Genomic DNA, 72,089 nt, shown 5'->3' with positions numbered 1-72,089 from the left:
GCTCCATGATACATTGAGTGGGTAGTTGGTACTTCCTTGAGTTGGACTTTGGATGACTTTTGATACCTCTGAGAACTGTAAGTAAAGAAGTTCCCTGAAATTTGGTTGTGTGGATGTGATTGGGACATGATTTGCAAGTCGAAATGTTGGTGTGTGAAACTAGTTTTCTTTATAAGGGTTGATTGTTGACATGCATAAACAGAAATATGTGATTCATGTTGGAAAATATATATTTGATATTGTAATAATAGCATATATTGTGATTCATGTTGGAAAATTTTATGAGATTAATTTATGAGAAAGGAATATATATATATTCCTACTTGAAATATGTGTTATGGGAAGAAAGTATTTTAGTATCCATCAGAAGTAGTCCGGACTGGTGGGTTTGTTATTTAAAGACCATATTTAGTGAGAAATATGGCCTGTGTACACAGTCTAAAGACCTAGTCGGGTATTGGCAACGAAGTGTTGGGTAAGACCAATACGGGATTAGGCAATGTTAAAGAGATGTCTCGAATATGCTTATGTGTTATGAATCGATATATGAGGGGATACTCGATGATGGATACAATATTGAAATTTGATTTGAACCTTGATTTTAGTATGGTGTTTATACAATCATCAGTATGTTTCAAATATGTTTAATTTTGATGGTTTTTATGGAATTTTGAGTAAATTGCTATTCTGATGGAAAAGTTTTTATAAATCGAAGTTTGGTTGGAAATTTGGTGAATTTTGATCTAATTGGTATTTTAATAGAAAAATGTTTAGTATCCATCGGGAGTAGTCCGGGACGGGTGGCTTTGATATTTGAAGACCATGTTCAGTGAGGGACATGGCCTGTGTACACAGTTGAAAGACCTAATCCGGTATTGGCAGCGAAGTGTTGGGCAAGACCAATACGGGATTAGGCAAGGTTAAAGAGACATCTCGAATATTGATATGATTGGAAAAATGATAAAGGGGATGTACTTTCTGATGGATACATACGTTAAACTAAACATATCATGTTTTTTTTTTGCTTTCGGTGAAACCATATTTTGAAAGATGATGAATGATTTACGGGTATGATGGGATTTGAGTATATGATTAAAATCAAAGAAAATTGCATATCAATTTGAATTATTTTTCGAAATAACATTTCGAAAACATCATTTAATTCGATTAGACCCGAGATAACAGTGTCAGACTAATCTTTTAATCGAAATAATAAGTAACAAATAGGTATAAAAATGTAATAAATGAGGTTTAATTACACGAATTACAAGAATTGGAGGTTAAATTAGAATTTTGGAAATTCCTTTTAATTAAAGAAAAATATACCCTTTCAAATTTTATAATCCGATATTATTAATGATACATTTAATTTGTTTTCTTATACTACCATATACTAATGATAATTTCATATTACAAGTTACTACCATTATTATTTCATTTTTTTTAACAGATTACCATTTTTATTTAATCAAATAATATATTTTATAAAAGAATATAAATTTCATGTCTAGTAAAACCTAATAATAATTTTCTAACTCTAATTTAAATAATGGGAGGAAGATATAGAAGGTCCTAGAATTAATTAAGTGAGGGAAATGTGTACATAAGGAAGGGAAGTTGCTAGAATTTAAGAAGGGGGGCATCGCAGAAGGGAGAAGGGAGAGAAAGAGAGAGAGAGAAAGCTTCTCTTTTCACCATTGTCTACTCTTCACAACCAATGTTATCAGACTCGGACCGGACCGGCCGGTTCGACCGGTTGAATCGAGAACCAGTTAGGCAACCGGTCCGAGCCTCTCCGGTTTGTTGAATGTTCAACAAACCGGAGTGACCCGAGGTTGAACCGGAATCCGGCGGTTCGACCGGAAACCGGTGTGACCCCGGGTCTGTAAGATTTTTTTTTAAAAAAATAATTTCAAATTTTAAATAAAAGACAAAACTCATGGTATTCTTTAATAAAGGGCAAAAGAATAATTCCATTGGAGCTCACCAAAGTGGTCCCCCTGCTTTCCCAATCCTCTCATTTGCTTTTATACTCACATATAGGTTTGCTCAAGTCTATTCTTTTCGATGTGGGATATACTCTTTCCACTATTTTTCTCTTTTTCTCTTTGTGCAGTTTTTTTCTCTCTGATTTAATACTTCCCAAGTTATAATTTATAAATTTCACCTCCGCTATTATATTATTTATAGGTTGAGTGCTTATTAAATAATAGCAAATTAAAAGATTGTATTCAAATTGTTTTGAGAGCCATAAAATAATAAATTAATCATTGATAACTTGCCGCTTTGCCTATACGTGCGATTATTGTCACTTTATTTTCATGTATGATCCTTGCCTTTTGCCGACTTCATACTTGTAATTCTTCATAGTAATTTTTGCTTTCGCTAGGGTGGCCAAACCCTTTTTGCAATTTTTGAGTACTCGTTTATTCGCTTAATTTTATGCCTTACTCTATTATTTTTCTTTCGAAAATAATATAATCATAAGGTTTTGCGAGTGATGCGTAATCATGCATCCGCCTTTCTTTAATAGGCAACACATTTATGTATTTTTTGAGTTTAACCCTAAGGGTTTTGCGAGTGATGCGTAATCATGCATCCGCCTTTCTTTAATAGGCAACACATTTATGTGTTTTTTGAGTTTAACCCTAATGGTTTTGCGAGTGATGTGTAACCATGCATCCGCCTTTCTTTAATAGGCAACACATTTATGTGTTTTTAAGAACAATCTGCATTCGGGCGTAACATATTGAATAAATGTAATAATCGAATACCTTTATTGATAAAGAGAAAAGGTTTATTACATAGGTACACCAACTGTGTGGGATCAAAGCCTCATTAAAACCTTTTATCAGAAAACCCAATGGGAAAAACTCATAAAAGGAAAAAGAGTACTCGTCATTTCCTCGAACTACTCGGCCTTTTTATATAGGCGTAGATTCTCTAGATTCCAGGTGCGTGGGAGCTTCTTTCCGCTCATTTCTTCTATTTCAAAAGTGGCTGGTCCCAGCTTCTTGGATACTTTGTATGGTCCGATCCAGTTGATGCCCAGCTTGCATTTGCCATCTCTGGATTGTATTTTATCCGCTTTTTTCAAGACCAAGTCGTTCTCGTTGATTATTACTTTTTGCACTCTTCTGTCATGATATTTCTTGATTCTATTGCGGTATACTGCCATTCGCATGTAAGCTTTTTCTCTTCGTTCCTCCACAGAATCCAAAGCATCTCTAATGTTGATAGGATTTTGTGTGTCGCAATAATAAATTATCCGATCTGTGGACGACTTGATTTCAACAGGTAGGACTGCTCCGGCTCCATAAACTAGCGAGAAAGGTGTTTCGCCTGTTGCTGCCTTTATAGAGGTTCTGTATGCCCACAACATATGGGGTATCTCATCCGCCCAACCTGTTTTTTTATCTCCTAGCCGCTTCTTGATGCCTTGAATCATGGCCCAGTTGGTAACCTCCGTCATACCATTTGATTGGGGATGGTTTACGGAAGAAAAATGATTTTTGATCCCCATGCTTTCGCAGTATGCTTTGAACTTGGCACAGTTAAACTGGGTGCCATTGTCGGTTATAAGCTTTTGCGGGATTCCAAATCGCATGATAATGTTCTCTCGTAAGAACTCGATCATTCGCTCAGGTGTTTGTGCGGTTACTGCCTCCGCTTCTACCCATTTACTGAAGTGGTCAACTGCGACTATCAAGTACTTCCTTTTCTTTGTCGTTTCTGGGAATGGACCCACTATATCGATTCCCCATGTTGCGAATGGCCACGCCGTCATTATAGCGATTTGTTCGGCTCCGGGAACATGCTTTTCATTCGCATGTATTTGACAATTGTGACATTCCGCAACCATCTTCTGGGAATCTTCCACCACCTTGGGCCAGTAGTATCCCATCAGTTTGACCTTTCTTGCCAACGCCGCCGAAGCTTCGTGCGCGCCACAAATTCCTTCATGTAATTCTCGCAGCACGTAGTCTCCTTCGTTGCGACTAATGCATTTCAACCATGGACATGTGTCTGATTTCCGATACAAAGTTCCATCCCGAATTGAGTATCGAGCTGACTGCCCAATTAGCTTTCTGGCTAAGCTCTTATCAACCGGTAAATCTCCCTGCTCCAGATATTGGCGAATGGGCATCCACCAATCTTCATCGTCTTCCAGTTCTTCGATGACCATAATCTGATCGACCTCGAATGCTGGTGCCGATTTTATTTCCAAATTGCATGCCTTTTGACTCCATGGTTCTCTACTTGCCGCTGCTTTTGCCAATTCATCAGCCTTTGCATTTTGGCCTCGCGGAACATGCATCATCTCCCAAACGACTCCCTTGTGCGTTAACTCTTGTGTCAATCTGCCGACTACCTGATGGTATTTTACTAGCTCCTCCTGTTTCACCAGATAATTTTTTGTGATCTGGTTTATCATGAGTTTGGAATCGTTGTAGATTACCACTCTTTCTGGGGTGAGTTCATTGAGCAACTTCAATCCGCATATCATTGCTTCATACTCTGCGGCATTATTGGTAGTTTTGAAAGTTAATTTTGCTGCATAGCACAGGCGAATAACCTCCGGGCCCTTGATGACGACTCCCAGCCCAGCTCCATCTGTAGATAATGCCCCATCTGTGTACATGCTCCACTCTTCTTTTTGTGCCTTCGGACATTCATCGTCATCCCAAGTGAATTCGTTCACGAAATCGGCGAGTACTTGGCTCTTTAGCGCTGGTCTCCCTTCATAGCGAATATCGAATTCTCCCAGGCGAATTGACCATTCCATCAACCGGCCGGATGAGTCAGGTTTCTGTAATACCTTTCGCATTGGGATGCCAGTTCTCACAATGATGGTATGCGCCTGAAAGTATGGTTTCAATCTAGCCGCCGTGGTTATCACTGCGAGGGCCATTTTGTCCAACTTCGAATACCGGAGTTCTGCATCCTTCAGGACTTTGCTCACGTAGTACACTGGATATTGTTGCCCTTCTTCTTCTCGCACCATCACAGTGCATATCGCCATATTGGTGACGGATACGTAGAGAAATAAATCTTCTCCATCCTCCGGCCTACTCATTAAGGGCGGATAACACAGTAATCGCTTTATCCCCTCGAATGCTTCTTGACAATCCGGCGTCCATTCAAAGGACTTGGATTTTTTGATGGCATTGTAGAAAGGTAGACATCTCCTAGATGAGCATGATATGAATCGCCCTAATGCCACCAACCGCCCATTTAGTCTCTGTACTTCTCTTATGCTCCTCGGCGTTTTCATCTCCATTACTGCTTTAACCTTCTCGGGATTCGCCTCAACTCCCTTGCCGCTAACAATGAAACCCAGGAACTTTCCCGCTCTTGCTCCGAATGTGCATTTCTCTAGGTTCAATTTGAGGCCATATTTGATTAGCACTTCCAGGATTTCTTTGATATCCTGCGGGTGGTCTTGCATTTTCTTGCTTTTGATGATCATGTCATCAACGTAGATCGAGAAGTTTTCGCCGGATTTGTCTGAAAATATCTTGTTCATCATCCTCTGGTATGTTGCTCCCGCGTTTTTCAATCCAAAGGGCATCACCTTGAAGCAATAAGTCGACTGGTGAGTTATGAACGATGTTTTGATTTCATCCGCCTTCTCCATGGGTATCTGATGGTAACTGGATTTCACGTCGGTGAATGATAAAGCTTCATATCCTGCAGTTCCATCTACCAATATATCAATGTTAGGAAGCGGATACATATCCTTTGGACATGCCTTGTTCAGATCTTTGAAGTCGACGCACATTCTGTACGTTCCATTTGGCTTTTTGACTAGCACCACATTGGCTAACCACTCCGGATAGGTGACTTCTCGAATTGCATCTGACTTTAGCAAATCCGCCACTGCTTTTTCAATCGCCTTTTGCCGCTCAGGAGCATGTCCTCTCTTTTTCTGTCGCACTGGGGTTGCACCTTTGTCTACATTCAAACGATGGGTTGCTACGTCTGGACTTATTCCTTTCAGTATTTCATTTGGGGTGGCAAATGCCGACTCACATTGGACCAGCACCTCGGCAATGGCTTTCTTCGTTTCTTCGGGGAGGCCCGTCGCTATTCGCACATTTTTGTCGCTTGAGATGGCGAATAGTTCCGTTTCTCCCAATGCTTCCGCTGGCAACTTCTCCTCTACCCTATCTTCCTCGTCTGGCTTTGGTTCAAGTGACAATGTATAGGCCTGTTGAGATACAAGTTGATCACCTTCAACTATGACTCGCCCTTGGTGTGTTGGTAAATGTAATGTTAAATGCTTCATTGAGATGAGCGACTCCGTTTCTGACAGGAATGGACGTCCCAGAATTATGTTGTAGGCCAATGGGAGATCAACAATTGCGAATTCTAAATCACCTCGCCATTTTAGCTTTTTATCGCCCATTTCTGCCTCCAACACCACCTGTCCACTTGTTTGAGAGGATTGACCCCCAAAACCTGTTACATACATGAATGTATGTTCCACTCGCTCGTCATTAATTCCCAACTTGTTGAATGCAGTCCGAGTAATAACATTACAAGAACTGCCAGTATTAATAAGGACCCGCTTGACGTCCCATCCTTCTACAGCCATTGTAATCACCAAAGCATCCGCATGCGGCTCCGTGATTCGCGCGAATGAGTAATTGAGGGCATTCCCCCTATGAGTGTTGCTTTTTCGCTGTTCACGGCGAGCTCTTTTTGTTGGAGGCTCATAGATCTCGCCGGCTATCACGTTTATCACTCCTTTTTTCTGCTTCTTTTCGGGCCTTGCCTCTTCTTCATGTGGTAACGTTGCTTTCTCGTCACTAGTCTCCTTTCGTACAAATTGATTCAGCTTGCCCCTTTCGATCAGCCTTTCAATCTCCTTCTTCAATTCATAGCAATCGTTCGTGTCGTGGCCGTTCAATCTGTGGAACCTGCAATATTTGTTAGACCTTTTACCTCGGGGAACCGCACATCCTTCTTCAGGGGGCTCTTTTCGATCCAAAGTAACACCTCCTGGCGAGTCGTGTTTAATGGTGTCTGATATCCGCCACTTTGAAAGGGGCGATCGCCTCTTCGAACAAAATTACTTTTGGACTGGGTCTGGCGCCGATTGTCCGAAGTGGATCTAGCGGCATCTCTTTCTCGCCGGGTTTGAGCCCTATGTTCCCTGTTGACATCATCCACTTCCATGAATTCCTTTGCTATTTTCATGAGTTCGGCCACTGTGCACGGCTTGTTGCGGATGATTTCCTCCCGCATACTCCAATCTGTGGTTCCATCTGCCATGATGTTGCGGATGCTCACGATATCCGGGTTTTGCAATCGCACCAGAATATCGTTGAATGCGACAACAAATTCCCTTAGGGAATTATAGTTCCTCTGTTTGATCTCCTTCAGCTGCCTATCCGTCACATCCGCTGCTTTACAGCCCACAAATTTCGCACAGAAATCCCGACTATATTGATGCCAATTGTGAATAGATTCTGCGGGTAAAGATCGAAACCAATCAGATGCGGCTCCGCCCAAAGTTGTCGAGAATAACCTGCAAATGATGCTTTCACTCGCTCCTGCAACATCCATTAGTTCTCTGTAGTTCCTGACATGAGCCTCAGGATCAAAATTTGGATCCCCATAGTATTTAGGTATCGCGGGCGCTTTGATTCTGTGATCTGGAATGAATTCCCGCAACGAAGGGGCAAAAGGTGAATCGCTCTGGACCTCTGCTCTCGGCCTAGGCGAGTACCCCATTCGCTCCATCATGCTTCGTAATTGATCTTCTAAGTCAATATCGGGTATTCGTCGGACTTCTTCCATCCGCTGCTGGTGAATTCTGGGTGGCATCCACCCGCCCATCGGTGTTGAGACGTGTGCCTGTTGGGGGACTAACCGCTGTCCCGTTATAGGATCAAAGTTCCATGTGTGCTCTCGCCCAGGAGTCATCAACTCCGAATGTCTGTGAGGAAAAGGTTCCACTTGCTGTAGCGGAAGAGTGCCTTGCACTCCTGGCAATGATTGGGATGGCTGCCAGGTCGGATGCATCGTCGTAATGAGATCTGGGTGCGAGTAGTTGCTCGGGTGGCTGTGTGGATTTGTGCGACTACTCTGGCCCACTTGATTTGGCGCCTGAGATGGCTGCGGGAGGGCCGATATGACAGGGATAGTCGGTGATTGTGTTGAGATAACCACAGGTTCTTGAGGAGCAGCCGCCACGGCGGTATTGTGTTCGGCGAGGGCAGTTAGTAAATTAATCATTCGATCTCCAGCCGCCTGGCTCATGTTCGAAGCCAAGACTTGTCCTGCCATCTGCACGAAATCACTATTGGACATTTCCATCTCAGTTGGCACTTGGACTTCCAATAAGGGACTCAATTGTCCCGAAGGACCCGATGAGCTAGGCACCACAGGCTGTGTACTTGCAGGTTGCGAATTCGCAATCCGTGGTCCCCTGGAGTTCATACTGGTTGATCTAGTGGTAACGTCGGTCGTTCGTGATGGTTCTGACATGTTCTTCGCGTACCTATAACCAAATGTTGGTAAAAAAGGTCCACGCTCACCGCACCAATGATAACTTGCCGGATCCGATTTGATATTCTCTGCCAGAGTTACCTGCAAAACAGAACCGGAGACAGGATCTCCGGGAAAACTCTCCGACGATCAAGTCAGTTTTTGTAAGAAGGTTGGTAATTTGACAATAGTATTGCGAGGAAAATTATGAGCGTACCTTTTTCCCTCGTTCTTAAGGCCTTTTATAGGTGTTTTTTAGGTAACCACCGAGGGCGGTTACTCCTTAGTGGGCCACGTTCTGAGGGCGGTTCCCCCTTTTTAGGCCATGTCCCTTTTGTGGCTTTCATGGCAACGAACGTGGTTCTGAGTGGGAGTCTTGATGCTCCGTTTAGGAATTCGGGGCGGTTACTCGCTTCACCCGTTTCCGCTTATTCGGGTCCCATTCGGGGCGGTTACTCGCTGCGCCCGCTTCCTTTATTCGGGTCCCATCCGATCTTAGACCATAGGTCTAAGTATGGGCTGGGCCTGCGAAATGAATATGACCCGGTTTAGCCTCGCGGGTCATCAATCATCTTTTTTTTCACTAATAAATTAATTATTTTTTTGACATCTTAAGAAACAACATAAGTATTATTACCTTGGATTTATTTCATTTTCTTACCGCTTTAGAAAATTATCTATCAAAAGGTAGTTGGTCTACACGTTGATATATTTCAAGTTATTCTAAATTTCATTTATCCGTTATATATTTAAGTCTCAATTTGATGAAAACTAACAAACTAAAAGTTATTTATAATTTGTTTTGGATATATATAATTTATAAAAATAATTTTAAATTAACTATATATGTTTAATATATATATAAATATCATTTATTTATTTATTACGTCATCCGGTTCGACCAATCCGAGCCATCCGATCCGACCAAGTGACCCGTAACCCAGCTATCAATCCGGTTTAATGTCCGGTCCGGTTCTGATAACATTGTTCACAACCCCTTTCATCTTTTTCTTCCTCACTATACAGTCACCGGCGATTCAAACTGTCATTCTTTTCACCATTATCGAACGGATTTTCTGAAATTCTGCTTGGTTCCGTCAAATTGGGACACTTCCTGGTAGGTTTTTCGACTTTCAATTCTGGGAAACGGAATAACTGATTTTGATCTCTGCTTCTAGGAGTGTTTAGCGAAGGTCTGAATTCTTTCGTGTGTATGTGGTTACTGTTGGTTTTCCACAGACTCTTAATGGTTGGATTTTATACATGCAATAAGATTTTCAAATGTAAAATCTTTTCGTTATGGGTTCTTGTTCATGATTTCTCTTGTTCTGAAATTTTTACTTCAAGTTGCCTATATATGTTGTGATTGTCTGAGTTCTTCGAACTGAGAGCACTGGTTTTTGGGGTTGTCCACCCGGGGTTCGTATTAAAATAGGAATGAGGAAGATGGCCTCCTATGCTGATTTTCTCGACTTTTTGCAGATTAGGGACATTTTCTTGATTCCGTAATAAAAAGAGTTGTTTCGTTATTGAGTTGGTTTTGAGTGATTTGTTCAGTAATCAGAGTCGGGTTAGACTTTGATTAAGTCGTTTGGAATGATTCGTTTGATAGGAAATGCCAGTGATAGAATTGTTAATGGTTCAGATTTTGGGGAAAAGGTAGCTAAGCTATTCACTATTTTATGATCATAACTAATATCAAATCAACGGTTATTTCTACTGAGTTGAACGAAACCACATGTGTACACGCGTAGCATCATATCTTAATGGTATGATCTTGTTTAATAGTGTGTGCATTATAAAAATACGAATAAGGATGATGTTTACATAAAATTAATTTAAAGATGACTGACTGAATATGGGTTAGTGTGTGCGTTTAATTTATGTTAGCGATGATGCGATTGTTCTACAATAATTGTTAAGTAAAAGTGCTCGAACAAGTAATTATTGATTGTGGTCTAGTCTATAAATAAACTAATAACTATTTTTTTTAGTTTGTTAATTATATTAATTTAAAGTATTTAATTTGTGCTTATAAAATCCAACTATATCTAGATAATTTAAAATAGGTAGAACTACGTGGCTTTGATTCCCGGTTGAAAGGTTAAAAAAAACGTTCGGGATACGTAGGAAGCTTGATAAAATGATCAAGTCCAAGCCAAATAGTTAAATAAATTTTTTATCTAAGTTAAAATTTATGAGTCAAATTCATAGATCGTTGTGTTATCTTTCCTTCACACCCGATGCCGTTTAGGGTCGGGTGTGACATTTTGGTATCAGAGCCCTAGGTTAATTTCTTCGGACCTAATATAAAGATATATAGTGATGGGAAAATATCTATTTATTATGTTGTATTCGTTAATAACGACAATATTTAGCTAATATTTTTCAAAAAGAATTAGAATTAGCATATGAGATAGTTGATTATATATGATTATACAGTTTTCTGGATTTGTTGCCTACCTTCAATTATAAGATTATGCTCACAATTTATGGTACTTGTAATAATTAGTTTTCAATTAGAGTCAAATTCATAGATCGTTGTGTTATCTTTCCTTCACACCCGATGTCGTTTAGGGTCGGGTGTGACATTATTAACGTTAGGGGTAAAATTGCTCCTGACTTCCAATGTTAGGGGTAAAATTGCTCTTGACTTCCAAAGTTAGGGGTAAAATTGCACCATTTTAGACGTCAGGGATAAAATTGCTCCTGGCCCAAAACGTTAGGGGTATTTTTGCATCTTAACTCTTCTTTTTTTATAAATTGTTAGTTATTATTTTTTTAAATGTAAAAATTATTAGTGATATTATAGAACAAAAGACAAGATTTGGAAGGATTTTTTTTTAAGAAAAGAATTGGAAGAGTTAATAGTAAGAAAAAAATTGGAAAAATCAACTTGTTTAAGAGTGAATTGAATGTGGTTAATGACATTTTTATAAGGGAAAATTACCCAGAAAATTCATATTTTAAAAACTATTTACAACTATGACAAGTTATAATTTTGGATTATATCAAACTAGTAAAATTAGTACTTTTAATATATTTTAAGGATTAGAGTTTATAAATTAGAAGTCTAGAATATATTTTCTAAGGTTTATAATTTCTGAATTTGAGTCTATAATTTTTAAATTATGGTATAAAATCATAATATATAGAGAGAATAATGACATATTAAGAATTAAATTTAGTGATATGACTTAGTTGTAATTTTGTACTTAATTATGATATTCATATATTTGACTATTTTTATAAAGGCAAATGACATTAGAGTTTTTTTTTTGAAGTGGTTTGGTATTAATACCACAATGAAATACTTTTTTCATCTTCTAACATTTAAGCATAACTCATAGTTTTTTTTTCTATTTAATACGTTTATATCGAGTCATGATTACCCATCGTTTGACTATATATAATGACAAAAAGTATGGCTAGATTTATAGTTATTATGTAGTCTCTGTATCAAGTTATGATTGCCTCCCGTTTGATCATATATAATGATCCTATATTAGGTGGGGAATTTATAGGAAGGTCCTGGTCCTCCAACTCACTAAAAGAACCTTCCATATACTAATTGACACATGTCCTTCACTTATAACAGCTCATCAAATAAAAACTCTCTTTCACGGCAAAACACGTTCTCCATCTCCCTCCTCCATTTTTTGTTACTCCGATTGCCTCACTCAGATTGCCGTTGCTGATGAAGTCTTGTTGCCGATCTCCACCGTTCTCTTTCAACCTGTTTATCAGTGTAGTGAGACCTGTCACTGATTGATTTTCCCTTCGTCAAATTCTATTCTCCGCTTGCTTCTTAACCATTCCACCTCTCTCTCTCTCTCACACTTTTTTTTTGTCAAAGTGTCTAAAATGTTTACTAAGTTACTAATATAGTTAGAAATAATAACCACAAAAATGTGCAAAACTATTTCAGTTTATCGACAAATTAATATGTTTGGAAATGTCTGATATGACAGTTTAATAATTGTCAAGTTAGTTCATTCAAATTTTCTATTATATAGCAGTAGTGGCAGAACCAGGACATTAGATGAGCCGAGGTTCAACTTAATGAAACAATCGTTGTTCATCGACGAGTCATTTAAAAAAAATTAAAACTTCATAGTTAAACCTTATTTCTATCTTTTATTCCTATATATCTTACCAATAACAACCTAGGAATGATAAATTTATACGCGATCGATTACTCGATATGTAATTATAGTGTTTGAATTTAGTTTAGTAGGTAAGGAGTAATTTTTAAGTTGAGAGAAAAGTGATACATAAATTTTAGGGTTGAATTGGTGTTGACCTGCTAACTCGAAAATGTCATGAATATTTAAAATTATTATCATATTCTCTAATGTGTTTATATTTCATTTAATTAGTAAACGTAATAAAATTACAATTACTAATTGCAAAAATGGCTTGAACCTTCCATATTTTTGCATGCGACTTATAAACACATTACACGAACTAAAATGATATATTAGCGGATTTTTGGATGGTCATAGTTAAGCTGCTAATCCAAAAACGACATAAATTATTTAGAACTATTACTATATCCTACTATATTTTTAAATGACATCATTAACATATGTACATAGTAAAATTACATATGATCCGAAAGCACAATACAAAATTACTAACCCAATTTGGTTAATATATAGTTATAACACAAATTTTTTTGAGTTGAGTTAGAGTTGACTCATTTCATATCAACTCGATAATTGATATGACACGAACACGACACTAACTCAATAATAAGAAAAAAATTTAGAATACTCTAGGAGTAATATACCTAACAAATCAATTAATGTCACATGTACATTTTTTTCCTTACACAAATCATCTCCCATGAAGTGGTATATACAATTATTTTGACTGATTGGTGTATTACTCCTGGAATACAGTAAAAAAAAATTCAATAATTGTCACATCTACAACAACCCCTCTTCATGTCTTTCACTCTTTGACAAAGTGGGCTTGAAAATTATTTTGAAACAAATTTCAAGGACTATCCCCCTATGGAGTTCTGCCCATGGACAAGTAACATTGATTTTGCTTAAAATAGTTAGGAGTAAATATATACCATTTCATATGTTAGAGTCGAATCTATATTTTTCTGAAAATGCGCGTAACAAATTTCGCTTTTATCCCAATAAATTAAATTACTTCACTAGGTAGATTTTTGAAAGAAAAAAAAAATTAAAATTGATTTTGCTTGAAAAGATTACTAATAAATTTATACAATTTCATATGTTAGAGTCAAATATGTACTTTTCAGAAAATATTAGAGAGGAATTTATCCTTTATGTCAATAAATTAAATTACTTCACTAGGTAGCTTTTTGAAAAAAAAAAAGAAAAAAAAGTATTAAAATTGATTTTACTTGAAAAGGTTAGGAGTAAATTTATAAAATTTATATACTTTTCATAAAATATTAAAGTGAAATTTAGCCTTTATGTCAATAAATTAAATTACTTCACTAGGTAGATTTTTGAAAAAAAAAAGATTTAATTTGATAATCAAATGACAAAAATTGGTAATTAAAGGAGACAAAATAGATTGAATTTATAGCATACAAAACTGTGAACTCAGAAAGGAAAAAAAAAGCAATGTTTTAAAAAAGGCTTACATATATTTTCTTTTTCTGATTATAATATTTATTGTTTCATTGAAATAAAAATACATCGAACCTAACCATAGCCATATCTAGGGTTAGGTATTGTCCTGAACAAAACCCTAATCTTTATGCTGCTCTACAGCTTCAAGTTCAAGTCTAACACTTCAAACTCAGAATCAGAATCAGAAATAGGGATCAAGGGTTTCTCCAGCTGCTGAAGAAATGGTTGGGTGAATTTCCTCGGAGCCTGAAAAGGGATAGGGAAACTTTGTGACCTAAACCCGTAGTTGTTCCTCACAGTTGGAAAAGGAGAGTACATGTCTGGGGCTGCCCGGGGATGAATAAACTGATTAGGATTCGGATTAAACATAGTACTGTAAACATTTGGAATGGGAAAACTGAAGTTGTTTCTTTGACCGGAGAGACGGCTCAAGCCACCACCGGAAGCATTAAGAGACGGTGGTGGCTGCTGCATCCTTCTGGAGGCAGAAACAGAAGAACCATCATGATCCGTAGACATGTGAATTTCGATGTGATGAAGAAAAGCTTCAGTGCTCACAAAAACCTGGTTACAAATTCGACAGGCGATTTGTGGAGCGCCGGCGTACGTTTTCATTGTGGAGCGCCGACTTGAGGTTGCATCATGTATACATCCTCAAGCAGGTTTCCATTTAGGAAAGCTGTTTTCACATCCATTTGCTAAATCTCATAGTCAAAATGAGCAGTAATTGCAAGCAATATTCTGATGGATTTGAACATGGTTACTAGAGAGAAAGTCTCGTCATAGTCAACTCCTTGCTTTTGACGATATCCTTTCGATACTAACTTAGCTTTGTAGTTACTAACCTTTCCATCCATGTCCGTCTTCTTCTTGAAGATCCACCTGCACCCAATGGGTTTTATCCCTTCGGGTGGATCAACCAAAGTCCACACTTGGTTAGTATACATGGAGTCCATTTCAGAATTCATGGCTTCCAGCCATGCTTTAGATTCTGGACTAGCAAGAGCTTCTTCGTAGGTTTCGGGTTCATCGTCTAACACGGGAACCAGTTCGTTATCTCCCACTAGAAAGCCATATCTAACTGGGAGTTCACGAACTCTTTGAGATCTACGAGTGGGATATGACAATTGTGTTTCATCTAGTGAAACAGGTTCGGGCTCGACTTCCTCTTCCGCGGTTTCAGCATGTGATTCCTCTTGAACTTCCTCAAGCTCAACTACGCTTCCATTTTGTGTTTCCTCTAGAAACTCTTTCTCTAGAAACACTGCGTGTTTGGATACAATTACTTTCTGTTCATCTGGATGATAAAAATAATATCCCATGGTTTCTTTTGGGTATCCAATAAAGAAACACTTGTCAGATTTGGGATCTAATTTATCTGACACAATACGTTTGACATATGCTGAACATCCCCATATTCTCATGAAGGAGAAGATGGGTTTCCTACCAACGAACAGTTCGAATGGTGTGGAACTGGCGAATTTGGTTGGAACTCGGTTTAAGGTAAATAGGGCAGTTTCTAAGGCATAGCCCTAGAATGATTTTTGAAGAGAAGCGGTGCTCATCATGGATTGTATCATATCTAGTAAGGTGCGATTTCTCATTTCTGATACACCATTGTGTTGTGGTGTATAAGGAGGCTTCCATTGTGAGCATATTCCACATTCATTTAGATAATTCATAAATTCTTCGGAAAGATATTCCCCACCTCGATCAGATCGAAGTATCTTAATAGTCTTTCCTGTTTGATTTTCAACTTCGTTCTTAAAGCATTTGAACTTCTCAAAAGCTTCTGACTTGTGCTTCATCAAATAGATATAACCATATCTAGTATGATCATCTATGAAGCTAATGAAGTATCTGAATCCTCCTCTTGCTTGGACTGACATAGGACCACATACATCTGAATGTATTAATCCGGATTGCTAAAGGGTGTCTTTGTCATTTTTCCTTTTAAACATGACTCACATGTTCCCATTGATTCACAATCTATCGAGTCTATAAGCTCATCTTGATGTAGCTTAAGCATGCGTCTCTGGTTTATATGGCCTAAACGATAATGCCACAAGTAAGTTGAATTATCTAGTCTAAGTCTTTTGGTATCAATTGTGAAAGCATAAACTTTATCATTCAAACTATAAATCCCATTCAATGATATTCCTAAAAAATAGAAAATATTGTTTCTATAAAACTCACAACCATTGTTCTTAATTGAAACATGAAAGCCATCATCAACTAGACAGCTAATAGAAATAATGTTACGAGACATCTCTGGAACATACAAACAGTTCCTTAATTCTATTACAAGTATCGATGGTAGATGTAGATCATAATCTCCAATCGCGAGTGCGGCAACCCTTGCACCATTTCCAACTCGCAGATTCACGTCTCCTTTCTTTAATTCCCTAGTCTGTTTTAGTTCCTGCATATTCATACAAATATGAGATCCACATCCGGTATCCAATACCCAAGATTCAGACTGCGAAATTGAGTTAATTTCAATATAGAACATACCAGAAGTTGAAGCACCGTTCTTTCCCTTCTTGAGAGAAGCTATGTACTCCTTGCAATTTCTCCTCCAATGCCCATATTTACCACAGAAGTGGCATTTCCCTTTGGGCTTCTTGACTTGCTTTCCTTTGGCCTGGGCTGGCTTGCCTCCCTTGTTCTTCTTGGGATATTTCGGATTGGGAAAATTCCCCTTCCTCTTCTTTGATCCCTCAATCACAAGAGCAGGTACCACCTTATCTTTCTTCAGGTTGGGCTCAACAGTCTTGAGCATATTGGCAAGCTCTTCAAGAGAGGTATGTAAGTCATTCATCTGGTAGTTCATGGTGAACTGCGAATAACTTTCTGGGAGGGATGTGAGAATTAAGTCGACACTTAATTCATGATCCATCGCGAAGCTAATACTAGAAACTTTGGTGATATAGCCAATCATCTTGACACAATGTGTCATAACAGATGTGCCCTCTTGCATCCTGCATCGAAACAAAAGTTTCGATATCTCAAAACGTTCACAACGAGTCTGTTTCCCAAACAGCTCTTTCAAGTGCATGACAATAGAATAGGCATCCATCTCCTCATGTTGCCTTTGCAGATCTGGTGTCATCGATGCAAGTATGATGCACCCCGCGTGTTCATCATCAGATTTATGCTTCTGATAGGCATCAATCTCTTCAATAGGTGCATCATCGGCCGGAAGCGCGGGTATCGACGTATCCAATACATACCATATCTTTTCGAACTTCAAAACAATTTTGAGGTTACAAAACCAGTCGGCGAAGTTTGAACCATTCAATTTTTTATCGGTAAGGATATTTCTTAGATCGATTTTCGACATGATTGTTTTAGAGTACGATTTGTTAATAACCTGAGAGTGAGAAAAGTGACGGATGTTATTCATTTGTTTAATTCATTTACAATTAAATACGTTGGACTTTTATGTTTTTAAATTGCTCCCACTATTTTACCAAATTAGTAACCCTCCATATTAATTCGAAGGATATTCAAAACCCTTTAGTGAGCTAGAATCCTAACTCATAAAATTTCACCTTGAGTTTACTCAACAAGCTAAGTTCTATTCATTAGGTAGATTCATGCAATCAATCACATCAACAATGTGACTTCTAGGTTATTGGGTTACTAACCACATTAGTAACTGATATATGTCGTTTATCAATCCCAACCATATTGCCCATTAGGTTAGAACAACATGAGTTTACTCATCCAATTATTCTAACATAATCCAAGTCGTTACCCTATATTCGTGAAAACGATTTTCGATAATTCAGGTGTTACTATAAGACCCGAGCTTGAGTTTACTCAACAACCCTAAGGCCCCAGTACTGCCGGCTGAATTATAATATTAGGGAGGGGCAACCGATTTTTACAATAACTCGTTTATTGACTTGACTTTTGATTAGTGAGGGATTTTATTTAAAGTCTCATAATCTAACCTAGTCTTGATTTGCTTTAGCATTCATCAGACATCATACATTCAACATTGACAATTATGGACATATCTCTAAGTTTATTCCGTTGAGCCAGAAACGAAATAAAGGGTCACCCTAGGGAAATACTAACTATTACATATTTCTCCACTACAAGAAAAATGATGTTTTATGGGGAAATATTTCGCAACAAAATGCTAAAATTTTGCCATTATAGCCTTTTGTGGCGAATATTAACTTAGCCACTAGGAACGCGACACTAAAGGATTTAGTGACAAAAAAGATAGTTCGCAACAAATAGATATTATTTAGTAGCAAAATATATTTCACCACAAACGATAGCCTATTGTGTCGCAATAATACCGCCACTGAATAACTATATTTGTGGCGCAAATATTCGCCACAAATATGGATCTAATGTGGCAATCTGGAACGCCACAAGAGCCTCTCTTTTGTGGCGTTAACTAATGCCACACTAAGTAGATTTATTGTGGCAATCAGTAACGCCATAATAGACATGTTTTTTGTAGCGATTCATTTTTGCCACAATAGAATACCTTTTATTGCAATTTTGATTTTTCATTAAATGTTGACTATTTGTGGCAAATTAATTTTTTTTTGCCATTAAGATCTGTAATGTCACACTTCCATTGTAAAATTTTGATTTTCCATAAAAGACATAGTGGCCAAAATTCCCACAATTTTTTTTTAATTTAAAATTGAATTCACTATTGAAAATATATATTTTTAATAGAAAAAGTTACTATTAAAGTATCCTTTAAATTAAAATATTTACTGAAAAATTAAAATGATAACTAATTATTGCTATAAAATATGGAATTATAAGATTAAGTAGTAATCTAGAAAAGTACTTATCCATAACGATATATGTTATAAGTTATATTAATTACAAACTATCAACATAATGAAAAAGTGTGCTGTTATGCTAAGACATTAATTAAAATGGGACAAAGTATATCGATTACAAACTATCAACATAACAAGTTCATGCATCGATTGATCATCATTTGCAACATAGAATTTCTCAAAGGTTGTTCTTATCTGGATGACCTGTGAAAACAATACAATAATTAAAAGTTGAAGAATAAAAATATTAACTTAAACATAAAAGTTCAAGGTTTATAACATATAAACTATGGAGATTTAAGCAAGCTTACAAATTGATAACTTTATATACACAAAAAAACAATTATTACTTTACAAGTAACAGGATAGCAGTCAACAGTCTAGTGATAAAAAAAGAGATATATGCTGTTAAGAATTGGAGAAAACAGAGACAACGCATGCAGTGGGTTATGTTGTGCTATTAGGAGAGGATGGGAAATAACTTTGACTATGTTAATCATTAAGTTAGAAGGATAACATAAAGCATGCAGACCCCTTAAAAGGGACCTTACTTTTGAAATGCAGTTGGCCAGTGGAATGATTAATAGAGCTTAGATTTATGCTTAGTTAACAATGTAAAAATAGAGCTTAGATAACAGGAATTACGATGTGCACTTCAAAGGCTCCTACTTATATGAAATGCATTAATATATGACATGAAACTTAAAAAATTGGCCCACTTATAGTACGAAATCAACAAATATAGGTAGTTTTAAACTTACTGATCAGGTTTAATCTAATACATTATGCTGCATATAATTTAAGTTAGTGGACATATGAGCAATTAAAATGTCAGGTAAGAGTTCCAAAATAAATGACATGAGAACTAATTTAAACTAATGGCCATGCTTCATATACTTTAAGTTAATAATGGCTATGGAAGCATATAATTTAAGTTAACGGACATGTTGTATATAATTTAAGTTACCTAGCTTTTCAATGGTTACTCACTATTAATCAGTCAGAGGATTTTCGTAGAGCTGTTATGAAGGCAAAAAGAGAAATTAGAGCATGTAATTAACAACATCAAACAAATAAACCATAATAGTTAAACCAAATAATATATAGTTTACTTTCTTTTTTATATGAAATAGAAGAACCTAATCTAAGCCAACCGATTCTTAGCGATATCGATTCAGAAACTTAATTATTTATTCACTTGATGTGATAAAATTGAACCTTGATGTATTAATGTCACGTGGAGAAAGGAATTTCAGATTGTCAGTCTGATTTTATCTCCGAATACATTCCAAGATTCGATTTTACGTTATCAATCACTACCTGCTTTGATTCAACTAAACAATGACTCTTCGATTCCCTAGTTTAATCAAATAGTTGTATGTTAATTTAGTCAAAGAACAATCGGCCATTATTACTCAAATGTAAATTAACAATTGGGATGAAATCCCTAAACACAGCGAATAAATAAATGACATGAATAGAGAAGAATTATAGAAGTAAAACGATCTCACAATACTTGAGAAAACCTGCCCTTGAATTAACCCTTAACCGAGATTGGAAGTTTAGCTATGAATAACTATGGAAGAATAACGCTTTCTCTCTTGGGAAAGAGAGAACAAAATAAAAATAAAACCTAAACCTAAAAACGGAATGAAAACTAAATGTAAAATTGAATTCTAATTATAAAACGGAATTTAAAAACTGAACTCTCATTAGAGATAGATCCTCTCCTATTTATAGGAGTTCTCCAACCCTAATTAGGAGATAAATACTAGCTAATTATAAAAAATAAATATTCTAACTTCCTAATACTACTTGACTTCTTCCTTCCTGATTTGTAGGCTCAAAACTCCTTAATAGACATCTGAAAACGTGATAAATTTGAACAGATTCGCACTTGACATATTTGGAAAGATTTCTGTCCGCCTGCTTCTTAGTCTTGGGCAAGACTAACTCCCAGCTTCGACTTCAGGTCTTTAAAACAGCTCCAGATTTTATCTTTAACCAAATTAGCTCCAAATAGCCCCAATTCAGCTCCTTTCTTCATAATAAGTCCCTGTAGAGGCATAATACACAAAATAAGCAATAAAACCCGTGATAACAATCAAACCGGCTAACAAATAGCATAACAATTGGTATTTATCGCTGAAATGGACACTTATCAGCCACTCAAAAGAAGTGATAAATATAAAGCTGAGTCAAGTGACATCAGACACAAGAAAGACAGCTCAAAGCCTGTTACTTGTTTCGAATGCCATCAAGCTGGTCACATCAAGTCAAGCTTTCCTACCCTGAAGAAAGACAAGAAGGGAAGTAGGAAGGCAATGGTGGCTACATGGAGTGATAGTGATGAGTCAACCTCGTCAGAAGCTGATGTCACCGAGTCAGTAAACATCTGTTTCATGGCTGACGAATCTGCTGACCCTTGTCACTCTAAGCAAGCTGACCTCTCTGATGGATCTGACCATGAGGAACACTCAACCGAGGTAACATCTCTACCTTTGCTCAGAAATGAAATGATAAATGCCCTGAGTGATCTCTATACACTTATCAAAAAGTGTAACACGAAAATAAGGGCACTCAGCAGGCGATGTGATGAGATTGAAGAGGTCAAACTCAGTGACCTTCGACATCTCCTCCAGGACAATACCAGGCAAGATGAAAATCTAAAAATCATGCATAGGTTTGTCTCTGAAGTCCAATCAGACTCTAAGAAGCTGAGAAAGGATATCATATCCATACAGAACCAGCTGAGTTCATCGGCTAAGAAAAGGTTATATTCAAAGACTGAGTATTCGGGTACTAGTCAGCAAAGACGATACACTCAGCAGAACAGTCAGTGTGACTGTTGTGGAAAGAAAGGACACACTATAAAGGTGTGTTGGTATGCTCAGCACCATCGTGCTGACCAAAAATGGAAATAACCCCAAAGGTAAGTTCATTATGACTTTTGTGGGAAAGATGGCCACACCATAAATGTATGCCATCACAAAATTAAATATGATGCATCACATGTTAACTCTAACAAACGAGGACCCAAAAAGACTTGGGTACTTAAAGATAACTAGTTACATTGCAGGTGAGCCTGAGGTGTGCTGAGAAGTCAAAGCTATGGTACATTGACAGCGCATGCTCAAGGCATATGACTGGTGATGAAACTCAGTTCATCACACTTGTGCATAAACGAGGAGGAAATGTAAGTTTTGGAGACAACAAAAAGGGTAAGATAGTAGGGTCAGGTACTGTTGGTGGTAATCCTACTATTGAGTCAGTCTCCCTAGTCAAGGGTCTTAAATATAACCTACTGAGCATAGCTCAGCTATGTGACAGCGGTAGAAAGGTTGTATTTGATGCCACTAAGTGTAGGGTACTCGAGGGAAAAACAAATGAGTTGATTTTAACTGCCACTCGTGTTGATAACGTTTTCATGCTAAACCTAGAAATGAAGTTTTCAAACAATATATGCTTAGTGTTAAAGGAAGATAATTCCTGGCTATGCCATAGGAGACTTGGTCATGTAAGCATATGGACCTCCTTACCAAATTAGCAAGAAAGCAATTAGTTGAGGGATTGCCCAAACTCAGGTTTGAGAAGGATCAATTGTGTAATGCTTGTCAGCAAGGTAAACAAACCAACAAATCTTTTCAAAACAAAAATGTAGTCTCAACCAAGCGTCCATCAGAGTTGCTACACTTGGATCTCTTCGGACCAGTCCAGCCGTTGAGCTTGGGTGGTAGGAGATTTTCCTTGGTCATTGTGGATGACTTTTCTCGGTACACTTGGGTCATCCTACTGAGTAGCAAGGATGAAGCTTTTGAGATGTTCTCAACATTGGTTAGAAAACTTGAAAATGATAAAGACCTAAAATTGGCTCACATCCGAAGTGATAATGGCGGAGAATTCAAAAATCAACAATTTAATGAATTCTATGAAGTCAGCGGCATTTACCACAATTTTTCTGCACTTAGAACTCCTCAACAAAATGGGGTAGTTGATAGGAAGAACAGAACCCTAGTTGAAATAGCTAGGACAATGCTGAGTGAGAATAGGCTTCCAAAGCATTTCTAGGGTGAAGCTGTCAACACAGCTTGCTATATACTCAATAGGGCTCTAGTCAGACCTATACTTAAGAAAACCCCCTATGAACTTTGGAAAGGACGAAAACCCAATATTGGATATTTTCGTGCCTTTGGTTGCAAATGTTTTATCATAAATACTAAAGACAACCTTGCTAAGTTTGATTCAAAAGCTGATGAAGCTATCTTCTTAGGCTAGTCAACAAACAGTAAAGCATATAGGGTGTTTAATAAACGAACTCAGGTCTTAGAAGAGTCTATAAATGTTGAGTTCGATGAAATTGACCCTGCAGGGAAGATAAGTCAGCCTGCCGAAGATGACACATGCTCAGCTTCCGCTAACCAAAATGGAGCCACTAAGTCACTACCTCAAGGGTTGACCAAAGGTAAAAACGAACCTGAAATTATTTTTGCTGACCAATATAATCCTATAGAAACTGTTGAAACGCCTACTCCTGAAGACACTACGTTGCCAAATGAGATCAAGGTTCCAAGAGGACATTCTGAAAGTAGCATTCTTGATGCCGCTGAGAATACGCTGATGATCAGAAATCAACTCAGGAGATATCTTAGCAACGTAGCTTTCGTGTCAGTCCTTGAACCAAGAAACTTCTGAGAAGCTGAGAACGATGAATTCTGGATAAACGCGATGCAAGAGGAACTCGACCAATTCAAGAGAAACGAAGTATGGGATTTAGTGCCTAAACCAAGGAATCAAAAGACCATATGAACAAAATGGGTGTTTCGTAATAAGCTAAATGAATAAGGAAACATAGTCAGGAACAAAGCTAGACTTGTAGCTCAAGGTTACAGTCAGCAGGAAGGTATTGACTATGGTGAGACCTTTGCACGCGTAGCTAGATTAGAAGCTATAAGACTATTGTGTGCATATGTTAGCTTTATGAATTTTAAATTGTTTCAAATGGATGTTAAAAGTGCATTTCTTAATGGAGTTATAAATGAAGAGGTTTATGTTAGTCAGCCTCTAGGGTTTGAGGATCCACAGTTCCCAAACCATGTTTATAAACTCAAAAAGGCCTTGTACGGCCTGAAGCAAGCACCACGTGCTTGGTATGAAAGGCTGACCAGCTTTCTGCTGACCAGAAACTATGTCAGAGGAAAAGCTGACACAACCTTATTCATTAAGAAAAAGGGCAAAGATACCCTGTTGGCACATATATATGTTGACGATATTATTTTGGTGCTACTAATGAGTCAATGTGCAAGGAATTTAGCAAGCAGATGCAAACTGAGTTTGAGATGTCAATGATGGGAGAACTCAACTTCTTCCTTGGACGTCAAATCAAACAAGGCAAGAATGGCATTTTCATTAGCCAGACCAAGTATGCCAAGGAGATATTGAGGAAATTTGATATGGAAAACTGTAAGCCAATATCTACCCCAATGGGTACTGACACTGTGCTTTGTGCTGATGAAAAAGGTAAGTCAGTAGACAGTAAATTATATCGAGGTATGATAGGCTCTCTACTCTATCTAATGGCAAGTAGGTCAGATATACAGTACTCAGTATGTTACTATGCAAGATATCAAGCTGACCCTAAGGAATCTCACTACATAGCTGTAAAAAAAAATCCTTAGATATTTGCAAAGCTCAATGAATTCAGGTTTATGGTATCCCAACACGAACGATTTCACACTCGTTGGATACACTGACGCTGACTATGGACGAGACAAGCTTGAGCGGAAAAGCACTTCAAGAGGATGTCATTTCCTTGGAAGCTGTCTAGTGTCTTGGTTCAGTAAGAAGCAGTCGTCAGTTTCCCTGTCAACAACTGAAGCTGAGTACATTGCTGCTGGAAGTTGTGTTGCACAAGTCCTATGGATCAAGCAACAGGTGGATGATTATGGAGTTCAAACGAAAACAATTGAAGTCAAATGTGACAACAAAAGTGCCATTCACTTATCAAAGAATCCAATCCAACACAGCAGGATGAAGCATGTCAGCATTAGGCATCACTTCATCAGAGATCATGTACTCAAAGGTGAGATCAAGATGACCTATGTTCCAACAGATGAACAGCTTGCAGATATCTTCACGAAGCCATTGGGTCGTGAGCAGTTCAGCATACTAAGGGAAGCTATCGGTATGTCTAATCCTCTTCTATAAATTTCTGAGTGAAATGAATGTTGAGTGATTATATTATGCCGAGTGATTATTACATGTTGAGAAACTGTCATATGCTGAGTAGATATGAATGCTATGAAATCACTATTTGATGAGTTGCTATATATATTGAGTGATTGCTAAATGCTGAGTTACTACACATGGTAAGAACCCCTTCTACGCTAAGCTAAGCACTCAGAACTCCAAACGTTTAGTATCTTAGATGCTGAGTAAAATAACTTGCGAAATTAATGCTTGCACACGTATTTAAGTAGCTACCTAGGATGGCGTAAGCGTAATGATTAGAAAACCAAGCGCCGAATGTGTCATTAATGTCAGAATTAAATACCGTTGATTGATTAAAAAAAACGAACCGCCATTCTGACCTATCAGATCAACACGCACTGGCTATAAATAGTGGACAATTTCCCACTAATCCTTCTTTACGCTTGAAACATTTCGCACTCGATCTCTCTCTCTCTCAATTCCCAAATCTTCTGAAGAACTCCTAAAAAACACCATGTCAAATGATTCCCAGAACATCTCCGGTGAGCAATACGATGACAACCGCTCCGACATCAATCCTCCTTCTCTAGCAGAGCAGGAGTATAACGAGACTTCCTCAGAATCTCATGACCAGACCCATGGTCAGCTTGACCAACCTATGGACGAGGTCAGCATCCTCAGTGAGAACCCCCAAAGTGACCAAACAACTCCTTCAAAGAAGAAGAAGAAAGAAAAGAGAAACAAGAAAACCAGGGAAAGGAAGTTCTTTCCAGTTTCCAGCAGTATCAAAAGCCTAAACGTCTATCATTCTCGATGGTTTTCCAGGAGCTTCATCGAAGAAGAAAAACCCTTCTGCGATTGGATTTCAAAGAATGAGTGGCTCACCCTCTTCTCTCTCCTTGGAACAACTTACCCACAACTGGTGAAGGAATTCTACGCAAACCTAAAAGTCGCTGACGACGACGATGACTATCTGGTCACTAAGGTTAAGAATAAGGAGATCACCATCACACCCTCTTACTTTGCTATCCTGCTAAAACTTAAAGCAGAAGGTGCAGAACTGCGATGCACAAATGACTATAAACGGGTCGAGTACAAAGCCGAGTTCTGTAAACCTAAAAACCACAAAGGTGAGATCTCCAGTACCGATTTGGGTCAGCCTCAAAGATAGGCACATTACAACCTGACCAACTATCTCTTCCCCAAGGTCAACACCACCTCCTCAGCCTCAAACTTCGAGCAGTGCTTCATCTGGCACATGTTGAACTACAAGCCGCTCAACATGCCCGTCTTTCTCATTGGGGCTTTTCAACGCAGCACCGGGATCCTCAGGATGGGTTCTCTCATCACCAAAATACTTCAGGATCACCAGGTCAGCTTAAAAGGAGAAATTGATGTAGAGGGCACTGAAATCACCTCAGCAATCCTGTTCGGATTAGCTCACAGCCTTCCTATCAAACCTAAGAAAGGTAAGGAAACCATGGTTGAAGAAGCACCTGCTGAGTTACCTTAGAAAGGAAAGGAAGCTATGGGTGAAGAAGCACCTACTAAGCGATCCAAGAAGGAAAGAAAGAGGAAAGTTGACCCATCCTCAACACCACAAGCCAAAAATATCAACAAGGCTGTAAAGAAGATCAGGGTGGTGGTTGGTGAGAAGAAAGTTGTGCTTGCTGAGTCAGTGCAAAAGAAACCAGAGTCAGCTGAGAAAAAGAAGAAGAAAGTTGACCCTGAGGAAGAAAGTGATGAGACTCTCGAGCAACCCCTAAAGAGGAAGAAGACCTCTGGGATGACACCCTTAGAAGTTGCCCCCTTTGACTTTGTCATCACTAAGGATTCTCACTTCCTGCGAGCTTAGGAGATCGACCAAGAAAATACACCTTGTGATCAAGAGGAAGAACAATGTTGTACTGAAGAACATGCTAGAGCTGACAAGATACATTCTGCTGAGCCTAGTAACACAGCAGCTGCTGAGCAAGCTAATGAGCAAGGTGCTGAGTCTCCAGTGAAGGACAAGGTTGTTGAGAACCTTTATGCTGACTTCGGACTCAAATCTTCTCCTGAGTCCCCAGAACCTACTTCTGCTGTCCCTTGTCCTCCAACCAAAAATAACAAGGGAAGTACTGAAAAACGGTTCAAGCGGAAGGCACAGAAGCCTAACTTCATAGACATCTTGGATGATGCTCCACTGAGGGACCCCATCACTGACCTAACTGGGCTTGAATTCAACTTCTTCACTATTATCACCGAGCCCACTCTAAGTCAAGTGAAGGAAAATCAAGCTTCTATTTCTCAGACTGAGGAACAAGCCGACCCAAAAGCTCCTAAGGGTCAAGTTTCTGCCGACACCGCTGCTCCACCTTCAACTTAGCAAGTGCTCGAAGTTCCAGCTGCTCAACACACCGAGTTAGCAAAGGAAGATCCTCATGCTAAAGACAGTTCTGAGTTGCCTCAACCTCAAGTTTCAACTCAACTCCCGGCTGACACTGAGCAGGTTAATAATTCTGCTGATCAATCACTTCCATCTTCTACTAAGAAGTTAGTAAGCCAGTCAGCTCCTGTTGCTGGCCTCAATAATAAAAGTGCAGCTCCTGGTCAAGCTGGCACCTCTACTTCTGGGCAGCATCAAAATTCTCCATCAGCTGCTGCTAACCAGAAAGCGGCTCCTGAGACTTCACAAATTCATACTGAAGATGATCCCTACAACTTTTTAGATGCCTCTGAGTCAGGCCGTAGAATCATCCATTCAGCTCATGCACTTATCCAAGAGATCAATCAGTCTCAAGCCACTACTATTGGGTCTGCTCCTACTGAGTCTACTCAACTTTCCTCCATCACGCAACTCTTGACCGAACTCAATGGTCTTAAGGAGCTGATGAGTGTTATGACTTCTTTGCTCTCTCAACAGCCCAAGCAAGAGTTTATGGTCAAGCTGGCGGATCTTCAGCTTATGATGATTCACCACATGGACTCAATTGAAGGGAAACTCGATGCCCTATCTGCTGTGAACTCATCATCGGCAACTTCTGCTGAAGTCACTCAGCATTTCACCCAGCTGACTGCTGGGCTAACCGGAGCTCGTGAACTTATCTCCTCCACTTCTCAATGCTCCATCGAACAAATTGGTGAGGCTATACGCCTACTCAACTTGAGCAAAGAAGAAATGGACACTGACCAAGTAAAGACCAATGACATTCTGCACTGCACCCGATCAACTCTTGTGCATGTTCGGAACATCAACGCTCAGCGTCATACGTACGATGCTTCGATGCTCTGAATGTACTATGAATCTTATGCAAGGATGACCGACTCCATTACTTGGATTGGGAAGTCACTTGAGTATTTACTCAGTATGCTCAGCGCTCATATTTAGATCCCCGCATCAAGTATGGCAGATGGCGTCCAGGTCTTTACGGGTCTTAAAGAAAGTACGAGTCAAATGCAATAGTACTCAACCATACTGACTCGTGCTGTTCAAAAGGGGAAATTCTATGCTTCTGCCCCTCAGCCTGGTGATGCTGGAAAAACGGGGGAGAAAGACCAGCCAGCTGACGGAACTCAATGTCACACTCAGCAGAAGCCTCCTGGCTCAACTTCTACTGTCCCGGGCAACCAAACTGAGCAATAAAGAACAGTCAAGACCAGCCAGCAAACCAAAACCAAAACTAATCAAGTTCAATTCAATATCAAAAAGTAGAACTAGAACTAGACTTAGCTTGAAACTTGTATTTTGTATCTGGCATGTTCTTTGTTAAGCTGGCTATCTATATACAAGCATCTATTCTATAAACTGTCTTTATATATGTGATGCTTATATGTTGTGTTTATGTGCTGACGTTTATCATATAACTACCTATTGAACAACAATCAATTAAAACTTGTGAACATAAAAATTAAACAAGTGAAATATACTCAGCGTACCTCAACTCTGATACCAAAACTTATCTAAGTATCAAAACTGAGTAATGTCAAAATGTTCCAAGTATTGACCTACTTCTGAAAGCTGACCTTAGACTTATTTCGATTAAATCTTAGAAGGTTTAGAATTGAACTAAGTCAGTAAATTTGACCCTTAGTTTCACTCGATTAGATCTTGGAAGGTTTAAAGTTGAACTAAGTCAGTAGATCCAACCCTTACGGGGGAGTATTTTCAGAAGAATAGAAAAGCTCAACTATCATGGGGGAGCATAATATTGAGTTCCTTAATAAATAATTTTGCCAACATCAAAATGGGGGAGTTTGTTGAAACACCTTTTCCACATGATTTTGATTTGAAAAAATTATTTAAGTTAATCTCATGATTAAACAATTAAATTTAAGTGCTTTGATTTAATTGTACTAATAAGTTTGTTCAATGTTGAGTAAGTTAAGTAACAAGAACAGGAACTAAGAATCTATAAGAGAAAGACAAGACAAAGTCAGCGAAAGCAAGTCACACAGCAGATGTTGAGTAGAATGCAACTCAACCTTGCGAAAGAAATGTCTTCTTCAGAAAAGCTTGAAGGCGAAGCCGCTGAGTCAAGCTGAGTAGTCGTCAAGTCAGCATCAATATCCATCAACTTGCAAGTCAATGTCTGACAAATTTCTAAAACAAATTTCATCGACGAGTCATTTAAAAAAAATTAAAACTTCATAGTTAAACCTTATTTCTATCTTTTATTCCTATATATCTTACCAATAACAACCTAGGAATGATAAATTTATACGCGATCGATTACTCGATATGTAATTATAGTGTTTGAATTTAGTTTAGTAGGTAAGGAGTAATTTTTTAGTTGAGAGAAAAGTGATACATAAATTTTAGGGTTGAATTGGTGTTGACCTGCTAACTCGAAAATGTCATGAATATTTAAAATTATTATCATATTCTCTAATGTGTTTATATTTCATTTAATTAGTAAACGTAATAAAATTACAATTACTAATTGCAAAAATGGCTTGAACCTTCCATATTTTTGCATGCGACTTATAAACACATTACACGAACTAAAATGATATATTAGCGGATTTTTGGATGGTCATAGTTAAGCTGCTAATCCAAAAACGACATAAATTATTTAGAACTATTACTATATCCTACTATATTTTTAAATGACATCATTAACATATGTACATAGTAAAATTACATATGATCCGAAAGCACAATACAAAATTACTAACCCAATTTGGTTAATATATAGTTATAACACAAATTTTTTTGAGTTGAGTTAGAGTTGACTCATTTCATATCAACTCGATAATTGATATGACACGAACACGACACTAACTCAATAATAAGAAAAAAATTTAGAATACTCTAGGAGTAATATACCTAACAAATCAATTAATGTCACATGTACATTTTTTTCCTTACACAAATCATCTCCCATGAAGTGGTATGTACAATTATTTTGACTGATTGGTGTATTACTCCTGGAATACAGTAAAAAAAAATTCAATAATTGTCACATCTACAACAACCCCTCTTCATGTCTTTCACTCTTTGACAAAGTGGGCTTGAAAATTATTTTGAAACAAATTTCAAGGACTATCCCCCTATGGAGTTCTGCCCCTGGACAAGTAACATTGATTTTGCTTAAAATAGTTAGGAGTAAATATATACCATTTCATATGTTAGAGTCGAATCTATATTTTTCTGAAAATACGCGTAACAAATTTCGCTTTTATCCGAATAAATTAAATTACTTCACTAGGTAGATTTTTGAAAAAAAAAGAATTAAAATTCATTTTGCTTGAAAAGTTTACTAATAAATTTATACAATTTCATATGTTAGAGTCAAATATGTACTTTTCAGAAAATATTAGAGAGGAATTTAGCCTTTATGTCAATAAATTAAATTACTTCACTAGGTAGCTTTTTGAAAAAAAAAGAAAAAAAAGGATTAAAATTGATTTTACTTGAAAAGGTTAGGAGTAAATTTATAAAATTTATATACTTTTCATAAAATATTAAAGTGAAATTTAGCCTTTATGTCAATAAATTAAATTACTTCACTAGGTAGATTTTTGAAAAAAAAAAACAAGATTTAATTTGATAATCAAATGACAAAAATTGGTAATTAAAGAAGACAAAATAGATTGAATTCATAGCATACAAAACTGTGAACTCAGAAAGTAAAAAAAGCAATGTTTTAAAAAAAGCTTACATATATTTTCTTTTTCTGATTATAATATTTATTGTTTCATTGAAATAAAAATACATCGAACCTAACCATAGCCATAGCTAGGGTTAGGTATTGTCCTAAACAAAACCCTAATCTTTATGCTGCTCTACAGCTTCAAGTTCAAGTCTAGCACTTCAAACTCAGAATCAGAATCAGAAATAGGGATCAAGGGTTTCTCCAGATGCTGAAGAAATGGCTGGGTGAATTTCCTCGGAGCCTGAAAAGGGATAGGGAAACTTTGTGACCTAAACCCGTAGTTGTTCCTCACAGTTGGAAAAGGAGAGTACATGTCTGGGGCTGCCCGGGGATGAATAAACTGATTAGGATTCGGATTAAACATAGTACTGTAAACATTTGGAATGGGAAAACTGAAGTTGTTTCTTTGACCGGAGAGACGCCTCAAGCCACCACCGGAAGCATTAAGAGACGGTGGTGGCTGTTGCATCCTTCTAGAGGCAGAAACAGAAGAACCATCATGATCCGTAGACATGTGAATTTCGATGTGATGAAGAAAAGCTTCAGTGCTCACAAAAACCTGGTTACAAATTCGACAGGCGATTTGTGGAGCGCCGGCGTACGTGCTTGTAGGAAGATTGTTGGAATTCCACCCATAGATTCAGGGTTTGAAAATTGAATTTGTGTCTTTTTTTGATAATCTGAAGAGAGGGCAAGAGAGAAGAGGGGTGTAATTTATAGCTAATTTGGTTACCATACACAGGTCATGTGCTAAGTTGTATAAAATGGCAAATATAGTATCTTAATTATTATGTGCAGAGGATATGACTCATCAAATAAAAAGTTCAGAGTGGAGGGAAAGTTTTGGAGTATAGGGGCAACATCTAAATTTCTAAAAGTTACAAATGATCCAACGTATTGTATCTAATAACCTCATAATTCTTAATAAAATTTGTTGCATGCTGAAAATGGAAGACACGCTCCGTCATGTCTCAAAATGCTCGTCACGTATCAAAAGAATGTGATAAATAGACAACAAATTAGGAAATTTTGAAAGTTCACGGGACAGTTAAATTTTTGGGTTATCCAATGCAATTAGACGAGATTATGGAGATATTGAATGTAATTGGACAAGTTATTGAATCAATTAGATAAGAACATAGGGTTATTAAACGCAATTGAAATTTTAGGCCAATACCTTGTTTGATAACTCATCTAATCATTTAAATTAAAAATTAAGTACTTATTTAATTTAAATGTGATTTTTTTAAGGTAATTCACGTGTGTTTGTATTATCAACTAATTGTTTATATTCGGTATTTAAAATTCAGTATTTAATTTTATATTTTTTCAGCACTTAATTTTTATTTCTATCAAACAACATATAAGTACAGATTATATAAATCATGAAATCTATATTACATATAATAACAGAAACAGAAAGAAGATTAGAAGAGAATTTTAGATGCCATTTTGATGATGTTGCATGCTCTTACAAACAGAACATTTTTTTTAAATGTAAAAATTGTTAGTGATATTATAGAACAAAAGGTATGAATTGGAAGAGTTTAATCGTAAGAAAAAAAAAAGGTAATTGGATTTGATGGGATTTTGATGATGTGGCATGCTCTTAGAAAAATGATAATTATTTTTTGGGTTAAGGTGCAAAAATATCCCTAATGTTTTGGGCTAGGAGCAATTTTACCCCTAACGTCTAAAATGGTGCAATTTTACCCCTAACGTTGATAAATTGGGTCAATTTCAGACACTATTATAAAATACAGATATTTTTGTTCATTATTCTGCACCAATTGCATAATAATTCGTCTAAAAAAAGGATTTCATATTTTTTATAATTTAATAATAGAATTTGAGATTAATATTTATAAATTCGGTGGATTTTTAGAATTTTTTTTATCTAATCCGTACAAAAAAGACAGTATATTTTTTTATTTTTTCACATTCCAATGAATGTTTGTGATTTGTTACTGATAAAATAACACACATATGAAGCGTAGATAACAAGATTCATGAGCGAGAAGACAGTTTGATGAATTATTTCTCAAATCGACCCAATTTATTAACGTTAGGGGTAAAATTGCTCCTGACTTCCAACGTTAGGGGTAAAATTGCTCTTGACTTCCAACGTTAGGGGTAAAATTACACCATTTTAGACGTCAGGGATAAAATGGCTCCTGGCCCAAAACGTTAGGGGTATTTTTGCATCTTAACCCTTCTTTTTTTTTTATAAATTGTTAGTTATTATTTTTTTAAATGTAAAAATTGTTAGTGATATTATAGAACAAAAGACAAGATTTGGAAGGGTTTTTTTTAAGAAAAGAATTGGAAGAGTTAATAGTAAGAAAAAAACTGGAAAAATCAATTTGTTTAAGAGTGAATTGAATGTGGTTAATGACATTTTTATAAGGGAAAATTACCAAGAAAATTCATATTTTAAAAACTATTTACAACTATGACAAGTTATAATTTTGGATTATATCAAACTAGTAAAATCAGTACTTTTAATATATTTTAAGGATTAGAGTTTATAAATTAGAAGTCTAGAATATATTTTCTAAGGTTTATAATTTCTGAATTTGAGTCTATAATTTTAAATTATGGTATAAAATCATAATATATAGAGAGAATAATGACATATTAAGAATTAAATTTAGTGATACGACTTAGTTGTAATTTTGTACTTAATTATGATATTCATATATTTGACCCTTTTTATAAAGGCAAATGACATTAGAGTTTTTTTTTTGAAGTGGTTTGGTATTAATACCACAATGAAATACTTTTTTCATCTTCTAACATTTAAGCATAACTCATAGTTTTTTTTTCTATTTAATACGTTTATATCGAGTCATGATTACCCATCGTTTGACCATATATAATGACAAAAAGCATGGCTAGATTTATAGTTATTATGTAGTCTCTGTATCAAGTTATGATTGCCCTCCGTTTGATCATATATAATGATCCTATATTAGGTGGGGAATTTATAGGAAGGTCCTGGTCCTCCAACTCACTAAAAGAACCTTCCATATACTAATTGATACCTGTCCTTCAGTTATAACAGCTCATCAAATAAAAACTCTCTTTCACGGCAAAACACGTTCTCCATCTCCCTCCTCCATTTTCCGTCACTCCGATTGCCTCACTCAGATTGCCGCTGCTGATGAAGTCTTGTTGCCGATCTCCACCATTCTCTTTCAGCCTGTTTATCAGTGTAGTGAGACCTGTCACTGATTGATTTTCCTTTCGTCAAATTCTCTTCTCCGTTTGCTTCTTAACCATTCCACCTCTCTCTCTCTCTCTCACTTTTTTTTTGTCAAAGTGTGTAAAATATTTACTATGTTACTAATATAGTTAGAAATAATAACCACAAAAATGTGCAAAACTACTTCAGTTTATCGACAAATTAATATGTTTGGAAATGTCTGATATGACAGTTTAATAATTGTCAAGTTAGTTCATTCAAATTTTCTATTATCTAGCAGTAGTGGCAGAACCAGGACATTAGATGAGCCGAGGTTCAACTTAATGAAACAATCGTTGTTCATCGACGAGTCATTTACAAAAAATTAAAACTTCATAGTTAAACCTTATTTCTATCTTTTATTCCTATATATCTTACCAATAACAACCTAGGAATGATAAATTTATACGCGATCGATTACTCGATATGTAATTATAGTGTTTGAATTTAGTTTAGTAGGTAAGGAGTAATTTTTTAGTTGAGATAAAAGTGATACATAAATTTTAGGGTTGAATTGGTGTTGACCTGCTAACTCGAAAATGTCATGAATATTTAAAATTATTATCATATTCTCTAATGTGTTTATATTTCATTTAATTAGTAAACGTAATAAAATTACAATTACTAATTGCAAAAATAGCTTGAACCTTCCATATTTTTGCATGCGACTTATAAACACATTACACGAGCTAAAATGATATATTAGCGGATTTTTGGATGGTCATAGTTAAGCTGCTAATCCAAAAACGACATAACTTATTTAGAACTATTACTATATCCTACTATATTTTTAAATGACATCATTAACATATGTACATAGTAAAATTACATATGATCCGAAAGCACAATACAAAATTACTAACCCAATTTGGTTAATATATAGTTATAACACAATTTTTTTTGAGTTGAGTTAGAGTTGACTCATTTCATATCAACTCGATAATTGATATGACACGAACACGACACTAACTCAATAATAAGAAAAAAATGTACATGTGACATTAATTGATTTGTTAGGTGTATTACTCGACATAAATTATTTAGAACTATTACTATATCCTACTATATTTTTAAATGACATCATTAACATATGTACATAGTAAAATTACATATGATCCGAAAGCACAATACAAAATTACTAACCCAATTTGGTTAATATATAGTTATAACACAAATTTTTTTGAGTTGAGTTAGAGTTGACTCATTTCATATCAACTCGATAATTGATATGACACGAACACGACACTAACTCAATAATAAGAAAAAAATTTAGAATACTTTAGGAGTAATACACCTAACAAATCAATTAATGTCACATGTACATTTTTTTCCTTACACAAATCATCTCCCATGAAGTGGTATGTACAATTATTTTGACTGATTGGTGTATTACTCCTGGAATACAGTAAAAAAAAATTCAATAATTGTCACATCTACAACAACCCCTCTTCATGTCTTTCACTCTTTGACAAAGTGGGCTTGAAAATTATTTTGAAACAAATTTCAAGGACTACCCCCCTATGGAGTTCTGCCCCTGGACAAGTAACATTGATTTTGCTTAAAATAGTTAGGAGTAAATATATACCATTTCATATGTTAGAGTCGAATCTATATTTTTCTGAAAATGCGCGTAACAAATTTCGCTTTTATCCCAATAAATTAAATTACTTCACTAGGTAGATTTTTGAAAGAAAAAAAAATTAAAATTGATTTTGCTTGAAAAGGTTACTAATAAATTTATACAATTTCATATGTTAAAGTCAAATATGTACTTTTCAGAAAATATTAGAGAGGAATTTAGCCTTTATGTCAATAAATTAAATTACTTCACTAGGTAGCTATTTGAAAAAAAAAGAAAAAAAAGGATTAAAATTGATTTTACTTAAAAAGGTTAGGAGTAAATTTATAAAATTTATATACTTTTCATAGAATATTAAAGTGAAATTTAGCCTTTATGTCAATAAATTAAATTACTTCACTAGGTAGATTTTTGAAAAAAAAAAACAAGATTTAATTTGATAATCAAATGACAAAAATTGGTAATTAAAGGAGACAAAATAGATTGAATTCATAGCATACAAAACTGTGAACTCAGAAAGAAAAAAAAGCAATGTTTAAAAAAGGCTTACATATATTTTCTTTTTCTGATTATAATATTTATTGTTTCATTGAAATAAAAATACATCGAACCTAACCATAGCCATAGCTAGGGTTAGGTATTGTCCTAAACAAAACCCTAATCTTTATGCTGCTCTACAGCTTCAAGTTCAAGTCTAGCACTTCAAACTCGGAATCAGAATCAGAAATAGGGATCAAGGGTTTCTCCAGCTGCTGAAGAAATGGCTTGGTGAATTTCCTCGGAGCCTGAAAAGGGATAGGGAAACTTTGTGACCCAAACCCGTAGTTGTTCCTCACAGTTGGAAAAGAAGAGTACATTTGTGGGGCTGCCCGGGGATGAATAAACTGATTAGGAGTCGGATTAAACATAGTACTGTAAACATTTGGAATGGGAAAACTGAAGTTGTTTCTTTGACCGGAGAGACCGCTCAAGCCACCACCGGAAGCATTAAGAGATGGTGGTGGCTGCTGCATCCTTCTGGAGGCAGAAACAGAAGAACCATCATGATCCGTAGACATGTGAATTTCGATGTGATGAAGAAAAGCTTCAGTGCTCACAAAAACCTGGTTACAAATTCGACAGGCGATTTATGGAGCGCCAGCGTACGTGCTTGTAGGAAGATTGTTGGAATTCCACCCATATCCAGCCATAGATTCAGGGTTTGAAAATTGAATTTGTGTCTTTTTTTGATAATCTGAAGAGAGGGCAAGAGAGAAGAGGGGTGTAATTTATAGCTAATTTGGTTACCATACACAGGTCATGTGCTAAGTTGTATAAAATGGCAAATATAATATCTTAATTATTATGTGCAGAGGATATGACTCATCAAATAAAAAGTTCAGAGTGGAGGGAAAGTTTTGGAGTATATGGGCAACATCTGAATTTCTAAAAGTTACAAATGATCCCACATATTGTATCTAATAACCTCATAATTCTTAATAAATTTGTTGCATGCTGAAAATGGAAGACACGCTCCGTCATGTCTCAAAATGATCGTCACGTATCAAAAGAATGTGATAAATAGACAACAAATTAGGAAATTTTGAAAGTTCACGGGACAGTTGAATTTTTGGGTTATCCAATGAAATTAGACGAGATTATGGAGATATTGAATGTAACTGGACATGTTATTGAATCAGTACTTTTAATATATTTTAAGGATTAGAGTTTATAAATTAGAAGTCTAGAATATATTTTCTAAGGTTTATAATTTCTGAATTTGAGTCTATAATTTTTAAATTATGGTATAAAATCATAATACATAGAGAGAATAATGACATATTAAGAATTAAATTTAGTGATATGACTTAGTTGTAATTTTGTACTTAATTATGATATTCATATATTTGACCCTTTTTATAAAGGCAAATGACATTAGAGTTTTTTTTTTGAAGTGGTTTAGTATTAATACCACAATGAAATACTTTTTTCATCTTCTAATATTTAAGCATAACTCATAGTTTTTTTTTTCTATTTAATACGTTTATATCGAGTCATGATTACCCATCGTTTGACCATATACAATGACAAAAAGCATGGCTAGATTTATAGTTATTATGTAGTCTCTGTATCAAGTTATGATTGCCCCCCGTTTGATCATATATAATGATCCTATATTAGGTGGGGAGTTTATAGGAAGGTCCTGGTCCTACAACTCACTAAAAGAACCTTCCATATACTAATGGACACACTACAACAAATCATTACTTGTGCCACGAATTATGCCACGTGAATTCAAATTTCGTGGCATATTTTAATTTAGCCACGGAAAAAATAGATTCCACTACAAACTTATGACCACTTGTTGTATTTATGCCACGGGTAATTTTTTTCTGTGGCAAACATATACTTATGCCATGAATTTTGCTACAGTATTTTTTTTCCGTGGCTAAATCTATTTATGCCACGGAAAAAAAAAATTACTCGTGGCATAAAATTACTTATACCACATGTAATTTATTTTATAAAAATTGTTCTAAATTTAATTTTAATATGTTAATTTGTTGCATTTTTTCTATGTGGAGGGAAACTACAAAAATTCGTTTGGATTAATCTGAAAATGACACGATATTTTGAAGTCGTGTTTGTATCAAACCACTAAACATAAAATTAACACGAAAATAAATACTTACAAAGTTTTGAATGATTAGTTTTTTAATTACAATATCTAATTAATTAAAACAAAACTTATCAAAATTATTGCATTTAATAAAAATAGAAGAAAGTTATACTATCTTTGAAAAATTAGCTTTTTTTTGGTAAACTACGAGGGCTACGCCCCATTTGAAAAATTAGCTAAATCAACATTTGTAAAGTATTATTTTATTAATTAAGTGTATACAAATTATAAAGTTTTAAATTGATGAAAATTTTAATATTTATTACTGGATTTCGTCCTAACCTTTTAAAATCCAATTACATGCCTTCAGCACTTGCAATCCTTATCCCTTCAACTTCCCCCCTCTATTATTTCCAAACAGTTTTTCTTTCCCGCTTCTATTTTTGAGAAATTTCCCTCTTCAAACTCCATTCCCCCTCTACTCTTTGGCTCTCAAGTGTCGGATGGCCTTCGATTGTACACTGATTCGTTTGTTTGTCCTTCTCCGAAACGCATGCTTCTCTTATCTTGAGTTCCGTCGGCCACCGACTGTGATTCAAACCCTATATTCGTAATGATTTCTTGCAATTGGATCCTCAAGCGGCAACTAACCCTCAGAACATGTAAGAACTGCAAACCCGATTTTACCCTTCCCTAAATCACCCTCACGCTTGTCGCTTCCACACTGCACATTTTCGAGGTAATTCATATAATCCAGTTTCCAATTTGTTATATTATGTTTGTTGTTTCAAACTATGACGCCTGGTATTTAATTATCCATTAATTAGCTATTGCACTTCAAACCAGTTTCGTTTTGTCATAATGCTGAGTTCCTTAATTTCATGTTAATTTTACTAATACTTCATTCTGCAATTCATTGATTCCTTCTCTGCTTCTGTTTTTTTCATTATATGGATGTTTAAATTCATTATGAATATAAAGAAAGGGATTCCCTATATATGTTAACTGTGTGTAAAATCAATTATGGTTGATGTTATTTCATCTTTTTATATGTAACAGTTTATCTTGGGTTTTTTTCTCTATCTTTCATAAAATAATTACCTTGAATCACCTTATTCTTATTCTAATTTCAGTTTTTACCCTTTGGACTATTGCCACATTGATATGATATGGAAGAGAAAGCTGCAAGGACATATGATCTTGCTGCCCTCAAGTACTGGGGCCCTTCCACCCACATTAATTTTCTTGTAAATTTTGAAACCCCTTTCATGAATTAGTATAATCTTTCTCGAGATATATCTTAATCTTAGTTTTCGTTTTGTTTAGCTGGAAAAATATCAGGATGAGCTGAAGAGATGAAGAATAGATGAGCCGTCGGGAATAAGTTAATCATTTAAGACGGTAAAGACAATTTTTTTGCTTAATTACGAGAATGGTTAGTTAATTAATTGATTTTTTCCCTATTTCTATGGAGTAAAACATTTGGTTCTCTAGGAGTGATTCAATTTATAGAGGAGTAATAAGGTTTTCATTAATCTTATTGCATGGTTTCACAAGAAGCCCCTTCTTAATAGTATAAAGTTAGCTCATTGTTCTAACTGTCATATATCTATGTTATGGAGACATCACCTGCATTGAAGATGTCAAGCAAGGATAGGCAGAGTCACTGGAAACAAGGACATTTATCTTGGTACTTTCAGTGAGTTCTTTCTTTCATTTTTTATATTTGATAGATTTATATTCTGATATCAAGTTCAAACTTTTATTGGAATCTTGGTGAGTATAAAGCTTATACTTTTTTTTTTATAACATTTGCTGCATGTTGTTTCCACAAAAGACTAGTAATGCTTTTATAAGGCGATGATGGCCTTCTAATTTGGGGATACTTGATGCATGCTTCTAATTGTCAACTACAATCTAACTTTCTGTAAGACTGTCTTTTTTTATGTTATTTTATCTGATAAAGTGGAATCAAAGTAATTTTATGAGTGAAAGAGATCATTTTATTTCAGGCTCAATGGCTTTGTTCTTCTGCTCAATCAGAACCTTCATTCTCTCCCTTAATCTCTGAATTGTCATTAAGGTTTCTCCTATCTATCCTCATTTTGTGCTTATTATGCATATCATCTTCTGTTAGTTATAATTGTTATTCTTTTTCTTATTTAGTTCATTTTTCTAATTTTTTGCTTATTGCAATTATTTGTGGGTTATGCATTGGTTAAAAATGTCAATTTTAACCAAGTTTGTGTTTTGAAAGTAATTACAATGTAAAATCAAGTCTTGAACTTAAATTGCTTTTGTTTTTGGATTTATTATTTTGGGTTTAGTTGGTCAATATTTTCAACCTAAAAAGAAACGCTAAAGAAAAGCATTGAGGAAGATGGAGCAGACAATTCCTTTGAGGCATCACACCACATAAAGCTAGTAAGTTTAATACCTTTTTGCTTTTCTTTCATTGAAAGTATTGAAAGATAGAAATATAAAAAGGAATATCATGATAACAATGTGGTATTATTAGACGATTGGTTACTAGAGCTTTGTTCTTTTTTGACTTCTCTGTTTTCATGGAGAAACCAGAGGATTTAGTTATTGCTGGAAGATTTTTAGCTCCCTATTATGTGCTAATTAGTTGGCTTGATCTTTCAATATGGGATTTTTTAATCAGTGATGATGATATGAACTCACAATTAATATCCAATTCCAAAAAATTTGAAGCCTTATCTTGGTGTAATTTCAATTATATTGAATTATTATTTGATTAATTGAAAAGTGGATCAATTACTCTACTTCTGAAATTGTAGACTTGTATGCTTATCTTGTTTATTTTCCATACAACTTTTGGGCATATCGTACAATGTTATTATTCATGCATACAAGCAATGTTGAGTCTATGGAAGTGGTCTGTACTATAACTTCTTAGTCAATTGTTGGTTGTGCTACGTGGTTTTCAGTATAATATACAACTATATGTTATCTTTTTAATAGAGCATAGAAGGTGAAAAGTATGATAGTTTGGTTTAGCCTTTGCGAATTCATAGTATTTTGTGATCATGTTGTGCTTCTTTGTCGTTTTTGTATAAATTACTACAATGTATAGCATATTTTCTTAGTATTGCAGGTAAAAAGAAGTTCGAAGAGCTAGTATCTCCATCCGCAACAAATGAATGTTGTTAACGTGATCAATATTTATAGAAGTTATAAGAGATTGGATATTGTATTTTATTTGATAGATATATATTTTTACTGTAAATATTTATATTATGGGGATATAAAGTATTTGATTCAGATGTCAATTGCACAATATTCAATATGTATATAAATAGATCTAATGACACCAATAAATTCTATGCCTCGACTTGTTTCATATTTGAATCTATTAATTTTTTTTCACAGTTTAAATTGGGTAAAATATGGCCAACACGAATTACAAAGAAAAAAGAAGTTTGCCATGATTATATTTGTGGCTAAGCAAGATTTCTAGCCACAAGTGTTTTATCTTTGCTACGGTTATACTTGTGGCTCAATAAGGTTTCTAGCCAAAAATATTCTATTTTTTGCTACGGTTATGTCCGTGGCTAGCTAGGATGAATTACGACAGGCTGCTTTGTTTTGCCACGAGTATTTTAATTTTGCTACGATTTTTCCTGTGGCAAATGGATATGATTAGCCACGGATTTTTTCGTGGCATAAAAATCAATTTAAGCCACAACCATGATTTTCCGTGGCAACTACCTAGCCACGCTCACTTGCGCCACGGGAGTAGCTACCTTGAATTCTCGTGGCTAAATAGTATAGCCACAGAAATATCACACTTGTGCCACGATTCTAATCGTGGCGCAAGTGATGATTTGTTGTAGTGACACCTGTCCTTCACTTATAACAGCTCATCAAATAAAAACTCTCTTTCACGGCAAAACACGTTCTCCATCTCCCTCCATTTTCCGTCACTCCGATTGCCTCACTCAGATTGCCGCTGCTGATGAAGTCTTGTTGCCGATCTCCACCGTTCTCTTTCAACCTGTTTATCAATGTAGTGAGACCTGTCACTGATTGATTTTCCCTTCGTCAAATTCTCTTCTCCGTTTGCTTCTTAACCATTCCACCTCTCTCTCTCTCTCTCTCTCTCTCTCTCTTTTTGTCAAAGTGTCTAAAATGTTTACTATGTTACTAATATAGTTAGAAATAATAACCACAAAAATGTGCAAAACTACTTCAGTTTATCGACAAATTAATATGTTTGGAAATGTCTGATATGACAGTTTAATAATTGTCAAGTTAGTTCATTCAAATTTTCTATTATATAGCAGTAGTGGCAGAACCAGGACATTAGATGAGCCGAGGTTCAACTTAATGAAACAATCGTTGTTCATCGACGAGTCATTTAAAAAAAATTAAAACTTCATAGTTAAACCTTATTTCTATCTTTTATTCCTATATATCTTACCAATAACAACCTAGGAATGATAAATTTATAGGCGATCAATTACTCGATATGTAATTATAAGGTGTGGGCTACTGTTACTTTGTTGTAAACAAAGTAAAATTTACGTTGCTGTGATCACCATTGATTTGATACTAGAATAAAATATAGTAATGATGGATTCAATTAGTTTTAAATTGGTAACTGTTTCATCCGGTTACAATTTTTTTTTAACTAACCTCCTTCCTCAATTACTTTTCCTTCCCCACTAATGCTTCGATTTTTTTTTATTGGCGTTTGATAGGTTGTTATTCTCATCCCACTCACAAATTGGCTTAAACTGTTAAAAGAAAAAAAATTACTAATGTTGGCAAAAATTCATAAACTAGCTTCAAAAGTATAAAACCAAAAAGTGAAATCACTAATTATGGAAAAAATCACTTAAAACCTTTAAATTTTACCAAAAATAATTCAGTTTACACATTATTCACATGAAATCATACTTAATTTTAGTAAATTATTAGTATTTATTATTATCCAAAAAAATCATTAATTTCATGTGAAATTTAAATCCTATATTATCAGAAGTAATTCATGTAAATCCACCAACTTTGCGAAAAATCAAGTTTCAGGCAAAACTGAACTTATCCTCTATTGTTAGATTTTATTTACGTAAAAAGCAAATTATGAACGTTAAATAGAAACCTTGTGAAAATAGAGTTTTACATAAAACCTTTGAAATTAACGCAAATCTTTTATTTTTAGATATAATTATGTATAGTTTGACTAAATTACGTAATCTTTTTATTTTAGGGGGGAAAAAATTCACAAACCTTGTGAAAATAGAGTTTTACGTAAAGCCTATGAATTTTACGTAAAACTTTTATTTTTAGACATAATTTACGTAAGGTTTGACTAAATTTACGTAACCCTTTTACTTTACGAGAAAAATCCACAACCATTGTGAAAATTAGAGTTTTACATAAAACCTTTGAACTTTACGTAAATATTTTATTTTTAGATATAATTTACCACTACAAAAAAAAGGATTTGTTGTGACGAAAAATTCCGTCAGAACATATACTTATTTTGTCAATATACATATAGTGACTAAATATTTTGTCGCAAACTTCGTTGCAATAAGCTCGTCTCAATAAGTTTCTTGTGACGAAATTGTAGTTTGTCTCCATTATTAAGCTCATTTTAGACAAAATTTCATTCGTCACCTTTGCGGTATATATTGTGACCAATAATTAGTCACGACATCGATTATATTTCGTTGCTACTAGATTATATTAGTCACAAAATGTTAGTTGGTTGGACAAATGTTTAATACCTATTGTGACAAAATTTGTTAATATGACAAAAGAATATTTGTTACAATTAATTTATTATTAAAATGTGACCAATGCAATATTTGTTACAATTTATTTAATATATTGTGATTAGTGCATCGTCATCAATTGTGTGATTTTTTTTAACAAGTTAGATGTTCTCGTCATAAGTTTTTTGCTTTAAAACTTAATTATTCATTTTATATATCAAGCTAATGAATATAATATCATATCTCAAGACTCAATCCAATATTCTATTAATCCACAATAGAAAAATGTACATTATCAACAATAGAAAAGCCACTAATTTAATTACAATGAAGAACACCAGATGTTTATAAGAAACAGTAAATCTAAAAATAATATCCAACTTTAATTTTGAGACAGTAGTTTTGCGAAATTGTTGCTGCTGCTCCAATTTAGAATACTCTTGGTGCCTCGAGATCATCCTGAAAGCAACAAAAAAGTAAACTATAACCCATCTAATAAGTATACAAGGAAAGCTTTTTAATAAGTTAATAACAAATTTTCTACATCCAGAAGACATGAACTGCTGTCTAAATTGTTAAATATCCAAAGGATGAACAAAATCTAACAGTTTTCTTACACAACTGAGAAAAAAATAACAATTCATGATCTTAAATATATGGTACAATAAACACAGGATGACAAAGGATTGAAGATTTTTAGTTGGAGAAAAGCATCATGGAGAAAAAAGATATCATTGACCGTACAGAAAGTTTCCTATAGTGAGTAGTAATAGAAACTTTTTTTCCTTGATTACTTGACGAATCAACTAAATATAAAATCTAATAGAAACAACTACGAAACATCATAAACAATTCATAATCATAACACATAAAATTACGCTTAAATAAGAGGTTGCATATACAGGAGGCCTGGATTCAATTATTTTGCTAGTGTGGATTGGTCATTGACGCTGAATTGAAAAACCACATTTGTTTTGCCAATTTTACACCTACAGCTAGAGAACTATCAAACTGAATATAAATATATAATATAACACATCCCCCTGCAGAAATAATTTCATTCTTCATTTCTATTTCTAGATAGCATCACATATATTAGAGTACCTTGCTTTAATATCAATAGCTATCTCACAATTGCATAAAGTCAATGCTTGAAACAACTAATTGACTTGAGTAATTTTTGTGTCATATTTAGCAAAGTGGTAAATTCGTAACTGATAAATCAGAGCCAGACTATCCTTTTAAAAGCAAATTTTCATATCAGGCTATAGAAACCATTTAACAGAGTTATCAAACTTCAATTTTTTTGTTAGACCTAGTCTAAACTTGTCAAGAAAATATTTCCTCATTCTCATGTCAGCTCATGACAATTAAAATACTAGAAAAAACACAAGTTTTTATAATAAAAATTGGGATAAGCTACCAAAATAGGCCTATGGTTTTGGGGGAAGTATCAATTTAGGTCTCGAGAACAGATTGGACACGTCATTTCTATTACTCCGTTAAGTTTTGATTTCTCCCTCCACGTATAATCGATAGAACTTAACAGAGTAATGTCAACGTCGTGTTTCGTTCCATTATCGAGGCCTAAATTGGTACCTTTTTTTAAAGGCCTATATTAGTGTTATTTTTTACGTGGAGCCTAAATTGATACTTACCTAACAACCATAGACCTATTTTAGTACCTTATCATTTGACACAATCAAATTAACAAGACCATATGACATGTTACAGAAAATTAAGATATGCAATCTAGAATTGGCGAGTGTTGCGGGTGTTAGTATTTGCTGGATCAAATTCATTTGTACATCCGCCATACCAAAACCATCCCCTTATTCACATAAACCAATAACAGTGCACACAAGATCAACAGATATAATAGGAAAATTTACCAGAAAATTTTGAATAATAGTAATGTCAATGTACCCAAAATATTGAATAATAATAACATGCTGCATACCTTGATATAGAAATTGCCGTCTACTTCTTGAACTAGGGATAAACGTTGAACCAAATTTGTCACTAGTTTTTTTCTGAGTCTACAACATACAACAAATATCAATTTCAATTAAAATAGTTTAGGGTGGAAACAAAACCAAATTTCAAATAACGAAAAACATAAAACATTATCTAATTTGAGAGTTTACTGTATGGAAGAAGCAGCCTTGGCAGCTCTATAAGCTTCGGGAGCGGTACTCTATAAACGATGGAGAATTAATTGCAGCATTCTCTCAAATGGCACCGTATTGCAAAAATCTGAAACCCTACTCAGACCAGAGCAATAAATTGAAAAAACCCAATTTATAAATACCCAAATCATACGGATAACATTTACATTAACAAACCTGAAATTCTATTGGGTATGAAGAAGTGAGTAGAGACTTCAATTAGACACCATAACATCAACAATGGCTGACAGAGCTGCAATGTTGGTCTTTCAGAAAATTTACGGATCTGAAATTGATATTCACAGAGACGGATAAGGATAAAGAGCAAGGGGAAAACAGAATGGAAGAAGGTAGAAATAGGAAGTGGTGGCAAGAGTTGGTGGCCGGAGAAGAAGCAAAGGTGGGAGATGGGTTTGGTTATAGGGTTTCTGATATGAAAGGGGAAAGTGAGGCGTCGCTAGAGAGATGAGTTTAATTTCTGTTATCCACGTGTTTTATATTTAGGTTTCATTTTGTTAATGAATTTCGTCTTTTCCTTTTCTTTTCCAATAGAGAAAATAATAGATATATAGTTATAATTTTGAAACATATTGTGACCACACACTATTTCTTGCCATAGTCACTAATATCATAATAAAATTAAAAATCGATGATATATGTTGTTGTTACAAAATTATTTTGTCATAATAGTATTAATTTTTTAGAGACAAAATAATAGTCTCCATATATGTTTACAATTTTAACCCAAAAATATTATGTCATATATATTGCTACGAAATAGTAGTGACAAATTGATTTCGTTCCAAAATATACGTATAGTGACAACATTTTGTCAAAATAAGTATTTCATCACAATCTTTTGTATTTAGATTAATTATTGTGACAAATAATTTATTTTGTCACAATAACCATATTTATCGTGACAAAAATACTTTCGTTACAACAGAATTAGTCATAATATCATGATTTTTTTGTAGTGTACGTATAGTTTGACTAAATTTATATAACATTTTTATTTTAGGAGAAAAAAATTCACAAACCTTGTGAAAATAGAGTTTTACGTAAAACCTATAAATTTTACGTAAATCTTTTATATTTTGATATAAATGACGTTAAGTTGGACATAATTTACGTAACCTTGTTATTTTAGGAGAAAAAATCCACAAACCTTGTGAAAATTAGAGTTTTACATATAAAACCTTTGAACTTAACGTAAATCTTTTATATTTCGATATAATTTACGTAGAGTTTGACTAAATTTACGTAATCTTTTTAGTTTAGGCGGAAAAAATTCACAAACCTTGTGAAAATAGAGTTTTACGTAAAACCTGTGAATTTTACGTAAATCTTTTATTTTTAGACATAATTTACATAAGATTGACTAAATTTACGTAAACCTTTTACTTTAGGAGAAAAATTCACAAACATTGTGAAAATTAGAGTTTTATGTAAAACCGTTGAACTTTAAATAAATCTTTTATTTTTAGATATAATTTACGTATAGTTTGAATAAATTTATATAACCTTCTTATTTTAGGATAAAAAAATTCACAAACCTTGTGAAAAATTGAGTTTTACATAAAACTTTTAAACTTTACGTAAATCATTGATTTTTAGATATAATTTACGTAAAGTTTGACTAAATTTACGTAATCTTGTTACTTTAGGAAATAAAATCCAGAAACCTTGTGAAAAATAGAGTTTTACGTAAAATATTTGAACTTTACGTAAATCTTTTATTTTTAGACATAATTTACGTAAAGTTAGACTAAATTTACGTAACCTTGTTATGTTAGGAGATAAAATACAGAAACCTTGTGAAATATAGAGTTTTCTGTAAAAATTTTGGATTTTACGCAAATCTTTTATTTTTAGATATAATTTATGTAAGGTTTGACTAAATTTACGTAACCCTTTTATTTTATGAGAAAAATCCATAAATCTTGTGAAAAATGGAGTTTTACGTAATACCTTTGAACTTTACGTAAATATTTTATTTTTAGACATAAAATATTAGTATACTTTGACTAAATTTAGGCAACCTTTTTATTTTAGGAGAAAAAAATTCACAAACCTTTTGAAAATAGAGTTTTACGTAAAACCTATGAATTTTACGTAAGGTTTGACTAAATTTATGTAACCCTTTTACTTTAGGAGAAACATCAATAAACATTGTGAAAATTAGAGTTTTACGTAAAACCTTTGAACTTTACGTAAATATTTTATTTTTAGATATAATTTACGTATAGTTTGACTAATTAATTCACAAACCTTGTAAAAATAGAGTTTTACGTAAAACCTATGAATTTTACGTAAATCTTTAATTTTTAGACATAATTTACGTAAGGTTTGACTAAATTTACGTAACCCTTTTACTTTAGGAGAAAAGTTCACAAACATTGTGAAAATTAGAGTTTTACGTAAAACCTTTGAACTTTACGTAAATATTTTATTTTTAAATATAATTTACGTATAGTTTGACTAAATTTATGTAACATTTTTATTTTAGGAGAAAAAAATTCACAAACCTTGTGAAAATAGAGTTTTACGTAAATCTTTTATTTTTAGACATAATTTACGTAAGGTTTGACTAAATTTACGTAACCGTTTTAGTTTAGGAGAAACAATCTTGTGAAAATAGAGTTTTACGTAAAACCTATGAATTTTACGTAAATCTTTTATTTTTATACATAATTTATGTAAGGTTTGACGAAATTTACGTAACCTTGTTATTTTAGGAGAAAAAATCCACAAACCTTGTGAAAATTGAAGTTTTACGTAAAACCTTTAAACTTTATGTAAATCTTTTATTTTTAGATATAATTTACGTATATTTTGACTAAATTTATGTAACCTTTTTTATTTAGGAGAAAAATTCACAAACCTTGTGAAAATAGAGTTTTACGTAAAACCTATGAATTTTATGTAAATCTTTTATTTTTTGACATAATTTATGTAAGGTTTGACTAAATTTACGTAAGGTTTGACTAAATTTACGTAACCTTGTTATTTTAGGAGAAAACATCTACAAAGCTTGTGAAAATTGGAGTTTTACGTAAAATCTTTAAACTTTACGTAAATCTTTTATTTTTATATATAATTTACGTATAGTTTGACTAAAATTACATAACCTTTTTTATTTAGGAGAAAAAAATTCACAAACCTTGTGAAAGTAGAGTTTTACGTAAAACCTATGAATTTTACGTAAATCTTTTATTTTTTGACATAAATTACATAAAGTTGGACATAATTTACATAACCTTGTTTTTATAGGATGAAAAATCGACAAACGTTGTGAAAATGAGAGTTTTACGTAAAACCTTTGAACTTTATGTAAATCTTTTATTTTAGATATAATTTACGTATAGTTTGACTAAGTTTACGTAACCTTTTTTATTTAGAAGAAAAAATTCACGAACCTTGTTAAAATAGAGTTTTACGTAAAACCTCTGAAGTTTACTTAAATCTTTTATTTTTAGACATAATTTACGTAAGGTTTTTCTAAATTTACGTAACCCTTTTACTTTAGGAGAAAAATCCATAAATCTTGTGAAAATTATAGTTTTACGTAAAACCTTTGAACTTTATGTAAATCTTTTATTTTTAGATATAATTTACGTATAGTTTGACTAAATTTACGTAACCTTTTATTTTAAGAAAAAAAATTCACAAACCTTGTGAAAAAAGAGTTTTACGTAAAACCTATGAATTTTACGTAAATCTTTTATTTTTTGACATAATTTACGTAAGGTTTGATAAATTTACGTAACCTTTTTATTTTAGGAGAAAAAATCTACAAAGCTTGTGAAAATTTGAGTTTTACATAAAACCTTTGAACTTTATGTCAATCTTTTATTTTTATATATAATTTACGTATCGTTTGACTAAAATTACATAACCTTTTTTATTTAGGAGAAAAAAATTCACAAACCTTGTGAAAGTAGAGTTTTACATAAAACCTATGAATTTTACGTAAATCTTTTTTTTTTGACATAAATTGCATAAAGTTGGACATAATTAACGTAACCTTGTTATTATAGAATGAAAAATCCACAAATCTTGTGAAAATTAGAGTTTTATGTAAAACCTTTGAACTTTACGTAAATCTTTTAGTTTTAGATATAATTTATGTTTAGTTTGACTAAATTTACGTTACCTTTTTATTTTAGGAGAAAAAAATTCACAAACCTTATGAAAATAGAGTTTTACGTAAAACCTATGAATTTTATGTAAATTTTTTATTTTTAGACATAATTTACGTAAGGTTTGACTAAATCTACGTAATCCTTTTACTTTAGTAGAAAAAAGCTACAAACCTTGTGAAAATTAGAGTTTTGCCGTAAAACCGTTGAACTTTACGTAAATCTTTTATTTTTAGATATAATTTACGTATAGTTTTACTAAATTTATGTTACCATTTTATTTTAGGAGAAAAAAATTCACAAACCTTGTAAAAATAGAGTTTTATGTAAAACCTATGAATTTTACGTAAATCTTTTATTTTTAGACATAATTTATGTAAGGTTTGACTAAATTTACGTAACCTTGTTATTTTAGGAGAAAAAATCCACAAACCTTGTGAAAATTAGAATTTTACGTAAAACCTTTGAACTTTACGTAAATCTTTTATTTTTAAATATAATATACGTATAGTTTGACTAAATTTACGTAATCTTTTTATTTTAGGAGAAAAAAATTCACAAATCTTGTGAAAATAGAGTTTTACGTAAAACCTATGAAATTTACGTAAATCTTTTATTTTTTGACATAATTTACGTAAGGTTTGACTAAATTTACGTAACCTTGTTATTTTGGGAGAAAAAATCTACAAAGCTTATGAAAATTGGAGTTTTACGTAAAACTTTTGAACTTTACATAAATCTTTTATTTTTAGATAATTTACGTATAGCTTGACTAAATTTACGTAACCTTTTTTATTTAGGAGAAAAAAATTCATAAACCTTGTTAAAATAGAGTTTTACGTAAATCTTTTATTTTATCAGTTCCTATGTTAAATATCTAACATATTGTTCAGTTATCGTATTTTAAAATTTATTGTTTAGTTCTGATTTTTTATTTTGATCAACAGTTTTATCACTTAAATTTTTAAATTATTGAACAGATTAGTCCTTTATAAGGGACTAAACTGTTGAATTGAGTTAAAATTAAGGACTTAATAGTGTATTATTAACATATAATAACTAAATAATAATTAAATTAAAATAGAGGGGCCCATATATTATTTACCTTATAATTAATAATCTTTAAAATTTTCATAATTAAATATTACCTGCTATAGCAGGTTACTTTTTTTATTAATTTTAATTAACATAATTTTAATTAACACATGTCCAAATACTATTGGATACTAAAACAAAATATGACTACTTTGTTTTCCAACAAAGTAGCCATAGAATTTACCGTAATTATAGTGTTTGAATTTAGTTTAGTAGGTAAGGAGTAATTTTTTAGTTGAGAGAAAAGTGATACATAAATTTTAGGGTTGAATTGGTGTTGACCTGCTAACTCGAAAATGTCATGAATATTTAAAATTATTATCATATTCTCTAATGTGTTTATATTTCATTTAATTAGTAAACGTAATAAAATTACAATTACTAATTGCAAAAATGGCTTGAACCTTCAATATTTTTGCATGCGACTTATAAACACATTACACGAACTAAAATGATATATTAGCGGATTTTTGGATGGTCATAGTTAAGCTGCTAATCCAAAAACGACATAAATTATTTAGAACTATTACTATATCCTACTATATTTTTAAATGACATCATTAACATATGTACATAGTAAAATTACATATGATCCGAAAGCACAATACAAAATTACTAACCCAATTTGGTTAATATATATAGTTATAACACAAATTTTTTTGAGTTGAGTTAGAGTTGACTCATTTCATATCAACTCGATAATTGATATGACACGAACACGACACTAACTCAATAATAAGCAAAAAATTTAGAATACTCTAGGAGTAATACACCTAACAAATCAATTAATGTCACATGTACATTTTTTTCCTTACACAAATCATCTCCCATGAAGTGGTATGTACAATTATTTTGACTGATTGGTGTATTACTCCTGGAATACAGTAAAAAAAAATTCAATAATTGTCACATCTACAACAACCCCTCATGTCTTTCACTCTTTGACAAAGTGGGCTTGAAAATTATTTTGAAACAAATTTCAAGGACTATCCCCCTATGGAGTTCTACCCCTGGACAAGTAACATTGATTTTGCTTAAAATAGTTAGCAGTAAATATATACCATTTCATATGTTAGAGTCGAATCTATGTTTTTCTGAAAATGCGCGTAACAAATTTCGCTTTTATCCCAATAAATTAAATTACTTCACTAGGTAGATTTTTGAAAGAAAAAAAAATTAAAATTGATTTTGCTTGAAAAGGTTACTAATAAATTTATACAATTTCATATGTTAGAGTCAAATATGTACTTTTCAGAAAATATTAGAGAGGAATTTAGCCTTTATGTCAATAAATTAAATTACTTCACTAGGTAGCTTTTTGAAAAAAAAAAGAAAAAAAAGGATTAAAATTGATCTTACTTGAAAAGGTTAGGAGTAAATTTATAAAATTTATATACTTTTCATAAAATATTAAAGTGAAATTTAGCCTTTATGTCAATAAATTAAATTACTTCACTAGGTAGACTTTTGAAAAAAAAAATATTTAATTTGATAATCAAATGACAAAAATTGGTAATTAAAGGAGACAAAATAGATTGAATTCATAGCATACAAAACTGTGAACTCAGAAAGGAAAAAAAGCAATGTTTTAAAAAAGGCTTACATATATTTTCTTTTTCTGATTATAATATTTATTGTTTCATTGAAATAAAAATACATCGAACCTAACCATAGCCATAGCTAGGGTTAGGTATTGTCCTGAACAAAACCCTAATCTTTATGCTGCTCCACAGCTTCAAGTTCAAGTCTAGCACTTCAAACTCAGAATCAGAATCAGAAATAGGGATCAAGGGTTTGTCCAGCTGCTGAAGAAATGGCTGGGTGAATTTCCTCGGAGCCTGAAAAGGGATAGGGAAACTTTGTGACCCAAACCCATAGTTGTTCCTCACAGTTGGAAAAGGAGAGTACATGTCTGGGGCTGCGCGGGGATGAATAAACTGATTAGGATTCGGATTAAACATAGTACTGTAAACATTTGGAATGGGAAAACTGAAGTTGTTTCTTTGACCGGAGAGACCGCTCAAGCCACCACCGGAAGCATTAAGTGATGGTGGTGGCTGCTGCATCCTTCTGGAGGCAGAAACAAAAGAACCATCATGATCCGTAGACATGTGAATTTCGATGTGATGAAGAAAAGCTTCAGTGCTCACAAAAACCTGGTTACAAATTCGACAGGCGATTTGTGGAGCGCCGGCGTACGTGCTTGTAGGAAGATTGTTGGAATTCCACCCATATCCAGCCATAGATTCACGGTTTGAAAATTGAATTTGTGTCTTTTTTTGATAATCTGAAGAGAGGGCAAGAGAGAAGAGGGGTGTAATTTATAGCTAATTTGGTTACCATACACAGGTCATGTGCTAAGTTGTATAAAATGGCAAATATAATATCTTAATTATTATGTGCAGAGGATATGACTCATCAAATAAAAAGTTCAGAGTGGAGGGAAAGTTTTGGAGTATAGGGGCAACATCTGAATTTCTAAAAGTTACAAATGATCCCACATATTGTATCTAATAACCTCATAATTCTTAATAAAATTTGTTGCATGCTGAAAATGGAAGACACGCTCCGTCATGTCTCAAAATGATCGTCACGTATCAAAAGAATGTGATAAATAGACAACAAATTAGGAAATTTTGAAAGTTCACGGGACAGTTGAATTTTTGGGTTATCCAATGCAATTAGACGAGATTATGGAGATATTGAATGTAACTGGACAGGTTATTGAATCAATTAGATAAGAACATAGGGTTATTAAACGCAATTGAAATTTTAGGCCAATACCTTGTTTGATGACTCATCTAATCATTTAAATTAAAAATTAAGCACTTATTTAATTTAAATGTGATTTTTTTAAGGTAATTCACGTGTGTTTGTATTATCAACTAATTGTTTATATTCGGTATTTAAAATTCAGTATTTAATTTAATATTTTTTCAGCACTTAATTTTTATTTCTATCAAACAACATATAAGTACAGATTATATAAATCATGAAATCTATATTACGTATAATAACAGAAACAGAAAGAAGATTAGAAGAGAATTTTAGATGCCATTTTGATGATGTTGCATGCTCTTACAAACAGAACATTTTTTTTTAAATGTAAAAATTGTTAGTGATATTGTAGAACAAAATGTATGAATTAGAAGAGTTTAATCGTAAGAAAAAAAAGGTAATTGGATTTGATGGGATTTTGATGATGTGGCATGCTCTTAGAAAAATGATAATTCGTTTTTGGGTTAAGGTGCAAAAATATCCCTAACGTTTTGGGCTAGGAGCAATTTTACCCCTAACGTCTAAAATGGTGCAATTTTACCCTTAACGTTGATAAATTGGGTCAATTTCAGACACTATTATAAAATACAGATATTTTTATTCATTATTCTGCACCAATTGCATAATAATTCGTCTAAAAAAAGGATTTCATATTTTTTATAATTTAATAATAGAATTTGAGATTAATATTTATAAATTCGGTGGATTCTTAGATTTTTTTTTATCTAATCCGTACAAAAAAGACAGTATATTTTTTTATTTTTTTCACATTCCAATGAATGTTTGTGATTTGTTACTGATAAAATAACACACATATGAAGTGTAGATAACAAGATTCATGAGCGAGAAGACAGTTTGATGAATTATTTCTCAAATCGACCTAATTTATTAACGTTAGGGGTAAAATTGCTCCTGACTTCCAACGTTAGGGGTAAAATTGCTTTTGACTTCCAACGTTAGGGGTAAAATTGCACCATTTTAGACGTCAGGGATAAAATTGCTCCTGGCCCAAAACGTTAGGGGTATTTTTGCATCTTAACTCTTCTTTTTTATAAATTGTTAGTTATTATTTTTTTAAATGTAAAAATTGTTAGTGATATTATAGAACAAAAGACAAGATTTGGAAGGGTTTTTTTTAAAGAAAAGAATTGGAAGAGTTAATAGTAAGAAAAAAATTGGAAAAATCAATTTGTTTAAGAGTGAATTGAATGTGGTTAATGACATTTTTATAAGGGAAAATTACCCAGAAAATTCATATTTTAAAAACTATTTACAACAATGACAAGTTATAATTTTGGATTATATCAAACTAGTAAAATCAGTACTTTTAATATATTTTAAGGATTAGAGTTTATAAATTAGAAGTCTAGAATATATTTTCTAAGGTTTATAGTTTCTGAAATTGAGTCTATAATTTTTAAATTATGGTATAAAATCATAATATATAGAGAGAATAATGACATATTAAGAATTAAATTTAGTGATATGACTTAGTTGTAATTTTGTACTTAATTATGATATTCATATATTTGACCCTTTTTATAAAGGCAAATGACATTAGAGTTTTTTTTTTTGAAGTGGTTTGGTATTAATACCACAATGAAATACTTTTTTCATCTTCTAACATTTAAGCATAACTCATAGTTTTTTTTTCTATTTAATACGTTTATATCGAGTCATGATTACCCATCGTTTGACCATATATAATGACAAAAAGCATGGCTAGATTTATAGTTATTATGTAGTCTCTGTATCAAGTTATGATTGCCCCCCGTTTGATCATATATAATGATCCTATATTAGGTGGGGAGTTTATAGGAAGGTCCTGGTCCTCCAACTCACTAAAAGAACCTTCCATATACTAATGGACACCTGTCCTTCACTTATAACAGCTCATCAAATAAAAACTCTCTTTCACGGCAAAACACGTTCTCCATCTCCCTCCTCCATTTTCCGTCACTCCGATTGCCTCACTCAGATTGCCGCTGCTGATGAAGTCTTGTTGCCGATCTCCACCGTTCTCTTTCAACCTGTTATCAGTGTAGTGAGACCTGTCACTGATTGATTTTCCCTTCGTCAAATTCTCTTCTCCGTTTGCTTCTTAACCATTCCACCTCTCTCTCTCTCTCTCTCTCTCTCTCTCTTTTTGTCAAAGTGTCTAAAATGTTTACTATGTTACTAATATAGTTAGAAATAATAACCACAAAAATGTGCAAAACTACTTCAGTTTATCGACAAATTAATATGTTTGGAAATGTCTGATATGACAGTTTAATAATTGTCAAGTTAGTTCATTCAAATTTTCTATTATATAGCAGTAGTGGCAGAACCAGGACATTAGATGAGCCGAGGTTCAACTTAATGAAACAATCGTTGTTCATCGACGAGTCATTTAAAAAAAATTAAAACTTCATAGTTAAACCTTATTTCTATCTTTTATTCCTATATATCTTACCAATAACAACCTAGGAATGATAAATTTATAGGCGATCAATTACTCGATATGTAATTATAGGGTGTGGGCTACTGTTACTTTGTTGTAAACAAAGTAAAATTTACGTTGCTGTGATCACCATTGATTTGATACTAGAATACAATATAGTAATGATGGATTCAATTAGTTTTAAATTGGTAACTGTTTCATCCGGTTACCATTTTTTTTAACTAACCTCCTTCCTCAATTACTTTTCCTTCCCCACTAATGCTTCGCTTTTTTTTTATTGCAGTTTGATAGGTTGTTATTCTCATCCCACTCACAAATTGGCTTAAACTGTTAAAAGAAAAAAAATTACTAATGTTGGCAAAAATTCATAAACTAGCTTCAAAAGTATAAAACCAAAAAGTGAAATCACTAATTATGGAAAAAATCACTTAAAACCTTTAAATTTTACCAAAAATAATTCAGTTTACACATTATTCACATGAAATCATACTTAATTTTAGTAAATTATTAGTATTTATTATTATCCAAAAAAATCATTAATTTCATGTGAAATTTAAATCCTATATTATCAGAAGTAATTCATGTAAATCCACCAACTTTGCGAAAAATCAAGTTTCAGGCAAAACTGAACTTATCCTCTATTGTTAGATTTTATTTACGTAAAAAGCAAATTATGAACGTTAAATAGAAACCTTGTGAAAATAGAGTTTTACATAAAACCTTTGAAATTAACGCAAATCTTTTATTTTTAGATATAATTATGTATAGTTTGACTAAATTACGTAATCTTTTTATTTTAGGGGGGAAAAAATTCACAAACCTTGTGAAAATAGAGTTTTACGTAAAGCCTATGAATTTTACGTAAAGCTTTTATTTTTAGACATAATTTACGTAAGGTTTGACTAAATTTACGTAACCCTTTTACTTTACGAGAAAAATCCACAACCATTGTGAAAATTAGAGTTTTACATAAAACCTTTGAACTTTACGTAAATATTTTATTTTAAGATATAATTTACGTATAGTTTGACTAAATTTATATAACATTTTTATTTTAGGAGAAAAAAATTCACAAACCTTGTGAAAATAGAGTTTTACGTAAAACCTATGAATTTTACGTAAATCTTTTATATTTTGATATAAATGACGTTAAGTTGGACATAATTTACGTAACCTTGTTATTTTAGGAGAAAAAATCCACAAACCTTGTGAAAATTAGAGTTTTACATATAAAACCTTTGAACTTAACGTAAATCTTTTATATTTTGATATAATTTACGTAGAGTTTGACTAAATTTACGTAATCTTTTTAGTTTAGGCGGAAAAAATTCACAAACCTTGTGAAAATAGAGTTTTACGTAAAACCTGTGAATTTTACGTAAATCTTTTATTTTTAGACATAATTTACATAAGATTGACTAAATTTACGTAAACCTTTTACTTTAGGAGAAAAATTCACAAAATTGTGAAAATTAGAGTTTTATGTAAAACCGTTGAACTTTAAATAAATCTTTTATTTTTAGATATAATTTACGTATAGTTTGACTAAATTTATATAACCTTCTTATTTTAGGATAAAAAAATTCACAAACCTTGTGAAAAATTGAGTTTTACATAAAACTTTTAAACTTTACGTAAATCATTGATTTTTAGATATAATTTACGTAAAGTTTGACTAAATTTACGTAATCTTGTTACTTTAGGAAATAAAATCCAGAAACCTTGTGAAAAATAGAGTTTTACGTAAAATATTTGAACTTTACGTAAATCTTTTATTTTTAGACATAATTTACGTAAAGTTAGACTAAATTTACGTAACCTTGTTATGTTAGGAGATAAAATACAGAAACCTTGTGAAATATAGAGTTTTCTGTAAAAATTTTGGATTTTACGCAAATCTTTTATTTTTAGATATAATTTATGTAAGGTTTGACTAAATTTACGTAACCCTTTTATTTTATGAGAAAAATCCATTAATCTTGTGAAAAATGGAGTTTTACGTAATACCTTTGAACTTTACGTAAATATTTTATTTTTAGACATAATTTAAGTATACTTTGACTAAATTTAGGCAACCTTTTTATTTTAGGAGAAAAAAATTCACAAACCTTTTGAAAATAGAGTTTTACGTAAAACCTATGAATTTTACGTAAGGTTTGACTAAATTTATGTAACCCTTTTACTTTAGGAGAAACATCAATAAACATTGTGAAAATTAGAGTTTTACGTAAAACCTTTAAACTTTACGTAAATATTTTATTTTTAGATATAATTTACGTATAGTTTGACTAATTAATTCACAAACCTTGTAAAAATAGAGTTTTACGTAAAACCTATGAATTTTACGTAAATCTTTTATTTTTAGACATAATTTACGTAAGGTTTGACTAAATTTACGTAACCCTTTTACTTTAGGAGAAAAGTTCACAAACATTGTGAAAATTAGAGTTTTACGTAAAACCTTTGAACTTTACGTAAATATTTTATTTTTAGATATAATTTACGTATAGTTTGACTAAATTTATGTAACATTTTTATTTTAGGAGAAAAAAATTCACAAACCTTGTGAAAATAGAGTTTTACGTAAATCTTTTATTTTTAGACATAATTTACGTAAGGTTTGACTAAATTTACGTAACCGTTTTAGTTTAGGAGAAACAATCTTGTGAAAATAGAGTTTTACGTAAAACCTATGTATTTTACGTAAATCTTTTATTTTTATACATAATTTATGTAAGGTTTGACGAAATTTACGTAACCTTGTTATTTTAGGAGAAAAAATCCACAAACCTTGTGAAAATTGGAGTTTTACGTAAAACCTTTGAACTTTATGTAAATCTTTTATTTTTAGATATAATTTACTTATATTTTGACTAAATTTATGTAACCTTTTTTATTTAGGAGAAAAATTCACAAACCTTGTGAAAATAGAGTTTTACGTAAAACCTATGAATTTTATGTAAATCTTTTATTTTTTGACATAATTTATGTAAGGTTTGACTAAATTTACGAAAGGTTTGACTAAATTTACGTAACCTTGTTATTTTAGGAGAAAACATCTACAAAGCTTGTGAAAATTGGAGTTTTACGTAAAATCTTTAAACTTTACGTAAATCTTTTATTTTTATATATAATTTACGTATAGTTTGACTAAAATTACATAACCTTTTTTATTTAGGAGAAAAAAATTCACAAACCTTGTGAAAGTAGAGTTTTACGTAAAACCTATGAATTTTACGTAAATCTTTTATTTTTTGACATAAATTACATAAAGTTGGACATAATTTACATAACCTTGTTTTTATAGGATGAAAAATCCACAAATGTTGTGAAAAATGAGAGTTTTACGTAAAACCTTTGAACTTTATGTAAATCTTTTATTTTAGATATAATTTACGTATAGTTTGACTAAGTTTACGTACCCTTTTTTATTTAGAAGAAAAAATTCACGAACCTTGTGAAAATAGAGTTTTACGTAAAACCTCTGAAGTTTACTTAAATCTTTTATTTTTAGACATAATTTATGTAAGGTTTTTCTAAATTTACGTAACCCTTTTACTTTAGGAGAAAAATCCATAAATCTTGTGAAAATTATAGTTTTACGTAAAACCTTTGAACTTTATGTAAATCTTTTATTTTTAGATATAATTTACGTATAGTTTGACTAAATTTACGTAACCTTTTATTTTAAGAAAAAAAATTCACAAACCTTGTGAAAATAGAGTTTTAGGTAAAACCTATGAATTTTACGTAAATCTTTTATTTTTTGACATAATTTACGTAAGGTTTGATAAATTTACGTAACCTTTTTATTTTAGGAGAAAAAATCTACAAAGCTTGTGAAAATTTGAGTTTTACATAAAACCTTTGAACTTTATGTCAATCTTTTATTTTTATATATAATTTACGTATCGTTTGACTAAAATTACGTAACCTTTTTTATTTAGGAGAAAAAAATTCACAAACCTTGTGAAATTAGAGTTTTACATAAAACCTATGAATTTTACGTAAATCTTTTTTTTTTTTGACATAAATTGCATAAAGTTGGACATAATTAACGTAACCTTGTTATTATAGAATGAAAAATCCACAAATCTTGTGAAAATTAGAGTTTTACGTAAAACCTTTGAACTTTACGTAAATCTTTTAGTTTTAGATATAATTTACGTTTAGTTTGACTAAATTTACGTTACCTTTTTATTTTAGGAGAAAAAAATTCACAAACCTTATGAAAATAGAGTTTTACGTAAAACCTATAAATTTTATGTAAATTTTTTATTTTTAGACATAATTTACGTAAGGTTTGACTAAATCTACGTAATCCTTTTACTTTAGTAGAAAAGATCTACAAACCTTGTGAAAATTAGAGTTTTGCCGTAAAACCGTTGAACTTTACGTAAATCTTTTATTTTTAGATATAATTTACGTATAGTTTTACTAAATTTATGTTACCTTTTTATTTTAGGAGAAAAAAATTCACAAACCTTGTGAAAATAGAGTTTTATGTAAAACCTATGAATTTTACGTAAATCTTTTATTTTTAGACATAATTTATGTAAGGTTTGACTAAATTTACGTAACCTTGTTATTTTAGGAGAAAAAATCCACAAACCTTGTGAAAATTAGAATTTTACGTAAAACCTTTGAACTTTACGTAAATCTTTTATTTTTAAATATAATATACGTATAGTTTGACTAAATTTACGTAATCTTTTTATTTTAGGAGAAAAAAATTCACAAATCTTGTGAAAATAGAGTTTTACGTAAAACCTATGAAATTTACGTAAATCTTTTATTTTTTTGACATAATTTACGTAAGGTTTGACTAAATTTACGTAACCTTGTTATTTTGGGAGAAAAAATCTACAAAGCTTATGAAAATTGGAGTTTTACGTAAAACTTTTGAACTTTACATAAATCTTTTATTTTTAGATAATTTACGTATAGCTTGACTAAATTTACGTAACCTTTTTTATTTAGGAGAAAAAAATTCATAAACCTTGTTAAAATAGAGTTTTACGTAAATCTTTTATTTTATCAGTTCCTATGTTAAATATCTAACATATTGTTCAGTTATCGTATTTTAAAATTTATTGTTTAGTTCTGATTTTTTATTTTGATCAACAGTTTTATCACTTAAATTTTTAAATTATTGAACAGATTAGTCCTTTATAAGGGACTAAACTATTGAATTGAGTTAAAATTAAGGACTTAATAGTGTATTATTAACATATAATAACTAAATAATAATTAAATTAAAATAGAGGGACCCATATATTATTTACCTTATAATTAATAATCTTTAAAATTTCCATAATTAAATATTACCTGCTATAGCAGGTTACTTTTTTTATTAATTTTAATTAACATAATTTTAATTAACACATGTCCAAATACTATTGGATACTAAAACAAAGTATGACTACTTTGTTTTCCAACAAAGTAGCCATAGAATTTACCGTAATTATAGTGTTTGAATTTAGTTTAGTAGGTAAGGAGTAATTTTTTAGTTGAGAGAAAAGTGATACATAAATTTTAGGGTTGAATTGGTGTTGACTTCCTAACTCGAAAATGTCATGAATATTTAAAATTATTATCTTATTCTCTAATGTGTTTATATTTCATTTAATTAGTAAACGTAATAAAATTACAATTACTAATTGCAAAAATGGCTTGAACCTTCCATATTTTTGCATGCGACTTATAAACACATTACACGAACTAAAATGATATATTAGCGGATTTTTGGATGGTCATAGTTAAGCTGCTAATCCAAAAACGACATAAATTATTTAGAACTATTACTATATCCTACTATATTTTTAAATGACATCATTAACATATGTACATAGTAAAATTACATATGATCCGAAAGCACAATACAAAATTACTAACCCAATTTGGTTAATATATAGTTATAACACAAATTTTTTTGAGTTGAGTTAGAGTTGACTCATTTCATATCAACTCGATAATTGATATGACACGAACACGACACTAACTCAATAATAAGAAAAAAATTTAGAATACTCTAGGAGTAATACACCTAACAAATCAATTAATGTCACATGTACATTTTTTTCCTTACACAAATCATCTCCCATGAAGTGGTATGTACAATTATTTTGACTGATTGGTGTATTACTCCTGGAATACAGTAAAAAAAAATTCAATAATTGTCACATTTACAACAACCCCTCTTCATGTCTTTCACTCTTTGACAAAGTGGGCTTGAAAATTATTTTGAAACAAATTTCAAGGACTATCCCCCTATGGAGTTCAGCCCCTGGACAAGTAACATTGATTTTGCTTAAAATAGTTAGGAGTAAATATATACCATTTCATATGTTAGAGTCGAATCTATATTTTTCTGAAAATGCGCGTAACAAATTTCGCTTTTATGCCAATAAATTAAATTACTTCACTAGGTAGATTTTTGAAAGAAAAAAAAATTAAAATTGATTTTGCTTGAAAAGGTTACTAATAAATTTATACAATTTCATATGTTAAAGTCAAATATGTACTTTTCAGAAAATATTAGAGAGGAATTTAGCCTTTATGTCAATAAATTAAATTACTTCACTAGGTAGCTTTTTGAAAAAAAAAAGAAAAAAAAGGATTAAAATTGATTTTACTTGAAAAGGTTAGGAGTAAATTTATAAAATTTATATACTTTTCATAGAATATTAAAGTGAAATTTAGCCTTTATGTCAATAAATTAAATTACTTCACTAGGTAGATTTTTGAAAAAAAAAAACAAGATTTAATTTGATAATCAAATGACAAAAATTGGTAATTAAAGGAGACAAAATAGATTGAATTCATAGCATACAAAACTGTGAACTCAGAAAGAAAAAAAAGCAATGTTTTAAAAAAGGCTTACATATATTTTCTTTTTCTGATTATAATATTTATTGTTTCATTGAAATAAAAATACATCGAACCTAACCATAGCCATAGCTAGGGTTAGGTATTGTCCTGAACAAAACCCTAATCTTTATGCTGCTCTACAGCTTCAAGTTTAAGTCTAGCACTTCAAACTCAGAATCAGAATCAGAAATAGGGATCAAGGGTTTCTCCAGCTGCTGAAGAAATGGCTTGGTGAATTTCCTCGGAGCCTGAAAAGGGATAGGGAAACTTTGTGACCCAAACCCGTAGTTGTTCCTCACAGTTGGAAAAGGAGAGTACATTTGTGGGGCTGCACGGAGATGAATAAACTGATTAGGATTCGGATTAAACATAGTACTGTAAACATTTGGAATGGGAAAACTGAAGTTGTTTCTTTGACCGGAGAGACCGCTCAAGCCACCACCGGAAGCATTAAGAGATGGTGGTGGCTGCTGCATCCTTCTGGAGGCAGAAACAGAAGAACCATCATGATCCGTAGACATGTGAATTTCGATGTGATGAAGAAAAGCTTCAGTGCTCACAAAAACCTGGTTACAAATTCGACAGGCGATTTGTGGAGCGCCGGCGTACGTGCTTGTAGGAAGATTGTTGGAATTCCACCCATATCCAGCCATAGATTCAGGGTTTGAAAATTGAATTTGTGTCTTTTTTTGATAATCTGAAGAGAGGGCAAGAGAGAAGAGGGGTGTAATTTATAGCTAATTTGGTTACCATACACAGGTCATGTGCTAAGTTGTATAAAATGGCAAATATAATATCTTAATTATTATGTGCAGAGGATATGACTCATCAAATAAAAAGTTCAGAGTGGAGGGAAAGTTTTGGAGTATAGGGGCAACATCTGAATTTCTAAAAGTTACAAATGATCCCACATATTGTATCTAATAACCTCATAATTCTTAATAAAATTTGTTGCATGCTGAAAATGGAAGACACGCTCCGTCATGTCTCAAAATGATCGTCACGTATCAAAAGAATGTGATAAATAGACAACAAATTAGGAAATTTTGAAAGTTCAAGGGACAGCTGAATTTTTGGGTTATCCAATGCAATTAGACGAGATTATGGAGATATTGAACGTAACTGGACAGGTTATTGAATCAATTAGATAAGAACATAGGGTTATTAAACGCAATTGAAATTTTAGGCCAATACCTTGTTTGATAACTCATCTAATCATTTAAATTAAAAATTAAGCACTTATTTAATTTAAATGTGATTTTTTAAGGTAATTCACGTGTGTTTGTATTATCAACTAATTGTTTATATTCGGTATTTAAAATTCAGTATTTAATTTTATATTTTTTCAGCACTTAATTTTTATTTCTATCAAACAACATATAAGTACAGATTATATAAATCATGAAATCTATATTACGTATAATAACAGAAACAGAAAGAAGATTAGAAGAGAATTTTAGATGCCATTTTGATGATGTTGCATGCTCTTACAAACAGAACATTTTTTTTTAAATGTAAAAATTGTTAGTGATATTATAGAACAAAATGTATGAATTGGAAGAGTTTAATCGTAAGAAAAAAAAGGTAATTGGATTTGATGGGATTTTGATGATGTGGCATGCTCTTAGAAAAATGATAATTCTTTTTTGGGTTAAGGTGCAAAAATATCCCTAACGTTTTGGGCTAGGAGCAATTTTACCCCTAACGTCTAAAATGGTGCAATTTTACCCCTAACGTTGATAAATTGGGTCAATTTCAGACACTATTATAAAATACAGATATTTTTATTCATTATTCTGCACCAATTGCATAATAATTCGTCTAAAAAAAGGATTTCATATTTTTTATAATTTAATAATAGAATTTGAGATTAATATTTATAAATTCGGTGGATTTTTAGAATTTTTTTTATCTAATCCGTACAAAAAAGACAGTATATTTTTTTATTTTTTTCACATTCCAATGAATGTTTGTGATTTGTTACTGATAAAATAACACACATATGAAGTATAGATAACAAGATTCATGAGCGAGAAGACAGTTTGATGAATTATTTCTCAAATCGACCCAATTTATTAACGTTAGGGGTAAAATTGCTCCTGACTTCCAACGTTAGGGGTAAAATTGCTTTTGACTTCCAACGTTAGGGGTAAAATTGCACCATTTTAGACGTCAGGGATAAAATTGCTCCTGGCCCAAAACGTTAGGGGTATTTTTGCATCTTAACTCTTCTTTTTTTATAAATTGTTAGTTATTATTTTTTTAAAATGTAAAAATTGTTAGTGATATTATAGAACAAAAGACAAGAGTTGGAAGGGTTTTTTTTTAAGAAAAGAATTGGAAGAGTTAATAGTAAGAAAAAAATTGGAAAAATCAATTTGTTTAAGAGTGAATTGAATGTGGTTAATGACATTTTTATAAGGGAAAATTACCCAGAAAATTCATATTTTAAAAACTATTTACAACAATGACAAGTTATAATTTTGGATTATATCAAACTAGTAAAATCAGTACTTTTAATATATTTTAAGGATTAGAGTTTATAAATTAGAAGTCTAGAATATATTTTCTAAGGTTTATAATTTCTGAATTTGAGTCTATAATTTTTAAATTATGATATAAAATCATAATATATAGAGAGAATAATGACATATTAAGAATTAAATTTAGTGATATGACTTAGTTGTAATTTTGTACTTAATTATGATATTCATATATTTGACCCTTTTTATAAAGGCAAATGACATTAGAGTTTTTTTTTTTGAAGTGGTTTGGTATTAATACCACAATGAAATACTTTTTTCATCTTCTAACATTTAAGCATAACTCATAGTTTTTTTTTCTATTTAATACGTTTATATCGAGTGCATGATTACCCATCGTTTGACCATATATAATGACAAAAAGCATGGCTAGATTTATAGTTATTATGTAGTCTCTGTATCAAGTTATGATTGCCCCCCGTTTGATCATATATAATGATCCTATATTAGGTGGGGAGTTTATAGGAAGGTCCTGGTCCTCCAACTCACTAAAAGAACCTTCCATATACTAATGGACACACTACAACAAATCATTACTTGTGCCACGAATTATGCCACGTGAATTCAAATTTCGTGGCATATTTTAATTTAGCCACGGAAAAAATAGATTCCACTACAAACTTATGACCACTTGTTGTATTTATGCCACGGGTAATTTTTTTCTGTGGCAAACATATACTTATGCCATGAATTTTGCTACAGTATTTTTTTTTCGTGGCTAAATCTATTTATGCCACGGAAAAAAAAAATTACTCGTGGCATAAAATTACTTATACCACATGTAATTTATTTTATAAAAATTGTTCTAAAATTAATTTTAATATGTTAATTTGTTGCATTTTTTCTATGTGGAGGGAAACTACAAAAATTCGTTTGGATTAATCTGAAAATGACACGATATTTTGAAGTCGTGTTTGTATCAAACCACTAAACACAAAATTAACACGAAAATAAATACTTACAAAGTTTTGAATGATTAGTTTTTTAATTACAATATCTAATTAATTAAAACAAAACTTATCAAAATTATTGCATTTAATAAAAATAGGAGAAAGTTATACTATTTTTGAAAAATTAGCTTTTTTTTTTTGGTAAACTACGAGGGGCTACGCCCCATTTGAAAAATTAGCTAAATCAACATTTGTAAAGTATTATTTTATTAATTAAGTGTATACAAATTATAAAGTTTTAAATTGATGAAAATTTTAATATTTATTACTGGATTTCGTCCTAACCTTTTAAAATCCAATTACATGCCTTCAGCACTTGCAATCCTTATCCCTTCAACTTCCCCCCTCTATTATTTCCAAACAGTTTTTCTTTCCCGCTTCTATTTTTGAGAAATTTCCCTCTTCAAACTCCATTCCCCCTCTACTCTTTGGCTCTCAAGTGTCGGATGGCCTTCGATTGTACACTGATTCGTTTGTTTGTCCTTCTCCGAAACGCATGCTTCTCTTATCTTGAGTTCCGTCGGCCACCGACTGTGATTCAAACCCTATATTCGTAATGATTTCTTGCAATTGGATCCTCAAGCGGCAACTAACCCTCAGAACATGTAAGAACTGCAAACCCGATTTTACCCTTCCCTAAATCACCCTCACGCTTGTCGCTTCCACACTGCACATTTTCGAGGTAATTCATATAATCCAGTTTCCAATTTGTTATATTATGTTTGTTGTTTCAAACTATGACGCCTGGTATTTAATTATCCATTGCACTTCAAACCAGTTTCGTTTTGTCATAATGCTGAGTTCCTTAATTTCATGTTAATTTACTAATACTTCATTCTGCAATTCATTGATTCCTTCTCTGCTTCTGTTTTTTTCATTATATGGATGTTTAAATTCATTATGAATATAAAGAAAGGGATTCCCTATATATGTTAACTGTGTGTAAAATCAATTATGGTTGATGTTATTTCATCTTTTTATATGTAACAGTTTATCTTGGGTTTTTTTCTCTATCTTTCATAAAATAATTACCTTGAATCACCTTATTCTTATTCTAATTTCAGTTTTTACCCTTTGGACTATTGCCACATTGATATGATATGGAAGAGAAAGCTGCAAGGACATATGATCTTGCTGCCCTCAAGTACTGGGGCCCTTCCACCCACATTAATTTTCTTGTAAATTTTGAAACCCCTTTCATGAATTAGTATAATCTTTCTCGAGATATATCTTAATCTTAGTTTTCGTTTTGTTTAGCTGGAAAAATACCAGGATGAGCTGAAGAGATGAAGAATAGATGAGCCGTCGGGAATAAGTTAATCATTTAAGACGGTAAAGACAATTTTTTTGCTTAATTACGAGAATGGTTAGTTAATTAATTGATTTTTTCCCTATTTCTATGGAGTAAAACATTTGGTTCTCTAGGAGTGATTCAATTTATAGAGGAGTAATAAGGTTTTCATTAATCTTATTGCATGGTTTCACAAGAAGCCCCTTCTTAATAGTATAAAGTTAGCTCATTGTTCTAACTGTCATATATCTATGTTATGGAGACATCACCTGCATTGAAGATGTCAAGCAAGGATAGGCAGAGTCACTGGAAACAAGGACATTTATCTTGATACTTTCAGTGAGTTCTTTCTTTCATTTTTTATATTTGATAGATTTATATTCTGATATCAAGTTCAAACTTTAATTGGAATCTTGGTGAGTATAAAGCTTATACTTTTTTTTTTATAACATTTGCTGCATGTTGTTTCCACTAAAGACTAGTAATGCTTTTATAAGACTAGTATTTATTATTATCCAAAAAAATCATTAATTTCATGTGAAATTTAAATCCTATATTATCAGAAGTAATTCATGTAAATCCACCAACTTTGCGAAAAATCAAGTTTCAGGCAAAACTGAACTTATCCTCTATTGTTAGATTTTATTTACGTAAAAAGCAAATTATGAACGTTAAATAGAAACCTCGTGAAAATAGAGTTTTACATAAAACCTTTGAAATTAACACAAATCTTTTATTTTTAGATATAATTATATATAGTTTGACTAAATTACGTAATCTTTTCATTTTAGGGGGGAAAAAATTCACAAACCTTGTGAAAATAGAGTTTTACGTAAAGCCTATGAATTTTACGTAAAGCTTTTATTTTTAGACATAATTTACGTAAGGTTTGACTAAATTTACGTAACCCTTTTACTTTACGAGAAAAATCCACAACCATTGTGAAAATTAGAGTTTTACATAAAACCTTTGAACTTTACGTAAATATTTTATTTTTAGATATAATTTACGTATAGTTTGACTAAATTTATATAACATTTTTATTTTAGGAGAAAAAAATTCACAAACCTTGTGAAAATAGAGTTTTACGTAAAACCTATGAATTTTACGTAAATCTTTTATATTTTGATATAAATGACGTTAAGTTGGACATAATTTACGTAACCTTGTTATTTTAGGAGAAAAAATCCACAAACCTTGTGAAAATTAGAGTTTTACATATAAAACCTTTGAACTTAACGTAAATCTTTTATATTTCGATATAATTTACGTAGAGTTTGACTAAATTTACGTAATCTTTTTAGTTTAGGCGGAAAAAATTCACAAACCTTGTGAAAATAGAGTTTTACGTAAAACCTGTGAATTTTACGTAAATCTTTTATTTTTAGACATAATTTACATAAGATTGACTAAATTTACGTAAACCTTTTACTTTAGGAGAAAAATTCACAAACATTGTGAAAATTAGAGTTTTATGTAAAACCGTTGAACTTTAAATAAATCTTTTATTTTTATATATAATTTACGTATAGTTTGACTAAATTTATATAACCTTCTTATTTTAGGATAAAAAAATTCACAAACCTTGTGAAAAATTGAGTTTTACATAAAACTTTTAAACTTTACGTAAATCATTGATTTTTAGATATAATTTACATAAAGTTTGACTAAATTTACGTAATCTTGTTACTTTAGGAAATAAAATCCAGAAACTTTGTGAAAAATAGAGTTTTACGTAAAATATTTGAACTTTACGTAAATCTTTTATTTTTAGACATAATTTACGTAAAGTTAGACTAAATTTACGTAACCTTGTTATGTTAGGAGATAAAATACAGAAACATTGTGAAATATAGAGTTTTCTGTAAAAATTTTGGATTTTACGCAAATCTTTTATTTTTAGATATAATTTATGTAAGGTTTGACTAAATTTACGTAACCCTTTTATTTTATGAGAAAAATCCATAAATCTTGTGAAAAATGGAGTTTTACGTAATACCTTTGAACTTTACGTAAATATTTTATTTTTAGACATAATTTAAGTATACTTTGACTAAATTTAGGCAACCTTTTTATTTTAGGAGAAAAAAATTCACAAACCTTTTGAAAATAGAGTTTTACGTAAAACCTATGAATTTTACGTAAGGTTTGACTAAATTTATGTAACCCTTTTACTTTAGGAGAAACATCAATAAACATTGTGAAAATTAGAGTTTTACATAAAACCTTTGAACTTTACGTAAATATTTTATTTTTAGATATAATTTACGTATAGTTTGACTAATTAATTCACAAACCTTGTAAAAATAGAGTTTTACGTAAAACCTATGAATTTTACGTAAATCTTTAATTTTTAGACATAATTTACGTAAGGTTTGACTAAATTTACGTAACCCTTTTACTTTAGGAGAAAAGTTCACAAACATTGTCAAAATTAGAGTTTTACGTAAAACCTTTGAACTTTACGTAAATATTTTATTTTTAAATATAATTTACGTATAGTTTGACTAAATTTATGTAACATTTTTATTTTAGGAGAAAAAAATTCACAAACCTTGTGAAAATAGAGTTTTACGTAAATCTTTTATTTTTAGACATAATTTACGTAAGGTTTGACTAAATTTACGTAACCGTTTTAGTTTAGGAGAAACAATCTTGTGAAAATAGAGTTTTACGTAAAACCTATGAATTTTACGTAAATCTTTTATTTTTATACATAATTTATGTAAGGTTTGACGAAATTTACGTAACCTTGTTATTTTAGGAGAAAAAATCCACAAACCTTGTGAAAATTGGAGTTTTACGTAAAACCTTCGAACTTTATGTAAATCTTTTATTTTTAGATATAATTTACGTATATTTTGACTAAATTTATGTAACCTTTTTTATTCAGGAGAAAAATTCACAAACCTTGTGAAAATAGAGTTTTACGTAAAACCTATGAATTTTATGTAAATCTTTTATTTTTTGACATAATTTATGTAAGGTTTGACTAAATTTACGTAAGGTTTGACTAAATTTACGTAACCTTGTTATTTTAGGAGAAAACATCTACAAAGCTTGTGAAAATTGGAGTTTTACGTAAAATCTTTAAACTTTACGTAAATCTTTTATTTTTATATATAATTTACGTATAGTTTGACTAAAATTACATAACCTTTTTTATTTAGGAGAAAAAAATTCACAAACCTTGTGAAAGTAGAGTTTTACGTAAAACCTATGAATTTTACGTAAATCTTTTATTTTTTGACATAAATTACATAAAGTTGGACATAATTTACATAACCTTGTTTTTATAGGATGAAAAATCCACAAACGTTGTGAAAATGAGAGTTTTACGTAAAACCTTTGAACTTTATGTAAAT

The 72,089-nt window shown here is 32.3% G+C and overlaps 2 long non-coding RNA genes across 6 annotated transcripts; one reads left to right on the top strand and one right to left on the bottom strand.

Annotated features, from left to right (window-relative positions):
- The first annotated feature begins 39,081 nt into the window (after positions 1 to 39,081).
- Positions 39,082 to 42,001, top strand: LOC136220621 (uncharacterized). 5 transcript variants are annotated; one of them, XR_010684633.1, is made up of 8 exons: positions 39,082 to 39,439; positions 39,834 to 39,947; positions 40,027 to 40,101; positions 40,323 to 40,390; positions 40,538 to 40,627; positions 40,713 to 40,783; positions 41,028 to 41,124; positions 41,811 to 42,001. It is a non-coding gene; the product is annotated as an uncharacterized lncRNA (long non-coding RNA). The 5 variants fall into 5 exon arrangements; XR_010684634.1 differs by having other exon boundaries at positions 40,323 to 40,399; XR_010684635.1 differs by having other exon boundaries at positions 40,027 to 40,390; positions 41,819 to 42,001.
- A 2,758-nt stretch (positions 42,002 to 44,759) lies between these two features.
- LOC136217653 (uncharacterized) lies at positions 44,760 to 46,620 on the bottom strand. Its single transcript, XR_010683520.1, has 3 exons — positions 46,592 to 46,620; positions 46,405 to 46,483; positions 44,760 to 44,903 (listed from the first exon to the last, which is right to left on the bottom strand). It is a non-coding gene; the product is annotated as an uncharacterized lncRNA (long non-coding RNA).
- Between the last annotated feature and the right edge of the window lie 25,469 nt (positions 46,621 to 72,089).

Source organism: Euphorbia lathyris, chromosome 2, assembly GCF_963576675.1.
Source record: "Euphorbia lathyris chromosome 2, ddEupLath1.1, whole genome shotgun sequence".
In the NCBI taxonomy this organism is placed as follows: Eukaryota; Viridiplantae; Streptophyta; class Magnoliopsida; order Malpighiales; family Euphorbiaceae; genus Euphorbia; species Euphorbia lathyris.
Note: the sequence above shows the minus strand (reverse complement) of the source record. Positions and strands in the feature narration are given on the sequence as shown.